Consider the following 72,089-nt stretch of genomic DNA (forward strand, 5'->3'; position numbering starts at 1 on the left):
TAATAAAAAAAAAGCATAATTGTAACTGTAATAGTAAAAAAAAGTAAATCGGTTCATGTCAAAATACAATGAATAAAACATAAAATTGGCTCTTTCCTGAACTTTATTTTAAAAGCAATATTTTCCTGAATACAAATCAAACAGTTCATGGGTAACACTTTATAATAACTTTCATTAATATATTTCTAACTAATGATCAGTAGAGGGGAACAAAGCATAAGTTCATCAGAATTTGAATATTAACACATGTGCTCACACATGATACGTATTTATCAGTATGGATATTCATATTAAAAATGTTAGCAAATCATTAGCTCATCAGAATTTAAACATTAATTAATCGCTAGTAAATACAAATTTTAAACCGGGCAAATGTAAATCAATTGCAGTTCGTGCTGCCAGTGCATTCATTAGTATTTACAAATGTGATAGCAACTTTTTAGTTTCTAAATATGTGAAAAATAACAGTTATTAATGATGAATTAATGGTATATTAATGAAAGTTATTATAAAGTGTTACCAGTTCATGTCCTCCAAACCTTTAGTTTCATTATGTTTGTCTAGTTTTTACGTCTATTTTTAAACATGCAGAATTTGGGTTGATTCCTGTTACTGATCTGGAATTATTAAGTGAAGTAGAGAGAAAACAGGCAGCTTCTCTAAGTGTCCTGTAGGAGATTTCAAAGCCCTTAAATTTTTAGAATGTTAATAAGTTTTTTTGCAGAACAAAAAGGGTTTTGTATCTCCTAGACCTTTAACCCTTATACAGGACAAGTCATGTTAAGGGATTAGAAGAAAGCAGCTGATTGGATAGGTAATTAGGTGATGTAGCATTTGAGTCTATAGCAGAGCTTACGCTACACTTTTATTTCTTCTCTTTTTTAGACACAGATACGGCACAACTGTCTAAATGCCTCCTTGTCAATAGACAGAAAATCACACATAAATACATAAATAAATCCTGTCAAATCCTAAATCATATCACATGTGTGAGTTCTCACTTACAGATTGTAATAAACAGTAAGAATAAAAGTGTAAGGGGAAGGATACACATCAATGAAGCTCAAACATCATCATCACACCCCCTGTTGGAGCTGCTGTTCTTCACATCCTCTCACTCTGACTCTCTGAGTGTGTAATGTAATGGTGATGTGCTGTGATGCGTCTCTCTTACAGCAGCTGTTGAAGGATGAGAAGGATGAGTGTAGCCTGTGGACTGTACGTGTTTTTCATGTTGATTTTAGGTAGGTGTTGCTTCATGAAAAACCATTAACATGCTTTTACTTTTATTCTTACACTGGAATAGTGATTTAAAAATGTTTTAAACAATAATATTTATTTCTCTTTAAACAGGAAGAGCAAACTGTGCTAAATTTAAACAGACACCATCTCTTTTTGCTGAAGAAAGTGGCACTGTAACCATTAAGTGTAGCCATGATGACAATAGCTTACTACTTATGCTGTGGTATCAGCAAAACAGTGACAACACAACTATGGATCTGATCAGCTACAGCTATGGAACGAATGATCCTAAATCAGAAGAGGGTTTTAAGGAACGTTTTGAAATGAAGAGAAATGGAAATATGAAAGGAGATCTGATCATCTCTAAACTCGTCTCGTCTGATTCTGCTGTTTATTACTGTGCAGCCAGTCTGCACAGTGCTGCAGATTAATACAACCACCTTACTAAAACCCTCAACCTCAAACACACAGGAGCACAAACTGACTGTAGCTTCAAACTGTAGCTTCATGCTGCATTTCTGCTGTATTATCTGATTATTATGCCATCTGCTCATTTTTAGTAATTATAGTGGTTTACAATGCCTCCATATCAGTGTTATTTACTGCACTGCTGAGAATGTGGTGGTTCTGTGGGATCCTGACCATTGATGAACAGGGTTTACTAATGGATGGATGGACGATTTTCTAAATTATGGACACTGTAAAGATTACCTTAACAATTTTCAGTTAAAGAAATGTTCTCATGTAATAAAACAAAACTAATTAAACAAATTTGTTTAATTATTATTCATTTAAAATGTGTTCAATGTCTGCACTGACCATCATTACATTTTCAATGAATATCATCAGACAAATAAACAATGCAATTAATGGCAAACTTTTACTGATAATGTAATGTAATGTTTTATTTAAACTATACACATATTTATTCTCAAAAGACAAATGAGTTGCATGAGTTGCATTTTAACACGCACCCTTTTTTTTCAACCCTGTTAAACCATTTAATTCACCCGCTATAAAAATAACAGATCTGTTCCAATTATTAAGGGGATTGACACAGCACATGTCTCTTGAAGGACAGACTGCAAATAATAGCAAGTTATGCCCAAAATAAACCCATCATTAATTAAGAAAATTAGTTCATGCCTTTTGCATCCTTAAGATACCAAAGACATACCTTCACTACATGTAAGGGTTCTCCTATAGATCACTAAAATAGGGCCCTTAATGTTAATGCTTACTTTTGGATACATTAAAACTGGCACAAACTGGACAAAAAAATGTCCAGGTTCAAATCAGTTCCTTGACCACACGTGTATAAAACAAAGCATCTAGATATGCTGTAGACTGCTTCTACAAACATCAGTGAAAGAATGGAATGGAATGAATTTGAATGCCACCAGTCATGAAATTTCTTCACTACTAAATATTCCATAGACAACTGTCAGTGATATTATAACTGCAGCAGGTCAGCAGATGATAAGGCACACAGGTCTTCAACTTTCTGCTACTTTTTGTTATTATATTACTACAGACCTCCAAACTTAATGTGGCCTTAAGATTATCTCAAGAACAGTAGAGAGTAGAGAGCTTCATAGAATGGAGAGCTTTCATGGCTGAGCAGCTCTATCCAAGCCTTACTTCACCAAACGCAATGCAGGCGAGCGAATACCTTTGGCAATATAGTGTATATATACAGAGGTTGGACAATAAAACTGAAACACCTGTCATTTTAGTGTGGGAGGTTTCATGGCTAAATTGGAGCAGCCTGGTGGCCAATCTTCATTAATTGCACATTATTGAACCAGTAAGAGCAGAGTGTGAAGGTTCAATTAGCAGGGTAAGAGCACAGTTCTGCTCAAAATATTGCAATGTACACAACATTATGGGTGACACACCAGAGTTCAAAAGAGGACAAATTGTTGGTGCACGTCTTGCTGGCGCATCTGTGACCAAGACAGCAAGTCTTTGTAATGTTTCAAGAGTCACGGTATCCAGGGTAATGTCAGCATACCACCAAGAAGGACCAACCACATCCAACAGGATTAACTGTGGACGCTGTAAGAGGAAGCTGTCTGAAAGGGGTGTTCGGGTGCTAACCCGGATTGTATCCAAAAAACCTTAAACCACGGCTGCCCAAATCATGGCAGAATTCAATGTGGACCTCAACACTCCTGTTTCCACCAGAACTGTCCGTCAGGACAATAAATTATTGTGGTCTAAAAGCAGGTGTTTTAGTTTCATTGTCCAACCCCTGTACATTTTCTAAGGATGCACAAATATTTTATCTTTAGCTACAGCCTTCGACCCTACTCCTGGATCTTCTGGAACTTCTTGTGGAGGTAATCAACAACCTTAATTGACCCCACCTGGGATCTGCACAACAAGGCCTAGAATAATTTTGAATCAAGTGAAACTGAAAACCCAGAGCTGAAGGATAATTTAGGAGACGAATCAAATGAAGCTGTTAAGCTCCTCCCTAAACCATTCTCACACATGACTAAAGATCAGAAAAGCATCTCACCACTGGTTAGAGCTGTTCTTCTCCACTGTCTCTCACTCTGACTCTCTGAGTATATAATATAATGGTGAAGTGCTGTGATGTGTCTCTCTTACAGCAGCTGTTTATAAGAAGAATAAGTGTAGCTTGTAGACTGTATGTGTTTTTCACCTTGATTTTAGGTGGGTCTTAGTTTATAATAAATGAAATATACTAGAATAGTGATTCTAAAATGTTTTGAACAATGATATTTATTTCTCTTTCAACAGGAAGAACACACTGTGCTAAATTTGAACAGTCGCCATCTCTTTTTGAAGAAGAAAATGAGATTGTAACAATCAAGTGCAGCCACAATGACAGTAGCTTATTAGTTATGCTGTGGTATCAGCAAAAGAGTGGCAGTACAACTATGAGCCTTATTGGTTTTGGTTATGCCACGGGTAATCCCACAATAGAAGAGGGTTTTAAGGAACGCTTTGAGCTGAAGAGAAATGGAACTGAGAAAGGAGATCTGATCATCTCTAAACTCGTCTCGTCTGATTCTGCTGTTTATTACTGTGCAGCCAGTCAGCACAGTGCTGCAGATTAATACAACCACCTTACTAAAACCCTCAACCTCAAACACACAGGAGCACAAACTGACTGTAGCTTCAAACTGTAGCTTCATGCTGCATTTCTGCTCTATTATCTGATTATTATGCCATCTGCTCTTGGGTTTATTTTTAGTAGTTATCTGAGTTAAGGGAGGCTGTACACTCTAAAAAAAAAAAAAAAAAGTAAAATCAGGCCCAAAAAAATGATACAGGAACTAGATACAGAGCACCTTGTGTCAAAAGTTTTACTAACTCACTTATTTTGGGGCTAAAATCGGACTGCAGTTGGAGCACAACTCTAAAATTGTGTGCAAAATGTGACATTGCATGGTTCCACCCATCTTTAACATTATTGAACTGTCCAAGTTACATGTAAATCTACAGTACAGGCCAAAAGTTTGGACGCACCTTCTCATTCAATGCGTTTTCTATATTTTCATGACTATTTACATTGTAGATTCTCACTGAAGGCATTAAAACTATGAATGAACACATGTGCAGTTTTATGTACTTAACAAAAAATGACCTGGCATCCACAGTCACCAGACCTGAACCCAATCCAGATGATTTGGGGTGAGCTGGACCGCAGAGTGAAGGCAGAAGTGCTAAACACCTCTGGGAACTCCTTGCATGATATTGGAAAAAATTTACAGTGCAAAAGTTCTTGTTTTCAATGATATATATTGCAATATTAAACAATGCAGGGTCCATGACGTCACCAGCCCCGCCCCCTACCGTGCACTGTCTGTCGTCCGGACCGATCAAGAGCTGAGTCAGTGCTGAGCACTCAAAACCCGAGGAAAATAGCAAAACAACAGCAATTTTTTGAGGATTAAAAGCATGAATTCAGCTGTAACTGGAAATATCTGTGCAAAACTGTGCTGGACTGAGGTGCACAGCTTTCCACACGTGCTCACGTTTACAAGCACGTGCCCAACCATGTGGATGGAGGCATTGCAACATGACGTGTTTGATTTAATTGCCTTAAGTGACATCGCGCATCCTGCGATGTAACTATTGCGCATGCGCACATCACATTTAACACTCCTCACTTGCTTTCTTTACTTTGTTTAATTCTTGTAATTCTCTATTGTCTTGTCTTGTCTTGTCTTTTCTTGATACTCTCTTCTATTAATCTCCCCTCTACAAAGGTGCGACAACGTTTGAAGCTTTGGACTGTTTTTATACCATGCTGCACAGGTGTGGCTGGTTGGCACTGATCACTGCCGGGATTTCTGGGAACTGTAGTTTTTGCACCCAACTCCACTGATACTTCCCCAGCACTGCCCATCACATACACACCCTAACCTGTTACTGCATTAGCATCAGATGAAGCCATGCTCCTCCTCGAAACATCCTCCCCTTCAAAATATTCTCATTTGAGCTCAGCTCTTCATCTGTGCATCAGGAGGATGAGTGTTGCTCACAGACTGTGCTTGTTGCTAATTTTGTGTTTAGGTAGTTTATTCTCTAAATATTGTCAAACAATTAGTTCTATAGTGTCATATTTTATTGATATATACAAAATATAGAGTTTTGTAAGTAATTTTTCCACTTTGGCGTCTATTTCATTTCAACAGGGAGGACGAACTGCGTTACATTTCACCAAAGCTCACTGCTTTTCGCCAATCAAACCAGCATGGTAACCATCAAGTGTAGCCATGATGACAGAAACCTAAATCTTATGTACTGGTATCAGCAAAAGACTGGCAGTACAGCTATGAAGCTAATCAGTTATGGCTATGCAACCAGTGATCCGACATACAAAGAGGGATTTAACCAGCGCTTTAAAATGAACAGACAGAAAACTGAAGAAGGAGATCTGACCATCTCTGAAGTTCTCCCGTCTGATTCTGCTGTTTATTTCTGCGCAGCCAGTCTGTTTCAGATTAATACAACCGCCTCACTAAAACCTCAAACCCCAGACACTCAGGAAGCTGTTCTCTAACTGTAGCTTCATGCTGCATTTCAGATATAATACTTGATGATAACAATATATCATCTTCTTTTTTGACCCTGTTGTTAATGATTTTTAAAGTCTAGCTGTAGTTCAGATGATATACTGTTAACATATTTTGAGACAATTCCATTTATTTCTGTGTTTCATTTTTAATTTAGTCAGTTTTTACAACTTTAACAACAACATTTCTTACAGCTTTTGGACATATATTTTACAGTTTAACAGCATTTAAATGCCATTTTTAATTAAACTAACCTTAACCTCTTGAGAGCCATAGTTTTACTTGATGTACATCTTTAACCTATCTTAGCTATTTTGAGTTAGTAGGACCTAACAAGGTAAAAACTAAACTTGGTCTTTGTACAGGAAGTCATGTTTGCAAAAAAAAGTCAATATGGGAACAGTCGTTTATTTTACTTTTAATTTTTTATTGTTGCTTCCTATTATTTTGGCTAAAATGTGTTAAATATGCATGTCATTCAAAGCTAAAGATGTTATTTTACACACATTAACTAGTTTAAAACAAAAAAAATTGGATGAGAATTTTTACTTGGCCTATGTTTCTTTCTGGACTGGCTGTAAAAACTTTAGACTGGGATTCTTGCCATCTTGTTTTCAATTAATTGAGTGTAACATTGTTGCATTACCACTAGATAGAACAGGCAGTGTCTCCATTGGAGGCCAAAGGGTTAAGGTTTCAAAAAAAGTATAAGTATCATGGTGCAGATACTGACAATATTTGTAAACCAATATTTAGTAAATTTTGCATTTCATTTGTAAATCAAGGTCCCAGAGTCTGGAGGAAAAGTGGAGAGACACACAGTACAAGCTGCTTGAGGTCTAGTGTGAAGTTTCCACAATCAGTGATGGTTTGGAGAGACATGTCATCTGCTGGTGTTGATCCACTGTGTTTTATCAAGTCTAAAGTCAGTGCAGTTTTGTTTTCCCACAAAATCTTACAGCACTTCATGCTTACCTCTGCTGACAACTTCTATAGAGATGCGGATTTCATTTTCCAGCAGGACTTGGCACACTGCCCAAACTGCTAAAAGTACCAATTTATTAGTCTTAAATAATATTCTAATTTTCTGAGACACTGATTTTTAGGTTTTCATTGGCTGTAAGACATAATAATCAACAATAAAATATATAAATGTTTAAAATAGATCCCTCTGCATGCAATACATCTATATAATATATGGGTTTCACATTTTGAATGATATTATTTTTTTTTTTTTTCAGACGTACTAGTATATGTTGTTTAGTGTAGTGTCTCTTTTGGACCAATAGAGGGAGACTACATAATATGAACACCTATGGATTCCATACATTTAAGTCTCTTGGAACTGAGAACTAACAGTATATATTTCAGTGCCCCAAAACAGATTAGCAACACAACCATACAGCAATATATCTAGTAGTCTGTACGCTCCAGCATTTCCATTCTGTTTCTGTGCTTTTCTGGATAACATTTCTTTAAAAAAACATGCTGTCATCAGGTGTGTTGGTATGGCTGCTTCTCTTGTGTATATGTGAGTATTTTATTGCTTACAGCATAGAGCACAGAATTCATATCCACATTATAATTGCATTTAATTGCATTTAATTCTGTGTACAGATACTCCAACCATTCATTTTTTTAATGTCATTCTATTTCTCACTTCCTTGTTGATTTTACTGTTTTTTTTCATAGGGGAATCTTCAGCTCAGCGAGTGTTCCAGTCACCAGCTTCAGCCATGGCTCCTCCCGGAGATAATGCTATCTTCCACTGCAGCATGGCTCCAGGGTTTAGCATGAGCAGCTACACCATGGCATGGTACAGGCAAGCCCATCACGGTGCTCCTGTGGAGTTCCTCATAAAGGAGTATGAAAAGCCCACTGAGAAATTCCATATCTTCCTCACCACAGAGAAGAACACGTTCAGCCTGCACCTCTCAGACCTGAAGCATCAGGACAGTAGCATCTATTACTGTGCAGCAAGTCACAGTGAAGCGACCGTTGGATTTAGTCTTACAAGAAGGTACAGGAGACACCTGCTGTCAGAAGTCTGAAATTCACTTAGATTATTTTTTTAGTTTTAAACCATATCACAATAAAGAAATTCCTTTTCCAGCAACAGTGCAGTAAAAATGTATTTGCCTCCTTGGAGATATCTTTTGTTTCTGCTTTTTTAATCATACTTAAACTTATTTTTTCAGATTATCAAACAAACTTTAATATCAGACAAAGTTACCCTGAGTAAATATAAAAAGCAGTTTTAAATGAGTATTTCATTTATTAAAGGAACAAAAAGCAATGTAAACCAACCTGTAAAAAGTAAGGTCTTCAAAATTAATGATTCAATAAAAAAAGAAAAATGGATGAAAATGGTATCCACAAAAAAAAAAGAACATCATACGTAAAACATGGTTGTGGCAGTGTGATGGTCTGCTTCAGGGCCTGGACAACATGTAAGCTGTAATAGATGGAACCAGACAATGTCCGGCCATCTGTTTGTGAACTCAAGCTCAGGCGTACTTGGGTTCTGCAGCAGGACAATGATCCAAAGCACACAAAACAAGTCCTCCTCTGAATAGCTTAAAAAAAAAAACAAATCTTTAATTTTACAACATACATCACATAAAAAAGTACCATGAATGACCCTATAAAAAAGGAACATTACTGGAAAATCAGGTAATCCTTAACCTGATTAATAATGTCCTAACAAAAAAAATAATGCTGCTGGGAACTTGATCTTTGGTCCACACACAAACACTAACATCAGGTAAATTACACCCATAAAATATCTTACTAATCACTAATGATGCATGCCTCTACAAAAACATAGGAGGGAATCAACCATGCAGCTAGACATTCATGTAGCTTTACTAGTCATTAGAAGCACAGATAAACGCAGCCAAAATTAGTTTGGTATGCGGAGCGAGGTATGTTGCTTTGATTTCTTATAAACGTGTGAAAGAAGCTTCCAAAAGTATGTTATATGTGTATTTTAGGGTGATATGGTTGCTTATATTTTGCCTAATTTAGTCATTTACTCTGCAATGCTAAGTGTTGATAGAATAGCAGCAAATGTATATATATATATATATATATATATATATATATATATATATATATATATATATATATATATATATATTATACAAATGTATGCAAGATTGATGTAAATGTATCTTTTTTGAGTGTTTATTTTGTGTCTGATTCTACACATTGTTGTTGGTTATGTAGCTTGCATTTATGTGTATACTATATTTTTGTTTCTGTTTTATATTTTATGGTTTTCGCTGTGCTCATTACGGTGTTTGTCAGTGACAAAGACGTACTTGAAATCCAGCTACTGGATCTAAAGACTCAAAATAAGAACAAGCACCTGTTAGAGACTCTCTGTGCGTCTTATTATTTAATGCCAATGGCTGCTACACTATATATATATATATATATATATATATATATATATATATTGTTCTATATGAAGAAAAATCTGAGTATTTGGGACTGCCCTCATTTTTCTGTGGGTGGATCTTTAACAATCAGCAAGAAAAGCCGTGTAACATCCTCACTATCAGAGCTCAAAGCCTCAGATCTGTGTTAAACAAGATGAGATTTCTTTTAGTCTCTTTAGCATTGCTTCTAACAATTCGTAAGTACTTACTTTACAGCATATTCCAACATCACAATACTAAGCTTAAATGATTTATGTGTATTTTAGTGAGTATATTAAGATTTTTGTCGTTTTATGCACCCAACACAGATACGTCTGATGGAGTCAACATTGTTCAGGATCCCAAAATATCATTTGTGAGCCAGAGTTCATCTGTGATGCTACATTGTACACAAGATAAGACTAACCACAACATGATGTCCTGGTACAGACGAAGACAAGACACACAGGATCTTGAACTGCTGGCTTTTTCTGTCGGTAAAGACAATGCTAAAATTGAGCCTCCGTTTGATAAAGCTGATAAATACGTAATGACCCGTCCAGAGGTGCTGAAGGGAACGCTGCAGATAGAGAAGCTGGAGGCTGCAGACTCTGCTTTATATTACTGTGCTACAAGTCTGACACAGTAACTCAGATCAGTTTCACAGTCAGTCATTAACCTCTACAGTAGAGTAATGTGTGATGGTGAGGTTCACCTGGACTCGTGGTTCATACACTGCAGGTGTCCTCATGCTGAATATGGAGATGGAAAAAAACAAGCAATGATATAAATAAATGATTAATTATATTCTTGCACACATGAAACAATAATAAATCTATATAATATTAGCTCCCATCACTTTGATCCTCCACCAGCTGTCTTTTTCACACTGGATTCTACTAAACATGTTAGAAAATTTCTTATAATCCCCTCTGGTTCCATAAATATATTGACAATAAATCTCCTCATTGGCCAGTATGGCCGGCGGGGCCCAACCCAATGCACAGATCACCACTGGCACCAACACCACTAGCAACATCTATAGCATATTGGTTAAATGTAGGTGGTTTTAAGACTTAAATGTTACATAGAGTAAATAAGTGAACTGAACTTCAGTCAATCCTTTCTTTTAGTAAATCTTACTTCATTTATTTTTGCTGAATCAATCCTTTCTTTTAGTAAACTTTACTTAATTGCTGAATACATTATTACCTAATTACAATTACTTAATTTATACAATATTATTCAAATAATTTATGATACATACTATATTATAATTCCTGAAATTCAAATATGTTTAGTAAAAACACACATACTGTACTACACTGTTTCAACACATGGATGGCATGTAATACATTATTTTTTTGTATACTATAAAGAATGTATTACATGCCATTCATGTTTTAAGACAGTGAGACTTGGTCTGTTTATAAAATAAATCTTTGAGATTATTTAAATATTTGAATGTGTGTTTTAACTAAAATATAAATAATAATATTGTATAAATTAAGTAATTGTAATTAGGTAATGTTGTATGCAGAAGTTTAGTAAAGTTTACTAAAAGAAAGGATTGACTGAAGTTCAGTTTACTTATTTACTCTATGTAACATTTAAGTCTTGAAACCGAGTTGAAGTTACTTAAATTTATCTGAAATTAAATTTACTTAAAAAAAAAAGCAAATGCAGAAAGTTGCAAAACTTTTTTTAATGAAAAATTTTACTCATCATTTTTTTCAGTGTGGTTGGAACAGCCCTCATTTCTCTGTGGGAGGATCAACCAACAACCAGCAAGAAAAGCTGTTGAACTTCCTCTGCTTTAGAATAAGATCCTCACTATCAGGACTCAAAGCTTCAGCTCTGTTTTGGACAGAATGATATTTATTTTTGTAATTTTAGCTTTACTTCTAACAGTACGTAAGTACTGCTTATAAGTTGTTATAAACTTAAATTAACAGTCATCTTTATATATATATATATATATATATATATATATATATATATATATATATATATATATATATATATATATATATATATATATATATATAAAGACAAAGTTTTTTTATTCATTAACATTTTTACAATTTTACACAGATGCATCTGATGGAGTCAACATTGTTCAGGAACCCAAAATATCATTTGTGGACCATCAGAGTTCCTCTGTGATGCTACACTGTAGACAAGATAGTGATCACACAAGGATGTTCTGGTACAGACGAAGACAAGATACACAGGATCTTGAACTGCTGGCTTTTTCTTTCGGTAAAGACAATGCTAAAATTGAGCCTCCGTTTGATAAAGCTGATAAATACGTAATGACCCGTCCAGAGGTGCTGAAGGGAACGCTGCAGATAGAGAAGCTGGAGGCTGCAGACTCTGCTTTATATTACTGTGCTACAAGTCTGACACAGTAACTCAGATCAGTTTAACAGTCAGTCATTAACCTCTACAGTAGAGTAATGTGTGATGGTGAGGTTCACCTGGACTCGTGGTTCATACACTGCAGGTGCCCTCATGTTGAATATGGAGATGGAACAAAACAAGCAATGATATAAATAAATGTATTCCAGCACATACTGAACAATAATAACTCTAAACACTTTGATCTTCCACCATCTTTCTATCTTCTTCACCTTGGATTCATCAAGTACTACACAGCAAAATTAACAGTGTTAAATTAACTCTTTAAGAGATTAATTTAACATTGTCCTAGATAACATATGGTTCCACCACTATAGTGTTTAATAGTGTTAAAATAACTCTTCCACAAGAGTTAAAATTAATTAATAGTTAATGGAGTCATATATTGACTTTATGTAACTCTCATCGGTGTTAACACATTTTACCCTACAGGGTAAAACAACTCTCAAAATTGTTAATTAATTTAGTTTTTTTTTTTAACTTTAATTATTATTTAATTATTATTTTTTGTGTATATTTTCTGAACTTCACCTGAAACCACATACCAGATTATCTATTAAAGTTTTTCAAATGTAAGCTATACCATAAAATACTTATAAAATACCTTTTTATCCAATATAAGCTTAGAACAAGAGAGACAATCAAAAACACAACAACTCTTGGGTGGAGACCCTTATCCCCCATCCAACACAACACCAAGATGGTGAATAACACTGTGGAATTTACTGTGTAATACACTACTTTCTTCTTTAAGGTTCACTGAAACACTTAATCAAATGAAATTCTTATTTATGTTGTATCTGCAGTGATATAAAATAAGCCAAAAATAGCTTAACCAGTTTATTTAACGAATCTACCAGACAAAAAATGAAAAATAAAGGTAAATAAATCAAACAAATAAGGTTTAAGGAAAGAGTGCTTACTTTGCAGAATTATTATAAGTATAGTTATAGTGCAAAGCACATGCTGATATAAACAAAATAAAACATGATTAAATTAACTTACAGTTTAGGCATAATAACTAAACACTTTTAAGTCTAATTAACTTTAAAAGTTTTCAATGAACATTACTTTAAAAAATTGAGGCAAATGAAGTAAATTCAATTTAATCATGCTTACATTAAAGAGATTAGATTGGGGTAGCCGATCGTAAATGTCTAAAATTATTGTATTTTTTTATCAGTATCATGGAAGAACATCATTTGGTTCCTTATAGAATTGTGTTTTTAGAAGAGACATACAAATATGGAGAACTTGAACTTTGCAAACAATCTTTAAATTAAGCAAATTTACTTTAACTCTTTAAAAGAGTTCTTATACCTGATTTATGAAGAAAAAAAAACTAGGTTCTTTTCTGGCTATCAGGTACTGTTCTGTCTCCATGTTTCTAATGCTCTCCAATTTGTTTATCTCCACCATGTGCTTTACTTCTGTGTCTCCGCCCGGCTAGTGACTTCACCTGTGTTTTTCATCTATAGCTCCGCCCCCTCGTTACTTTTCCCCAGGTGTTCCCTGTTTCCCTTGCCACCTTGTGTGTGTATTTATAGCCCTGCGTTTCCTGTTTAATTTGTCGGTTCTTGTACAGGTTTGCGTCAGTTCAGGTTGTTAAACTCTCAAAGTTTCTGTTTAAGGTCTTTTGTTTGTTTCTTTGTTGTTAAATAAATTACGTTCATATGCATTTGCTCCCTGCATCTTCTCCTTGCTGCACCTGAAAATGGAATCACTCAAGTAGACATATATGAGACTGAAAAATCTGAAGAAAAAAAAAAATTGTCATGGTTGGAACAGCCCTCATTACTCTGTGGGAGGATCAACCAACAACCAGCAAGAAAAGCTGTTGAACTTCCTCTGCTTTAGAATAAGATCCTCACTATCAGGACTCAAAGCTTCAGCTCTGTGTTGAACATAATGAGATTTATTTTTGTCATTTTAGCTTTACTTCTAACAATACGTAAGTACTTATGATAAGTTGTTTTAAACTTAAATTAACAGTCACCTATATTTATACATACATATGAAGACAAGGTTTTTTTATTCATTAACATTTTTACAATTTTACACAGCTGCATCTGATGGAGTCAACATTGTTCAGGAACCCAAAATATCATTTGTGGACCAGAGTTCCTCTGTGATACTAAACTGCAGACATGAGAAGAGTGATCAGACGAGGATGTTCTGGTACAGACAGAGACAAGACACACAGGATCTTGAACTGCTGGCTTTTTCTTTCGGTAAAGACAATGCTAAAATTGAGCCTCCGTTTGATAAAGCTGATAAATACGTAATGACCCGTCCAGAGGTGCTGAAGGGAACGCTGCAGATAGAGAAGCTGGAGGCTGCAGACTCTGCTTTATATTACTGTGCTACAAGTCTGACACAGTAACTCAGATCAGTTTAACAGTCAGTCATTAACCTCTACAGTAGAGTAATGTGTGATGGTGAGGTTCACCTGGACTCGTGGTTCATACACTGCAGGTGTCCTCATGCTGAATATGGAGATGGAAAAAAACAAGCAATGATATAAATAAATGATTAATTATATTCTTGCACACATGAAACAATAATAAATCTATATAATATTAGCTCCCATCACTTTGATCCTCCACCAGCTGTCTTTTTCACACTGGATTCTACTAAACATGTTAGAAAATTTCTTATAATCCCCTCTGGTTCCATAAATATATTGACAATAAATCTCCTCATTGGCCAGTATGGCCGGCGGGGCCCAACCCAATGCACAGATCACCACTGGCACCAACACCACTAGCAACATCTATAGCATATTGGTTAAATGTAGGTGGTTTTAAGACTTAAATGTTACATAGAGTAAATAAGTGAACTGAACTTCAGTCAATCCTTTCTTTTAGTAAATCTTACTTCATTTATTTTTTGCTGAATCAATCCTTTCTTTTAGTAAACTTTACTTAATTTATTTTTGCTGAATCAATCCTTTCTTTTAGTAAACTTTACTTAATTGCTGAATACATTATTACCTAATTACATTTACTTAATTTATACAATATTACTCAAATAATTTATGATACATACTATATTATAATTCCTGAAATTAAAATATGTTTAGTAAAAACACACATACTGTACTACACTGTTTCAACACATGGATGGCATGTAATACATTATTTTTTTGTATACTATAAAGAATGTATTGGTACATGCCATTCATGTTTTAAGACAGTGAGACTTGGTCTGTTTATAAAATAAATCTTTGAGATTATTTAAATATTTGAATGTGTGTTTTAACTAAAATATAAATAATAATATTGTATAAATAAAGTCATTGTAATTAGGTAATGTTGTATGCAGAAGTTTAGTAAAGTTTACTAAAAGAAAGGATTGACTGAAGTTCAGTTCACTTATTTACTCTATGTAACATTTACGTCTTGAAACCGAGTTGAAGTTACTTAAATTTATCTGAAATTAAATTTACTTTTAAAAAAAAAGCAAATGCAGAAAGTTGCAAAACTTTTTTTAATGAAAAATTTTTACTCTTTACTCTTTACTTTCAGTGTGGTTGGAACAGCCCTCATTTCTCTGTGGGAGGATCAACAACCAGCAAGAAAAGCTGTTGACCTTCCTCTACTTTAGAATAAGATCCTCACTATCAGGACTCAAAGCTTCAGCTCTGTTTTGGACAGAATGATATTTATTTTTGTAATTTTAGCTTTACTTCTAACAATACGTAAGTACTGCTTATAAGTTGTTTTAAAATTCAATTTACAGTCAATGTATAAATATGAAGATGTGTTTTTATCTATTAATATTTTTACAATTTTACACAGATGCATCTGATGGAGTCAACATTGTTCAGGAACCCAAAATATCATTTGTGGACCATCTGAGTTCATCTGTGATACTAAACTGTAGACATGATAAGACTGACCACTTAACGATGTTCTGGTACAGACGAAGACACGACACACAGGATCTTGAACTGCTGGCTTTTTCTTTCGGTAAAGACAATGCTAAAATTGAGCCTCCGTTTGATAAAGCTGATAAATACATAATGACCCGTCCAGAGGTGCTGAAGGGAACGCTGCAGATAGAGAAGCTGGAGGCTGCAGACTCTGCTTTATATTACTGTGCTACAAGTCTGACACAGTAACTCAGATCAGTTTAACAGTCAGTCATTAACCTCTACAGTAGAGTAATGTGTGATGGTGAGGTTCACCTGGACTCGTGGTTCATACACTGCAGGTGCTTCTAAGCAGAACATGAAGATAGAGATGAAGGTTCAATGTTCATTGTATATCATATGAGCACATTCAAACACACACACAGAATGATAATACCAATAAAAAGTGTGGATAACATTACAAACTACAGTCATATGAAAAAGTTTGGGCACCCCTATTAATCTTAATCATTTTTAGTTCTAAATATTTGGGTGTTTGCAACAACCATTTCAGTTTGATATATCTAGTAACTGATGGACACAGTAATATTTCAGGATTGAAATGAGGTTTATTGTACGAACAGAAAATGTGCAATATGCATTAAACCAAAATTTGACCGGGGCAAATTTATCATTTTATTGATTTGAATACTCCTAACTATTTTTTACTGACCTACTGAAGCACAAAATTGGTTTGGTAACCTCATTGAGCTTTGAACTTCATAGCCAGGTGTATCCGATCATGAGAAAAGGTATTTAAGGTGGCCAATTGCAAGTTGTTCTCCTATTTGAATCTCCTCTGAAGAGTGGCATCATGGGCTCATTAAAACAACCCTCAAATTATTTAAAAACAAAGATTGTTCAACATAGTTGTTCAGGGGAAGGATACAAAAAGTTGTCTCAGAGATTTAACCTGTCAGTTTCCACTGTGAGGAACATAGTAAGGAAATGGAAGACCACAGGGACAGTTCTTGTTAAGCCCAGAAGCGGCAGGCCAAGAAAAATATCAGAAAGGCAGAGAAGAAGAATGGTGAGAACAGTCAAGGACAATCCACAGACCACCTCCAAAGAGCTGCAGCATCATCTTGCTGCAGATGGTGTCACTGTGCATCGGTCAACAATACAGCGCACTTTGCACAAGGAGAAGCTGTATGGGAGAGTGATGCGAAAGAAACCATTTCTGCAAGCACGCCACAAACAGAGTCGCCTGAGGTGTGCTTTTGCACATGATTAATGCTTTTTAATGTTTTTAATTGGTATTATAATACCATATTATGCCACAGTTAGTTCCGACCCTGCAATGTGATTGGCTGAGAGGCGTTTTATTAATGACATTATTAGCCAGTAATGCACTGTAACAGAAGCTCTCCATATATTACTCTGCCACACACAGGTAACCTAGCAACGATGCAGCGCTTACAAGCCAAATACAAACCAAATGCAATGTCATTACCTTTTACCTCTTAGCATTGCTCTGAAGATCTGATTGCATTCCCAACACAAGCTTTAGTGAGGTTAGGATGTTGGATGATCACCACTTCAACTCATCTCTAAATCCCTAACTCATCCCAAAAGTAAGGATCATCATTCCACTGCTTGACCTGAACAACCAATGATTTAAAAAGGAAAATCATAAAAATGATCAGGACTGCCCAATCTTTCATACCATAAGTCTGCGTTGTGGACATTTCTTCTCATCCAATAATTTTTCTTATTTTTTTCTTTAAGTGGATTAATTTCGAAGAAACTTATAAAGGTATATTAAAGAAAACAGATTTGTCCTTCAGAGTGCAAGCTTGCTCTGTTTGTATTTAAATTCTTATTATGTCATTTCCTGTTATCGATGAGTCATGAAAAAAAGGGGGAAGAGCAAAGCAGCAGCCAGTCGGTTTAGCTCTGCACATCATGACGCTGGTCTGTGTTGGGTTTGTGTTGATCATCTTTATGAGTAAGATTTACATTTGTTTACTTTTTTATGAGCTTCTAAAGAGAGGTCAACAGTTTATCATAATTTAAATATACATCATAAATATTTTACAGGCTTAACAGTAGTTTAAAATGAAATATGTAAAATAGGTGGAACGTTGGTGTAATTTTTGTTCTTTTTTTCTCACAGAATCTACAGAAGGATTATCTATAACTCAGGATCCTACTTTGATCATCAAGGACTATGGCGACTCTGTGAAAGCAGAATGCTGGCATAATGACAGCACTTATTATTATATGTACTGGTATAAACAGGGCATTCTGGGTCAGATTGAGCTTATTGCTCTGTCTATTGGGAAAGGAATGTCTCAGATAGCAGCACCATTCAATGAGTCGAAATACTCCATGACCCGTGTGGAGGTGAAGCACGGGATTCTAGAGATCCAGAAGCTGGAGGCTGAAGATTCAGCTGTGTACTTCTGTGCAGCGAGTAGAGCACAGTGAGGTGACTGAGCCTTACAGCTGAACAACAACCTCAACACTCCTACACTCAACGCCTCGCTGTGGAGGAGCCACAGCCTGAGCCTGAGAGAATGAGTTAAAGTAGTATTACACTTCTGAAAGTAACAGCACATCAAATTTAAAGAGAGCAGAAATCCATCCACACTTTCAATGCAGCTTTTTTGTAATGACATAATGACGTAAGAGATATATCAGTTCAGTTTACACACCTGAGATTTAAAAGAACTGTGCCGTTTCTCTGCTCTTCAGTTTGATATGATGTAATAATGCACATCCTCATATACAGTGGATTAAAGATCTTATGCTGACCTCTGCAGGATGAAAGCAGGAACTAAACTACAGTTTACTGTATGCTTTAAAAATACACAAACAGACTAAATCATATGTTTTGTTACTGAGCATTCATTAAATACATCATAATTTAGCTTTGCAGCAGTTATAGTGATAAACTATAGGCATGTAGTCCCATATCAGTATTATCATGCTGGGCAGATTTTATCTTAAAATAATCCTCTTAAAATGCTGTTTTATCCATTGTTTTTTTTATCGCATTGGAGCATTTCTCACATCAGAATTGAATTTCTTAAAACCATTTGTTCAATCTGCACATCCTCCATTCACTTGGGCACATCACAGAAGCTCATTTATTTTACAAAAACACAAAAATTATTTTGTACAACTGTCTGCTTCTTCTCAAATTAACAATCACTTCTGTCCTGCAGATCACAATACATTATACACCAAAAAAAATATTGCAAAAAACTCTAATATTGCGTTGGACTGCCTTTTGTTTTGATTCAATAAGCTTCTGCAATGTCACAAGATTTATTTCAATCCAGTGTTGCATTCATTTTTCACCAAGATCTTGCAGCAGCACTGATGATGGTAGAGTCTGACCTCTGCACAAAGCAACTCTCTCAATCCATGTGTGAAAATGATGATCTCATGCTCCCTGAATCACTCTGCACTCTTTCACAATTCCAGACCCATGAATCCTGGCATTGATATCTTAGAATATGTCCGTGTTATCAGGGAAGAAAAAAAAATCCATTGATGGAATAACCTGGTCTATATTCAGTATATTCAGGTAGTCAGCTGACCTCATTCTTTCAGCACATACTGTTGCTGAACCTAAACCTGCAGACCAACTGCAGCATTAACCAACCCCACATTATTTACTTACTTAAATCCAGGTCAGAGCCTGTAAAGCCTGCAAATTTCATACTGGTTAAAGAAGCTTATTGTGTGCATTTTGAACAAAACCAGATCATTGAAGTTTAAGTTTGTTCTTTTCAGTTGACTTCTCATCTCTGAATGAATTTTCTGTCTCTGCCAAAAACAAAGCTTTAGATTTAACCAATACCACAACCACAATTTTAACCACTCCTCTGTTCTGTTCTCTTGAAACAACAGACCTAATTTTAGACAATTTAAGACACTGACTACATGTGTACAAGTATGCTTTCATGCTATATTAAAACCTGTAAAACCTGTAAAAGAAAATTCTGTGTTGTAACAATCATTACAAATGTTTGATTGAAATTAAACTTAAAAGTAAACAAGATAAACAAGACAAATATAAAATAAACATCTGAATTGTTCTGAATTAGAATAATCCACTAGATTCACTAGAGCTGAACTGTTTACATGTCTGTTCCCTTTTTAATAAGGCAATATATAATATATGGTAACTGACTTATCAAACCAATAACTACTAATTACTGTTTTACTCAGGTGTGTTCTCTAAAAAAACACAACATAATCAATAAAAAGAAAACAATAGAATAAAAGAGGAGTTACACTCAGCTGATATTAAGATACAATATTATAGAAATATTTTTACATTATCTTCCATTTAAGGTAACTCTACAGAACCTCACAAAGTAATGGACATGTGGTGTATTCAGCTACTTACCTACCTATCCATCCATCCATCCATCCATCTTTGTGGGGGTCAACACTTTTTGGCCTGTTTTTGCAGGAAATTATGTGAAATGTACCTTTTCTCTCTGTTTTTTGTGTTGTTCCAATACACACAAAGTGTATAAACATGTGATTAACACAACATGCCTAATGGCATTTTTTCTCTGGAAGAAATATTTCATTTTCTGGAACAATTTCAGGCATGCCAACAATTTTGGCCATTACTGTATGAGCACACTACAATGGATTTAATATACTGATCTATCCCTATATACTGATAAATTCCTCAACACATAGGATATCATATCTACATGTTTTGCAAATAATAATAATAATAATATTAATATGTAATATTGATATCACCATCAGGCCTTTGATCAACAGTATCTATTATGCAAAATCCTTGTCTCTCTATTAACGTTTTTCACAAAATGTGAATCTGACAGTGGTTTATTTGATTGCGTCGATTCCATCGTGTCCTGTGTACTTTCAGTCCAAATAAAAATATTTTTTTACATTATCGTCCTTTAAAAGTAGCCCCATAGTACAAACGTGGTGTACTTATAGCAAGGCTAATAAGACTAACATCCATCCATCCGTCTAGCAAAGGTAAGATTAAATAAACATCACATACATGAAAGTTATTAACCCATGTTTTTTGGGATTAACTCCCTTTGGCTTTTTGGAGTTTTGCATGAAAATATGTCAAATTTGTCTTATTGTTTTTTCTGCTTTTTGTCTTTTGTCTTGTTTTTGTGTTCCTGGAAGAAAATAAAATCAATTTTGGCCATTATTGTATAAGTACACTACAATGGATTTAATACACTGGTCTATCCCTATATACTTATGAATTCCCATGAGATATTATAACTACATGTTTTGCAAATAAGAATAATCATAAACATCATCATCATAATCAAGACAGACAGACAGACAGACAGATAGATAACAGCAGGCCTTTGAGCATCAGTAAGTAAATGAATGTTAGTCATGTAAGATCTCTGTGTCTCCATCTCCTGGTGTAGTCGGAGTGGATGCTGAAGATACTGTAACCTCTCTTCTCTTTGATCATCACTGGAGGAGGATGTAGGTGGGGTTCTTCTTATGTCACACACACTTTTTTTGGGTGGTAAGACTCACACACACACAGACACACACACACACCTGCCTGATTTCTCAGTACTCACCGAAATAGCAACATTCAGTTTAGATTAAGTGCTGCTAAACACCTGACTAAATTACAAAATAGTGTGCGGAGAGAACGATGAGAAACGGAGATAAAGCGCGGTGGGGGGAGGACGGGTGAGAGGCAGAATGAGCACTTTTGTTTTTGTATAATGCTTTAGCACCGTGGGGACAGGGGGGGCACGGTGATACACTTCCATAGAGCCGCCGTACAAAAACCTCCTGCCGTTTACTGTCAGTGACGGCGTGCCAGAGAAGCGGGATATGAACTCAATTTCACCTTATAACTTCATTTTATAAGTTAGAATATCATTAAGTGTTAATGACAATGATATTTTCTTATTTTTTCTTTATTTTTTGATTAATTTACACATTTCATTATTGGGTAAATTGCTGATCCTTGTACCTCACCAATGGATTATGCACTGATTAACAAAATTAACATCTATTTTGTAATGAAACCTCAGAGCATGATCTGCATCCAAGTCATTTATAATGGAATTACTTTTTTTTTTTCTTTTTTTTTTTGAAGAAGCACAACTTCCAATATCCAATATCTATGGTTCTTAATGGAATACTATGAGGACCTGAGGCCTATTTTGACGCACTGATTAACAATGTGACACTGGAACTCAAGCTTACTTTGGAGCAGGAACCAAACTAACTGTTTTAGGTAAGTTCAATGAATTATTAAAAATCAAACACATACTTCTGGTTCCAATGAATAATCATGAATGTATGAATCTTAAGAGCTTTTTCATAAACCAAGTCTAAAGGTGGATCCTAATGAACAGAATACATTCTGAGAGTCTAAGCAAATTATAATATATTAAAAAATGAGCTTTTGCACAATCTGGGAAATTAGTGCACACATTTGTACTGTGATTCCTATACTGCTCAAGCTTACTTTGGAGCGGGAACCAAACTAACTGTTTTAGGTAAGTTCAATCCATTATTACAGGTCAGCATTTAATATAGCTAAAGAAACAAATCTGGTTCAGATCTATGAATGTGAATTTTTATAAATCTAAAGTGCATTTTTACTCAGTCGTGATTAAATCTGGATTTCTTTTTTCTAAACGAACAGAATACATTTTAAAAACAGTTAAAGATGATGAGATTCACAAATGTGCATTTGAGCAATGTAAGAAATGAGTCTAGACATTTGTACTGTGACTCCAATGCTGCTCAAGCTTACTTTGGGGCTGGAACAAAACTGACTGTTTTAGGTAAGTTCAGCAAATTATTAAAAATGCGATTTTTTCTCGGTTCAGATCTATGATCTAGGATCATAATGCATGTTTTATTAGCTATGATTAAATCCATACATTTTTACATGAAAGTCGTAGCTAACAAGCTTGAAAAATATATATATTTAGCTGAGAAATCAGGGAAATAAGTCCACACATTCGTACTGTGATAATTCTGCTGCTCAAGCTTACTTTGGAGCTGGAACCAAGCTAACTGTTTTAGGTAAGTCCAAATCATCAATCAAATCCAATTCTTAACTTGTAGCTGTTAAAAAATCCTGCTATGGATCAAAAATCATTAATTATTACATTCTGTAACCATAATATTAGACATTTGCATGACTTATCCTAATGAAAGTCAAATCTTAGTCTTTTAGAGCTGATATTAGAGGTTTCTGGGTTTTCTGGGTAATTTGTTCCTGCCTGCATGCTGTGATTCTGTTAATCCAGCATACTTTGGCGCGGGAACAAAACTAACTGTTATAGGTAAGTTTAACTTATTTAAAATTAGCTATAAATGAATTTTAAAATGTCAAATTATTAGTAAAATGGTTTAAATGAGTGTTATACTTTTCTGTTAAATGGTAAAAGTCCAAAACTGAAATTATTGTCACTAAAAAAGCAGAATTAGACAAATCTAGGAATTTAGTTCATAGACTCAAACTGTGTCCACCACTTCTCAAGCCTACTTTGGAGCTGGAACAAAACTCACAGTTTTAGGTAAGACTGATTTTCTGTTGTTAAATATAATAAATATAAATATAATCTAGATTAGCATTAGATATATGTTAAGCTAGTAGTGCACTCACGTATACTGTGCCAACCTGGGTCAAGCATTCTTTGGAGCTGGAACAAAACTGACCGTTTTAGGTAAGTTTACCTGATTCCAGTGTTTATTTTGTCTAAAAATGGTTGTAGTAGTATACTATGTGTGCAAATTTTCCAAGTGTGAAAAAGTGCTAAAAACTGATTAATCAAAACAGCATAATGAAGCAATCAAGACTAGCATTTAGAATACAGCCTTAAATCTCTGTGCTCAAACTTGCCAGCATACTTCGGGCCCGGAACCAAAATCACAGTTCTAGGTAAGAAAAAAGTATTTAAAAATGTGTAACTTAAATTGAAAATGCATTTTTTTATAAATTGATAAATGAACTGAAAGGATGTCATTATAAACGCACAATCCCTTTAAAACAAAAAAGTGTTAGAGTGTTAGTTTAATATCAGGTTCATAAGATCAGTATCAGTAAGATATTAAAGAAATTAGCCCACATGCTGTTACTGTGACAATCGAGAAGCTTACTTTGGAGCTGGAACTAAACTGACTGTTTTAGGTAAGTTTAAACTTTTCAGTCATAAAACTTGTAGTTTTTAATTTTTCTAGTTTTGATTTATGATTTGTTCTTACATATATTTCAAAATAAAAAGGGCATTTTGTTATTTTAGGAGTTTTAATTGAATTAATTGGAGTTGAAATAATAATTTCATAACTAATTTAAATGGGAAAGTGTGGTTAGAATTAGATCTGGGAAATTAGTTAATGTGCTCATACTGTGAGCGGCACTGACCAAGCATATTTTGGAGCTGGAACTAAGCTGACTGTTTTAGGTAAGTTCCAATAATATTATCGTTAAAAGTTCAGATATTACAATTTTTTAATTTCTATATTCAAAGCGCATTTAATTTAACCATAGCAAAAAAAAAATGCAGTAATTGTCTTTATATAAATGAAAAATAAGTCAGAGAAATGATAAATGAAATTAGAAAGTTTAGGGAAATTAGTTGATGCAGTCGTACTGTGACTGGCGGCGGACAGCCAGCTTACTTTGGAGCTGGAACTAAACTTACAGTTTTAGGTAAGATTTTTAAATTTGCACTCTTAAAACTCAAAAATATTAAAGAATGAATCATTAGCATAGTATCTTACAAAAATGTGATATATGTAGAAATCTCAAATTCCCACAGTAAAAGTGCATATATTTGCCCATTAAATAGCTGACTAGTGATTGTCTTCAAAAAAATCCAAAATGGCAAACAAATAAAAAACAAATCGTTAGAGAGTTCTGGGAAATTAGTTGATGCAGTCGTACTGTGACTAACACCGGGCAGCCAGCTTACTTTGGAGCTGGAACTAAACTTACAGTTTTAGGTAAGATTTTTTTTTTTTACTCTTAAAATAACTCTGCAAATTCACCAATATTACATCTGTTTTATGTGTAAATGATATAAACTGTAATAAACTTTAGTATTAGTGAGATTTGAGAAATTAGTTCAAGCACTCGTACTGTGCCAGCCGTGAACAAGCATACTTTGGAGCAGGAACTAAACTGACTGTTTTAGGTAAGTTTAATAAATTCAATCAGAAAAATCCAGATATACTAGTTTTAGATTTTCGCATCCTAAGAGCATTTTACTGTAATGTTAAGAGTTAAATGGTTAAAGTGTTAGATTGTCTTAAATTGAGCTGTAAAAGAGGGATAAAATTTGATAATGATGGAAGAAAGATGAGGGAAAATAGTTGATGCACTCGTACTGTGAGCGGCAGCGGTTATCCAGCTTACTTTGGAGCTGGAACAAAATTGACTGTTTTAGGTAAGTTTGAGAAATTAAAATCTTAATCCAGCCATTTGTGAAACTATCTATGATTTTTTTTACATTTGCACACAAAAAGTGCATTTAATGTAACCATGTAAGATGTAATTGATTTCATTCAAATGGTGCAATAGGGGAAAAAACCCTGACTTTAGATAATAACTTTAGAAAGACAAATGAATGATTCATTTTGATCACTATTCATTTCTAAATCTAAAAAGTTTAAAAAGTTTTGCTTAGTCAGTAAAGAGTTATTTTCCTTAATTAAATGTCAAAATAGGGGAAAATGTATGGTAAATTCACTAGAAAGATAGATCTGGGAAATTAGTTGATGCACTCGTACTGTGAGCGGTGGTGTTAATCCAGCATACTTTGGAGCTGGAACTAAACTAACTGTTTTAGGTAAGTTCAAACAAATTAATGATTAACTTTGAAAAGTATTAATTTCTAAATTTACAAATGAAGAAAAAATGCTTAGTCAGTAAGAATGGTTGATTGTCCTTCAAAAAATGGCAAAACGGGTTTAAAAAAGCCTAATATATTCATTAGAAAGATCTGGGAAGTTAGTTGATGCACTCGTACTGTGAGCGGCAATTATCCAGCATACTTTGGAGCTGGAACTAAACTGACAGTTTTAGGTAAGTAAAAAAAAAAATAACAATTCATTTTGATCACTATTCATTTCTAAATCTAAAAAGTAAAATAAATTTGCTTAGTCAATAAAGAGAGTGATTGTCCTGAAATAAAGGGGGAAAAATGCATGATAAATTCATTAGATAGATTTGGGAAATTAGTTCATGCACTCATACTGTGAGCGGCGGCACTTATCCAGCATACTTTGGAGCTGGAACTAAACTGACTGTTTTAGGTAAGTTCAAACAAATTAACTATTAATTTTGAGAACTATTCATTTCTAAATCTAAAAAGTAAAAAACAAAAATTGCTTAGTCAGTAAAGAGTTTGTACTGAAATAAATGGGAAAATATGGCTTAGTCAGTAAAGATAGATTATCCTGTAATAAATGAGGCAAAAAGGATGATAATTTCATTAGAAAGATCAGAGAAATAAGTTCATGCACTCGTACTGTGAGCAATAATTATCCAGCATACTTTGGAGCTGGAACTAAACTGACAGTTTTAGGTAAGAACATTTTTATTCTTATTTTTTTTATCATAGCAAATATTAGATTATTATAATTAGATTTATTAGCATGAAACTGATGCATATTAGTATTAGAGAGATATCTGAGAAATAAATTCATGCACTCGTACTGTGAGCAATAATTATCCAGCCTACTTTGGAGCTGGAACTAAACTGACTGTTTTAGGTAAGTTCATACTAATTAATAATTGATTTTGATAACTGTTCATTTCTAAATCTTAAAAGTAAAAAGAAACATTATTAGTTGGTAAAGAGAGTCCTTAAATAAATGGGAAAATTAGAAAAAAAAAACTGATAAATTCATTAGAAAGTTCAGGGAAATTAGTTCATGCACTCGTACTGTGAGCAGCAATACCCAGCATACTTTGGAGCTGGAACTAAACTGACAGTTTTAGGTAAGAACATTTTTATTCTTATTTTTTATCATAGCAAATATTAGATTATTATAATTAGATTTATTAGCATGAAACCTGATGCATATTAGTATTAGAGAGATATCAGCTTACTTCGGATCTGGAACTAAACTGACAGTTTTAGGTAAGATTGTTTTTTTTTTTTTATTATTGCTAAAATGACCAAACTCACTAATCTTAAATGCGTTGTTTTGGTCATGAAATGTAAAATAATTGTTAGAGAGATCTTAGAAATTAGTGTACACCTTCATACTGTGACAACCGTGATCAAGCGTACTTTGGAGCTGGAACTAAACTCACTGTTGTAGGTAAGATTATACAATTCAGTTGCTAACATGGAATTCACTATGTAACTCACAATGTTCTACTAAAACTGAAGAGGTTTCATTTGGATAATACATGCATTCTGAAAGTGAACTAAACAAAAATGTAGTATAAAAGCTCCAAAAACTCTCATTTAAGTGATTCATAAAAAGGGAGTATACTTAAAAGTATGTTCAAAGTAGGTAAATAATAATAAAAGTGCATTTTTAATTAATATTCTTTGTGTGAATACACATTACATATACTTTCTCTGTATTTCTATAAATGTTTTTTTTAAGCAATATGCTTTCAATTATACATCCTGTTGATATAAAACGAATATAGTGGCATTAATTACTGCTTAAAGTGCATTTTAATGTATTTTTTCCCCAGTAGCATACTTAAAAACACATACTTAAATATACTTAAGGTCACAGAAGTTGTACTTAAAAAAAAACACTTAAAAGCACAATCTAATACTTTTATGTTGTGTTTGAAAATAGCTTAATTACAATTGAAATATACTTAAGTTGCCATATGTTGTTCCAAAACAAACCTTTTAGTATGTATTTAAGTACATATTTTAATTAAAAAAGTATGTACTTTCTTCATGTTAAGTATATTTAAAAATATATATATATACTTAATACACTAATTATAATATTTTATAAGGGTTTGTTCTACATGACTTAAATATATGCTACACATATACAATGAATTGTACATAGAAAGTGTATATTAATTTAATTTGTATTGGTATATTGGTACATATTTTATCTATACTCCCTTAAATCAAGTCATGGTTTGTTGGATTAGCATTAGCGTTAGCTTAGAAATTTGTTTACATGCGTGTACTGTGACTCTGGAGATCCAGCATACTTTGGAGCTGGAACTAAACTCACAGTTTTAGGTAAGAATGTTTTCTTTATAAAATGAGTTCAGAATATATTAATGTTAATGTTTTGGTTAAAAATGGCATATTTTGAGATATCCGCAGTAACAAATATATTTTAGCTCTTTCAGTTACTGATAGCAAAGTTCACTTACTAGATTATCAATATTGTAATTATTATGTTATCAATGATAAATTGCTAAAAAAAAAAAAAAAAAACAGCAAGGAACACTTTTTTTAGTGCCCAGTTATTAAATTTCATTCTTTGCAGCTGAAAAAAATACTGATGTATAAATCTGTACATTTCTATAAATAATAACAATATCTAATAGACAAAAGTTTGAGTGTCACAACAAGCATAATACTGAGCTCCAGAGATTAGCATTAGCCAGATCTGGTTAATTTGCTCATGCAGTTATACTGTGACTATGGCAATCCAGCGTACTTTGGAGCTGGAACTAAGCTGACTGTTTTAGGTAAGAGAGTTTTTATTCATGAAATTACTTTTAAACATGTTAAAATGTAATTTAATTGGTGAAAACCTAGTGTGTTTATTTGTATCAGGCAGTTAAACAATGTTTTTGCTCTATCAGTTAATGGTGAGCTAAATAAAAAAAAGCTGGCACATTTTTGTCAGTTGAGTAGGATTTCTTTATAAAAAAAAAGAGAGAAGTTTTAGTGTAATTGCATGTATAGATAAAATTGACCCTCTCAGGTTTATAATATTAGCATTAGACAGAGCAAGGAAATGAGTTCACTCACTCATACTGTGAACCAGTACTCTCAGGCATACTTTGGAGCTGGAACTAAACTGACAGTTTTAGGTAAGAATGATTTTATTCGTAAAAGTACTTTTAATTTGTTAAACTGTCCTTTAATGGGTGAAAACCTGGTGCGTTAGTTTTTTTAATTAATATGGTAGAACATTAACGTTATAGATGTGTTTAAAGTCAATGTTAAATATGTTTTAATCAGCTGAGAACAGCTTTTCTTAAAAAAGAAAAAAAAATACTTTAGTGTAAATGCATGTATAGATAAAATGATATCCTCTCAGATTCATATAAAATGAGTGCTAGGAAGGGCTAGGAATTTAGTTCACACACTCATACTGTGACTCAGAACACTCCAGCATACTTTGGAGCTGGAACTAAACTGACAGTTTTAGGTAAGAGTGTTGTCCTTCATAAAATTACTTTTAATTTGACAAAATGTTGTTTAATTGGTGAAAACCTTCTGTGTGAGTTTTTTTCTGGTTAATATAGTAGACTGTTAATCTAGGGAGATGTGTTTAAAGTCAATGTTGAAGATGTTTTATCAGTTGAGAAGGTTTTTCATGTTAAAAAGAAAAAAAAATAGTGTAATTGCATGTATTGAGAAATTTTACCCTCTCAGGTTTATGAGATTAACCTAACCTTCATTAAGTCAGAGCTAGGAATTTAGTTCACACACTCATACTGTGACTCAGGGCACTCCAGCATACTTTGGAGCAGGAACTAAACTGACAGTTTTAGGTAAGATTGAGCTTCTTCGTAAAACTACTTTTAATTTGTTAAAATGTCATTTAATTGGTGAAAACCTGGTATGTTTGGGGTATCAAGCAGTTCTTTCAGTTAATATGATAGACTATTAACTTAAGCAGTTGTGTTTCAGGTCAATGTTAAATATGTTTTGTCAGTTGAAAAGTTTTTTCTTATCAAAAAGGAGTCATTGCACGTTTAGAGAAATTTTATAAAATGATCAGATTTACAAAATTAGTGCTAGACAGAGCTAGGAAATGAGTTCACACACTCATACTGTGAATATGGGCTCTCAAGCATACTTTGGAGCTGGAACTAAACTGACAGTTTTAGGTAAGAATGTTTCTCTTCATAAAACTACTTTTAATTTGTTAAAATGTCATTTATTCAGTGAAAACCTAGAGTGATTGGGGTATCAAGCTGTAAAAAAATGTCTCTTTCAGTTAATGTGGTAGACCATTAACTTAAGAAGTGGTGTTTCAGGTCAATGCTGAAGATGTTTTGTCAGTTGAGAAGGTTTTCCTTATCAAAAAGAAAAAGCTTTAGAGTCAGTACATGTATTGAGAAATTTTACCCTCTCAGGTTTATAAGATTAACATTTGGCAGAGCTAGGAATTTAGTTCACACACTCATACTGTGAATATGGGCACTCCAGCATACTTTGGAGCTGGGACTAAACTGACAGTTTTAGGTAAGACTGAGCTTCTGCATAAAATTACTTTTAATTTGTAAATGTCATTTAGTTGGCAAAATCCTAGTGTGTTTGGGGTATCAGGTGGTAAAAGCTTTGGCTGTTTTAGTTAATATGTTTTAGGTCAATGTTGAATATTTTTTGTCAGTTGAGAAGGTTTTTCTTATCAAAAAGGGGGAAAAAAAGCTTTAGGCTCAGTGCATGTATAGATAAATTTTATAAAATTATCAGATTTACAAAACTAGTGCTAGGAAGAGCTAGGAAATTAGTTCACACACTCATACTGTGAACCAGCTCTCTCAAGCATACTTTGGAGCTGGAACTAAACTGACAGTTTTAGGTAAGAATGATTTGCTTCATAAAACTACTTTTAGTTTGTTAAAATGGGGTATCAGGTGGTAAAAGAAAAAGTTTTATTTTATATAAGAAGTACTTGTGTTTCAGGTCAATGCTGAAGATGTTTCTTCAGTTATCAAAAAGAAGTCAGTGCACATATAGAGACATTTTACACTGTCAGAATAAAAAAAATAGCTAGGAAAAAGAGCTAGGAAATGAGTTCACACACTCATACTGTGAACCAGGCATCTCAAGCATACTTTGGAGCTGGAACTAAACTGACTGTTTTAGGTAAGATTGAGCTTTTTTATAGAAGTACTTTCAATTTGTTAACGTCATTTAATTGGTGGAAACCTAGTGTGTGAGTTTTTCAGTTAATATAGTAGAACATTGACTTACAAAGCTGTATTTAAAGTCAATGTTGAAACTTTAATGTAAATGCAAGTATAGATCAATTATATCTTCTCAGGTTTATAAGATTAGCATTAGGCAGAGCTAGGAAATGAGTTCACACACTCATACTGTGAATATGGCCTCTCAAGCATACTTTGGAGCTGGAACTAAACTGACAGTTTTAGGTAAGAGTGATTATCTTCATTAAAAATTACTTTTAATTTAAGTTTATATGTCATTTAATTGGTGGAAACTAAAACATGTGAATTTTGTTTTAGTTAATATGGTAGAACATTAAACTAAGTAGCTGTGTTTAAATTGAAGTGTCCATGATGAAGATGTTTTGTCAGTTGAGAAGTTTTTTTTTCTTAACAAAAAGGGAAAAAAAGGCTCTAGAGTCAATGCATGTATAGAGCAATTTTTTTTACACTGTCAGATTTAGAAGATTAGTGCTAGACACAGCAGGGAAATTAGTTCACACACTCATACTGTGAACCAGGGCTATCAAGCATACTTTGGAGCTGGAACTAAACTGACTGTTTTAGGTAAGAATGACTTCTTGTTTTAATTTTTTTTTTTTTTTTTTTTTGAGATTATATATCAAGAAAAAAACAGTTAACTATAGTCTTTAATAGAGTGAATGTCAGTATGAGTATAGAGAAGTGAGCACTGAAGCTGTAGACTCACTTTTTGACATGATGCTTCAGTGCTGTGCTAATTACCAGGCCTATTTTGGAAGTGGCACCAAATTAACTGTTCTTGGTAAGTAAAATGTAATTGCACTGTAGAAAGAATAGAGAAAGAAATAGTCTAAAGCATGCAGTTCAAAATTAAAATTGCAGTTCAGTTTTCTTAACAAGTCTTTGTGCTGTGCTTTTGGAAGCACTCAAGCTTACTTTGGTGAAGGAACAAAATTAACTGTACTTGGTAAGAAATTTAAAATATTAATTCAGGTTGTTCTTGATGTTTGAGGCAGAGTTTTGTAAAAGTGAGGAGTTTGTGTGTTTTAAGAGATTTTAACTCTCTTAAAGAGTGTTTATTCAACTTAAGGACTAAAAAAATCATTAAGCACAAAGCAAAAAAATAAGTGTACATGCAGGCCTGCTATAATTTAATTAGTGAGCATGCATGTTGTGCCACTAGTGGACGTCAGGCTTACTTTGGTGGAGGTACCAGATTAACAGTTCTTGGTAAGAAATGTTATGTTCATTTGTTTTATAAAAAAATCAACTGTTTGATAGAGAGAAAGGAACATTAAAAAAAAACATCCTGATCATTTATACTAAAAAAAAAATGTGATCTTTTTATATATATATGGTCCATGCAATTCAGAGTAGCTTATGTTAGACATAATCTTAGGTGAAATATACTGGTTATTTAGGTAATAGGTGATTTTTATTAGTGAACATGCATGCTGTGCCACTGGTGCAAGGCAGGCTTACTTTGGTGGAGGCACGAGATTAACAGTTCTTGGTAAGAAATTGCATGTTTATTTTTCGATATCATTCAACTGTTTAATGAAAAGAAAGAAAGAAATCTAGAAATATATGTAGGAAAGGTTTAAAGAGAAAAGAAAACCCCATTCAGCTCATGCAATAGTGAATAGTTTTCTAATGAAGCATTGGTGCTGTGCTTGGGACCACTCAAGCTTACTTTGGTGGAGGAACAAAATTGACTGTACTTGGTAAGAACTTTTATCTTTATTTGTATGTTTATTAAGGTAGTTTTTGGAGAGAATGGTTCTTTAAACAACTAAAACCCATAGTAACAAAATAGTAAAATCTTTACTGGGTGAAGAAATCCTTATTGATAGTGGTAATGAAGGCATGAGAAACATTATAGACTTGTTATAGGCCTTGATAAACAAGTAATGCACAAGAATTATGACATATAGGTGCATAATAATCGTGCTGTTTTGATATGGCACATGCATGCTGGTTAGATTTACATTTTATTAGTGAACATGCATGCTGTGCCACTGGTACAAGTCAAGCTTACTTTGGTGGAGGCACGAAATTAACCGTCCTTGGTAAGAAAATGTATATATGTTTATTATTTTAACTGTTTAATAGATGGAAAGAAAGAAAGAAATCTAGAAATATTAGTGGCAAAAGTTTAAAGAGAACAGAAAACTCAGAAAAATCTTTCAAATCTTCCTTACATTGTAACCCATGCAATAGTAAATAGTTTTCTAATAACCTAAATAACAGCTTACTTTGGTGAAGGGACAAAATTTGACTATCCCTGGTAAAAAATATAGTTACTATAGATACTAAAACCCTATAGTAACAAAATAGTAAAGACCTTACTGAGTGAATACCTTATTAAAAATTGTAATTAAGGCATGAAAAACATTACAGACATTTAATATGCCTTGATAAATCAATAATGCACAAATATTATGACATATAGGTGTATAATCATAGTGTTATTTGGTTATGGCACGTGCATGCTGGTTAGATTTACATTTTATTAGTGAACATGCTTACTGTGCCTCTGGTGGACTTCAGGCTTACTTTGGTGGAGGCACAAGATTAACAGTCCTTGGTAAGACATTTTCTGCTATTTTTAATAATCTGATTTATAAAAAAGTAAGATGTAAAAAGGCTATAAACATTTATGCTATCAAATAATAATATGATCCTTGCCAATCAGAATAGCTTATGCTTTTGATTAAGCTTAGAAAAAATATAGTGTTGACTGGATATGGCACACACTGGCTAGGTAATTTAATTAGTGAACATGCATGCTGTGCCAATGGTGGATATCAGGCTTACTTTGGTGGAGGCACAAGATTAACAGTTCTTGGTAAGAAATGATATGTTTATTTTTCAAGAAAGAAATATTACAAAGAAACAGCAATATCAAAGCAAGTCCTGAACATTAATAAAGAAATAAATAGAGTATATTCCATATAGTCCAGTACAGCACAGTTTTCTTAACAAGTCTTTGTGCTGTGCTTTTGGAAACAGCCAGGCTTACTTTGGTAAAGGAACGAAATTAACTGTTCTTGGTAAGAAATGTATAATTAATCTTGTTTCAAAGTATTGTAGCTCTATCTCTATATGTTTTGATAATGTGTTTAGCTTTTGATAGTTTGTGATTGAGTAAAGTAAGTGCTATAAAGAATAATTAATTAAATAATTTGGCAATACAGTGGGCTAAGCTGTAAAGCTAAGATATTTAAGATACAGCCCTGCAACTCTGTGCTCAAACACAGAAGCATACTTTGGAGCAGGCACTAAACTCACTGTTCTAGGTAAGAAAAAAGCTTTCTATATTTCTATTTATATTTAGTAAAAATTTATATTTAGCAGCTTAAATTCCATTAAGTTAAAGCTTACAGAAGCAATATTGCATTTTCTTAAGCAATGTTACAGAGTCTTTGCTTTTAAAAAATGATCTACAGTCTCAATATATGTTGTTAGGTTTATGACAATAGATACACTATCTTACCTAAGCTGTAAAGCTAAGATATTTAAGATACAGCCCTGCGACTCTGTGCTTAAACACACAAGCATACTTTGGAGCAGGCACTAAACTCACCGTTTTAGGTAAGAAAAAAGCAAATTTCTAGTCTATATTTGTAAAAACAGCAAAATTACTAAGTATTATTTGACTGCTTTAAAAAACATACAGGCTCTGACAAAACAAAAATGTGTAGCATGGCAGAAATGCAGTATCTATTACCTTACATAATCCAATATATGAAGAAAGCTGTTTAATGTAGTTTATAGAGATCAGTGGAGGTTTTATAAGTAGCCTAGTGTCAGTGTGAGAACTACGATCCTGCATACTTTGGAGGTGGAACTAAACTGACAGTAATAGGTGAGAAATCTTAAATTAAATGTTTATTCTTTTTTATAAGCTTATTTGTCTTGAGCCATGTAGGCCTTGGATTGTGTTAGTGTTGTTGTCAAGACTAATATAGATTGCTACTTTTGAAAACAAGCTAAATCAAGCTTAATAGTATATTATAGACATGTTATAATATGATATAAACATGTAATAAACAGTATAAGTGCAAAATATGTAGTTTCGGGCAGCTAGCTGGGTAAATAGATTATTGCAGTTGCATGCTGTGTCTCTGGAGCCGCTCAGGCTTACTTTGGTGGAGGGACGAAGTTAACAGTGCTTGGTAAGAACTGCTATGTTTGTAATCAGTATCTGTCAGTATAGTATTTTTATTGCTATAAATCCCTTTATTTTGATGTATATAATATGTAATGCACTGTGATGGAACTGACTCATATTAATGTTCTACAGTAGCCTGTAGAACAAACAAACAAAGCATAGTTAGAGCTGTTTTAGTGTAACTAGAAAGATGATTACTGTAAAATGTATGTGGAACTTGAACAAGGTGTAATTTTATATCGTTGGTTTCCAATGAAAAACATGTATCTCTGAAACAGCAACTTTACAGGAAAGAGATAAAACTTTCCTTAACTTCAAGTTTATTTTTCTAGGTAGTTTTGGTAAATTTCTATTGGTCCATTCATGAAGAAATTTTGATTAAGTGTAAGGGACAGTTTGTCAGTACAAATTTCGTAGTAAACTAAAAAAAAAAATAAATATATATATATATATATATATATATATATATATATATATGGAGATAATTGTTTTATTTATTGGACAGTGATTATATGTTCACCTGACAGATCCAGTTTTGCATATTCTTATCTTATTGTACTGTTACAGATTAGGTAAAGAAAATGCACTTATATATTTTAATATTTAAAATTGTCAGCTCTGGATTGTATGATATGTGATTAAATCAGGAGGTTAGGTAGTGAGGATACTGCAGGTTTTCACTATAGCATGATATCAGTGTGAACAACTACAATCCTGCTTACTTTGGCAGTGGCACCAAACTCACTGTGATAGGTAAGAAGTGTATTATTCTTAAAAGTAAAAATAAAATAAAAGTAAAAACAACAAAAAAAGGTTTAATCATAAAGCTTTAGTGTGATTATCTCACAGTTGGTCAACAGTTATACTATGTGTATATATTTTAGTGAACTATGTAAAGTGTATATTGAGCTATACTGTTGTTGTACTGGAATTATAATAGCTGGACATTCTGCAGTAATACAGCATGTGTAGTAATATTTTAAAAAAGAGAAAGAGAGAGTTCTGTTGAGATAGCTACAATTATGTGAAGTGAATTCACTCTGTGCTACAATGACAAAGCTGTCTTTGGTCCTGGAACTCGACTCACAGTCTTAGGTAAGAATTTCTTTATTACAGTGCAAAAATAAAAAAATGAAAAATGGGAATTCCTGTGAATTCCTTATTTGCATACTGTAGAGTATAAACTGTCCTTCTAGATTCTAAATATATTGTATATACTTGCTTTAGTTTTAAATTTCCAATAAGAATTGGAAATTCAAAGCTGTGATCTGTTTTTATGGTACTTACAAATTTGAATTAAAAAAAATTTATAAAGAAATGTGCCAAATGATGGTCAAATATCTAAATATTTTGAATACTTACAGCTTAAATTAATGTTTAAAAATTTCAGCAGCTTAGTTTTTTTTTTTTAAATAAGAATATCTCGCATCTGTGTCTTCTATAAATACTTTATCATTCTTTGGAAGATTATAATTTTTTGGAGAATAATTGTAGAATAAATGTAGGTCAAACTATCAAAATATCACCAAAAAATAGCTTAAATTCCATAAAGTTAAAGCTTACAGGAGCAATATCGCATTTTCTTAAGCAATGTTAAAGAAGCTTTGCTTTTAAAAAAATGACACATAAGAAAATATATCAATATATGTTGTTAGGTTTGTTAGGTTGTTAGGAAATTTACAGTAATTTTATAAACTTTACAAAGGACTAAGCTAAAATACTGGAGATTTGTTTGTTTAAAACAAATCAAGCAACAAGAAAGATGTTTAATTATATTTTATTGACTCTAAATATGCTGATTAAAAACATATATTTGTTAAAATTGTGATGAACAAAAGCAGTAGTATTACTAAAGTAAAGTAAAATGTGCTCAGGCTTAGGTAGAGCAGGTGTTTTGCTGTAGTTGTGGTACTGTGTGAACACTCAACCTGCATACTTTGGCCAGGGGACCAAACTCACTGTTCTAGGTAAGACTGAGCTCATCAGCTTAATTTAAACATGTATATACTGTAGTTGCATTAGTTTGAACTATGTTTAGAAAAACAGTAAAAACTACAATGCTACTATATGTAGAAACACATTGTTGCTGCAAGTTCTGTAATTGCAGTTTAGCGTTGTTTTATTGAGAAATATGAATTATTTTTAAATGTGATTCATATCCCGAATGAGATTCTTTGTTTCATATGCCAGAACTAAGTCAAAATATATTAGAATTAGGATCACTTGGAAGGATATGTTAGCTGGTGTAAACCTTTACGAGCTCATTGCATCTTCTCAGAAAGCTGTTTGTGGTTTTCCTGCTAAGCAGACAGCTGAGCACACAATGCAACTGTATTATCAGATTAATGGTTAAAGAATGAAATTGAGGTTTAATCTTACATTTCGACTACACAAACCTTTGTAATCGCAAAAGAAAGAGCATTAAAGAGTCAGTATATGTGCAGTTTATGAATAAAGGTGATGCAAAAGGTTACTAGAAGGGAATAACAACTGTTGGTTTCTTAAAGAGCCTTTTTTTGTTTTTTTTCTCACTCATATCTTAATATCTTAATAACAAGCATGGTTCTTTATAGAAGCACAATTGGTTCTTCTATGGTATCACTCAAAAAAATGCAATAACATTGATTTATGTAAGACAGGTCAAAATAACTTAAAAATTATCAAAGTATCAAAAACTAGCCAGCAAAGTTTGTGGCATAGTGCCAAGTTATGTAAAGGTAATTTTTGCCCTAAAAAGTAGTGTGACCTGCAGACAAACCTATACATGTCCCTGATTTTTTTGCTTTAGAATGAAAACAAATCTGAAAACAGTAGGTTTTGCTTTTATTGGATGGTTAACAGTAGCAGTGAAAGCGAAAACAGCCGCATATTATAAAAAAAAAAACACAATTTAAAATTATTCAGCAGCTCACCTGACCACAGTAAAGCACTAATAAGACTAATTAAACTGTAAAAATATTTTGTCTTTTTGTTTTAAAAAAAACTTTAAATCAGCATAAAATGTTACAAAAACTAAAATATTGAAGTTTAGCATTTTTCAGCTCATCTTATAAGTATTGTTTTAACAAAAGTAAGGAAATGCAAATTTTGAGCCAATTATAAAGCAAAATAACATACCTAAACTATTGTATTTACTCTATGCATTCAAATAAAAAATATATGCATATACATGTCCTTAAAATTTGTAAACCCTTTAGAATCTAGAATCTAGATTTCTGAGAAATTTGTCCTTAAAATTAACCAAATCTCCTAAAAGTAGATAAGAAGAACCATATCAAACAAATAAGACAAAAAATAGACTCACTCATTTATATATTGAAGAAAATGAACCAAAAATAAAACATATCTGTGAATGGCAACAGTATTAAAACCTTTGAGATTAGCAGATCATTTAAAGCAAATATTAGAGTCAATTTACAGGATGAATTGTTCCAGTGTGAGTGCATACCCTGTTTTATTTAAAGTACAGAGATCTATCATAGCATAATCTTTATCATCATTTTATTGTAGTCACTAATACATAGCTTTTTAGAAATGTCACTGCATACAAATGAAGTTAATTATAAAAGTTAATTTTATACATGCGTTAGGTGGCACAATATAAAAAGTAATGGGTGCTTTAATAAAAACAAATTTGATCTTTGGGTTAATTCACTTTAGTATGTATGTAGTATATAGGTAGTTCCTGTTCTTAAATCGATGAATAAAATTAATACAACTATGTAATTAAGGTAAAACAGCTTGCATCTCCAAAATGGTAACTTGACAGGATGATAGAACGAAACACTCATTCAGTGTAAAATCATTTTATGACATCACGTCAACATGAAATTCATAATGAATTTTTAACTCAAGATAAAAAAAACAGCTAGATTCAAATGATTTCCCTTTTTTTTTTTTATCGTTTACTATATTAAACAAAGATATTGTTGACAACATGGTTCTAAATACAACACATTCATTTTACTTGATCTTCTTATTTTATGTTTATCATTACAAAAGGTGTGTGTGTGTGTGTGTGTCTGTGTGTGTGGGACATTTCTTTTTGCTTACAGATCCAGGCCGTAACATCTCTAAACCCATAGTCAAGTTACTGAATCCTTCAATAGAAGAAGAGTGTACGGAGAAGCGGGTCACTCTGGTCTGCCTGGCTGAAGATTTTTACCCTGACCACATCGATCTGGCCTGGTATATAGATGATAAAGAAGAATCCACAGGAGTTGCAAAAGATGATTCTGCTAAACTAAATACTGACAATACATACAGCATCTCCAGCAGACTGAGCATCCCCTTTAAAAAGTGGAATCAAGGCAATACATACACATGCAAGCTCACCTTCTACTACCCAAACAAGACCAGCGATGGCACATATAAAGCTGATCCTGTGACAAAACTGGAATCTTTAACAGCACCAAAACGTAAGAGTCTACATTTCTTTACATTTCATCGTTGGTAGTATTATTGCTGTTGTTGTTGTTGCAACATTATTAGTAATAATATAAGTATTAATATTAGTAGTTGTAGTTGTAGTAGTTGTAGTAGTAACAGTAGTAGTATTCATACGAGTAGTAGTAGCAGCATTGTTATGCTATTTATGCTAGTTTGCTTTAAGTAACAAACTGTAATAAAGTATTGCAAATACAGCATTTTATTCTCTCTCTTTCTATAGGGGACAACCCTTCAGACAAAGCAGGTAAGATCAGAGATCTAGGAAGTACACTAGATGTGTTTATTCAATATTTTTATTTCCACCATCATGATTAGGATTTAATTTTTTGCTCTTTTCTGTTTTTAGATAAATACACCAGACAGGGAAGAACCACAATGGTGGCCTATGGTTTGTTCATTGCTAAAAGTGTCCTGTACGGCCTTTTCGTCATCGTGATCGTGAGACGACAGGTAAAAGTCATTAGATCAGATTTTTTGGTTTGCTTGTTTAAAAGCGGGAGTTGGTCAATTATTGTAGAAACATGTTTGTAACAATTTTTAAATTTTAATTCCTCATAGCAATCATTGAATCAAATATTCTGAAAATATAAATAACTACAGTGGGGAAAAAAGTATTAAGTCAGTCACCAATTATCCACCAATTGTCACCAAGTTCTCCCACTCACCTGTAATTGATATCATAGGTAGACCTCAACTATGAGACAAAATGAGAAAATATGTAACTGCCGGGATTCAGTGAAGTAATTCAGTAATCTGCCCCTTTAAGAGCTCCTTATCCTAAGTGCACAGACACATGTGTAGCTATGCTGACAGCATATAGAACCAGACACAGTGTGTGCTGTGCTGTATCACGGAGACCACTGGAGCAAGCGCCTTTCTTTATTTCTATTTATTTCTGTAATTAACATCATGAATGCTTTGGAACTGCATTAGTTCATGTATGAAGTAACAAATAAGCAAGTGAAATTTTGCCAGAGTGAGTCTGAATGTCCTATCTGCTCCATGTGCTTTGTGTTTCACCTGCCCCAAAGCTTACTATCTGGGTCGAAGCTAATGTATTGTTCTAGAAATCGTGCTTAGTTAAATGAAACATAATTTTACGGACTTACAGTAAAGAAAACAGCGCTTTAAGGATCTTTAGACAACTTTTAAAAGCTTTTGTGATGATCTGCTTCTCATTTCATCATTGATTGATTTATATGATCTGTGTGGAGAATACCAATACTAGTTACTGTGCTTCTATGATGCAAGATGATTGTTAAAGTGGTGGTGGTGGTGGTGGTGGCAGACTGTGAGTGGACTGTGGTGCTTGGATAGCCCAAGACTAACTCATTAGTGTACCTGCTAGCTGTAGCCTGCTAACTAACCACTTTAATGGTTAGCCTATACAGTATTATAGAGCCACAGATAGATGCATAACTAGCTTTTTATGTTTTGAGGAAAGTAAATATTGGAATAATAATAATGATGTTCTGGGTTTTTTTATTTTTATTTTTTTTTTATGCACAGCGTTTTGTTTCGAAGTAGAAGAGCTCAGACTGGAGTGATACGAAGCGTCCCAGGACAGAAGAGGACCCAGTGTTAGCATCACGTTAACACAAACCTTGTGTATAAAGGCCTGCTTATTATATACTGCTTAAGTTTGATTATATTATACTTATGTTATTTGTCAGCAGATGTATGTTCTAAATATATTAGTACACTTTTAAAACTGAAGATGCTTTAGGGGCTTAGAATAGCTCAGCAGGATCGTAAGTCTGAGTTTAAGAGAGAGGAAAATTGGCCTTGCTTTCTTTCTAGGTGGGTAGAGAGAAAGCAAGCTCTTTGCTATCTTACACCCCGTCAACAGTCTATTTTCATGCCTTGCATCCGAGACCGCAAAGGGCCGCGCTGTTAAGATACAAACGCGCCAAAGTCAGAGCGCAGGTTTGTCTTAAAGGGAACGGCAAGTGAAACACTGATTGGTTAATTTCACGATACGCCCAAAACACACCCATGATTAATTAAGAGAATTAGTTCATGCCTTTTGCACATTTCTAAGTGCTCAAGGCATATTTTTTTGCACTCTCACGATACCAAAGACACACCGACATGCCCTAAATCCAGCTACATAATCCACAGTTGACTGTTGCACTATAGATCGCTAAAATAGGGCCCTATGGGTTTGATGTTGGCTGGCACAGTCATCTATTAGCTAATGAATTGGAGCTGGGGATCCAGCGCTTTCCTCTGTGTTGGTTGGCTACTTAGTGATACTGCCCTGGCAGCAGTTCAAAAAGAGGCGGAGGCTTTAACTTCACATGTATTGGAGGAGGCATGAGCTTTTCATGACCCTTTTAGTGTCTGAAACATTGTAAGTGGGTGAGTAATAAGTAATTGGCTTTAGCAAATTGGAGAAAAAATTGGTTAAATAAAATTTCATAAAAATTGATAAAAAAGTGGTTCTTGAAATATTTCTATTAAGAACCATGTTTTAAATAAAAATGTCTGTGAAGCATTTGTGAGTCTAAAGAAAAGAATCCTTATGTGATATAAAGGTTTTATTTTATTTTACTTTTAACAAATTTAAAGATTCATCACATTTAAATCTCGATATTGGTTCTTGGTTTAAAAAACACCAAAAGCAACTTCATTTTTAAAAGTGTACGCCTTGCTTGTTGTATAAGGTTAACATAGATATTAATACATGTTACTGTCTGTAAAAACAAAACAAAAAAAATCTAAACTTTTGCAACCAGTAGTTACTGGCTTATGTTCCCCACTGGTATAACTTGGGAACAATTCAACAACAGCCAGTTTGCATTGCTTTTTGCACGTGTACAGTTAGCAAAAATTAATACGTTTTAATATAAGTCATAGGGCATAAGGGGTTGATGAGGGGTTAATGTATCAAATCAAATCATTTATCATACAAAAAAATGCTAGATTTAAAATGTCAACATTGGAAAAAGTTTATTTTTACAGCTTCAAAATGGCCTTTTTATGATGTGTTACTCTTTATAATCATTATACAATGTTTTATTTTATATTTTATCACTGTTTTCAAAGCTTCATTCGATATCTTGCTGTTATCTTGATAGCTGTATATTCTTCATTAAACAAAAAAAAGAAATAAAATAAAATGTATATATGTATATAAGTGTGTTTATGTGTGGATCTTTTAAATGTGAATCATTTGCATGTCAAGGTCAGTAATCCAGGTCCAGAAGGTAAAAAAAAAATCCGTCTCAGGATTGTACGGGAATATAGGCCCAAACTGCCATCAGCTATCATCTCTATATATATGATCCTATAGGTGGATTTAATGAATGTGGAAATAATTAAGCACAAACTGTACAGATTTAGCATGGCCTAAAGTGCTGAGGCCTCCTGAGGGGCCCCTCTCAGCGGAAGCTGTGCGTTTTTCCCAAACTTATGTATATGTGGGGCCCCTATATGTCTGTGGTGCTGATAGGCATCAATAGCTTTAAGCTGTTTGAGTTTATGTCAGGCTTTGAGTCATTGTGCTAGCTTCTCTGAACTCAAATTTGGCCCAGGGACCACGCTAACAGTTCTAGGTGAGTAAACTCTTTTTCCTCGTGCTAAATGCTAAATTTTCCAGCCAGTTTGTAGTGTGAATGATGTCTGTTCATTTACTGCCATGGGATTCGATCTATTCATAGAGAGAATATGGAGAATTTAAGAGTTGAAAAATTGCAAATATATATATATATATATATATTTTGTGGTAATATATTCAATTAATTGTAAAAATCAATTACACCTTAATCTTTCAATTTATAATAAATAAAAAAAAGAATATCTCAGTTATCCTCCACACTATTCAGCCACCTCAATTCAAATATTCTAATGAAAATAAAACAAAAACAAATTATATACATTTATATAATAACAACAAGATACCCTCTTGGCTGTCTGTACAATTTATGAATTTATGTTAATTTTGGGGCCCCCCAATTTATTTATTTTTTTGTGTGCTAATAAGTTCAATTAATTGTAAAAATCATTTACGCCTTAATCGTTCAATTTACATTTAATATAAAAATCTATATGTCAGTTATCCCATGCAGTATTCATCCACCTCAATTCAAATATTCTAATGAACAAAAAAATAATAATTATATACATTTTTATAATGGCAAGATACCCTCTTGGCTGTCTATACAATTTATGAATTTATGTTAACTTTGGGGTCCCCATATATTAAACGTGCTAAAAGTGTGTATGATATCTGTTCGTTTACTGCCATGGGATTCAATCTATTCATGGAGAGCATATGGAGAATTTAAGAGTTGAAAAATATGCATGTTTTTTGTGGTAATACATTCAATTATTTGCAAAAATCCATTACATCTTAATCTTTCAATTTACATTAAATAAAAATATATATATATATATATATATATATATATATATATATATATATATATATATATGTCAGTTATCCTGCAGTATTCAGCCACATCAATTCAAATACTTAAATGAAAACGAAAATTAATAAAAAAAACTTATAAAATCAAAATAGACTACTGGCTGTCTGTGCAATCTGAATTTATATTAAATTTGGAGTCCCCACATATTAAAGCTTTTAATAATAGCAGTTACATTAGATAACCCAATTATTAGCTACTATTACTATTATTAGTTATAGTAAGTGGTTTGGTTTGTGTTGTGAGTTAAATCAAGGTGTACTAGCTACTCCGAAGTCATATTCGGACAAGGAACCACGCTCACAGTTCTGGGTAAGTTAAATACTAGTTTTATAAAACTAATATTTTAGTTAATCTGTGATTAATTCAGTAATAAAATAACACGTCAACTTGCACAAAGTATGTTACACAGCCTTACATTCCTTATAATACTTGAAAGTATGTCCAAAATTGGCAATTCTTGCCATTATTTTAATGTTGTTACTCAAAAACAAACCTTATGATGTTTTCATATAAAATTTTAGGCATGTTTAACTTAAGTTAAAAGTTTTTTTCTGCGTAAGCAGTATATTAGTATAAATGTTATCAATTTAATCAGTGTACATATAATATGTATGCTAGTATATTAAAAATCTCAGAAATAAATAAAGACATTTACCTCAGTAATGACCTATGTTTAAATATCACTACTGTGTCCAGTTAACAAGAACAGTATGCGTGCAATATAATCATATTAAAATTCAAAATAAAAATCCCCTTAAATTTGTATGATCAGTAGAAAAGATTTTATATAATATAAATTACCTATATTTCAAAAACTTGGAAATTTGTCTATTTGTACAGTTTAAAATAACAGGAAAATAAATATTATTCAGTTCAGATTTAAAGTAATAGTATTAATTTAGCAAAATAAGTACAAAATAAGGCTTCTGGTTTAGAAAATACACTAAATGCACTGCAAAAATAAATATCTAAATATCTGGTTACTTTAAACTACAAAAAAATACATGAAATTAACTGTTTCTGGTCAATGATTCACTCAAAATATAGATTTGAACTCAACAAATCTTGTTAAATGAATTTTTATTGTTTGAGATAACTTTTTTAATGAAATAATGCTGCATTTGGATTATTTGCAATGTAAGCATAACTTTTAATTATATTTCAAGAAATTTCAGAAAGAGTAGTGTGATAAAAATATTGTTTAAAAACATACGAAGCTAATGATTATTTATAAGTGCCAGGCTGATAAACATTACTGTGTAAAAGTCTTTGGCATGACGCACAACACTTAAAACTATTTCCACTATATGGCAGTGAAGTCTTTAAAAGTAAAAAACACTAATTTCTTTAATTACCTAGGCCAAAAAAATTAGTTCATACTTTAAAGCACAAAGTATGGATCTGATTCCTGTTGGAACCTCTATCATTGCATGGATTTGTGAAATTCCATCATTAGCACCTTAAATTTTACTTGATGACACAATGATAAGCCAAAAATTAGAGATAGGAATAATACAGTGATGTGGTTAAATAAAAGAAGAAAAAACACTTACCATATCATCAGTACCACATGTACATATTATTATATTAGTTTAAAATACAGTATTTTATTTATAGTATATGTGTTATATATGTAATTTCAAAACATCACATAATGCAGTTTAGATATCTGTTAATTCACTTTTATTTCTGTGCACAGCAACGGTTCTGGTACAGTATTTAATGCATTGTAAAGAACAAAATCAGGATCTGTGCTTTGAAACAGAACTCAGAATGTGTGAACAGTGTAAATGGAAACCCTTCATATAATTATTGTGAGGATGATAATTGAATGATTAAATATTGTAGACTAAACAAGAACAATATTTTTATTCATTCATATTTTTTCACATTTAATATAAACATGATGCCATTATTTAACAACACATTTTTTGTAACAGATTATCTGTTATAGGGAAATGGAACTGACGACTTTAAGACTATTTAAAACATCATTATATATAAAATTAAGACCACTGCTGCAATGACAACATGAGCATTTACAGATTTAAGAGTAAAAATGTGATTCCTGTATTTTCTGACAAACTAATAAAAATTTATACAAAGTAAATTAATAGTTTTGCACAAAAAATAGGGTCCAGTACAAAATTGGGATCATCTTACCCCACACATATAGTTTTTTTTCATGCTACTCCAGAATATTTGCACTAAAAGGTTTGATTAGTCCAGTTTGCATATCATGTTTAGAAACTGCAAAATACAATGTGTTGTGTTGCATTTGTATTTACTGTATGTGGTATTTTTTACACCTTTGAGAAGCGCAGTTAAAACATTTCAAACATAAGACAAATTAAGGCCTTTTTACATAAAAATAAATGTAACACGTTTAAAGGATTTGTAGATTCTCTGTAAATAACACTGATTTTTCACTTCTCACTTTTGTATTTCAAGATCCAAAGATTTAACCACAACCAAAGCTACCACGTTTGCATTCTTATATTAGTTTCAAATACAGTATATTTATACATACATACATACATATATATATATATATATATATATATATATATATATATATATACACATATATACATACATACATACACACACATATATATATATGTATAGAATTTGTAGATTCTCTGTATCTGACACTGATTTTTCACTTCTTACTTTTTTTTTCAAGATCCCAATATAACCATAACCAAACCCACAGTGACTGTGCTGCGACCTTCACCAAGAGAGTACTGCAACGATAAAACAACGAGCGTGACTTTGGTGTGTCTGGCCAAGAAGTTCTATCCCAACCACGTTAATTTTTCCTGGCAGATAAACGGGATTGAAATAGCCGTCGGAGTTGCTACAGACCTTTACGCTGTACAAGATCCCAAAACACAGTTCTACAGCATGTCCAGCAGACTGCTCGTGGAGAAAACAGTTTGGGACGATCTCATGAATAACTTCACTTGCATTGTTCATTTTCACAACAGACAAGAAATAACAAATTGTAATGATACCATAACAAAACCAAAAGGTACAGTACGCACATATATACATAAATACACTGTAAACACAGCTAGATCAAGCCTTCCCATCTCTGGCCTTGCTGTATCTTTTTCTGGACAGTTTTCTGAAGGGTCACCATCAGTACGACCTGCCTTAATTATTTAATTATTAATAATTATAATATTTTAATTTTAATTAATGTCGAAATTGACTAAATTCATTCGTATTATCAATCTTCTTAAATATTAAAATGTAGCATCAATTAATAATTAGTTAGTAATTATAGACACCCCTAACTATTTAACAATGTTAATTACTGTCATAAGTGTTAAGTGTGTAGCTAATTTTAAGTGTGTCCTTACTGTAAAGCCAGAAAACTCAGTTTTGTTTAATGTGTGGGGGTGTTTTCTTTGCCTGCATATTTGCAGTGTTGCCTCTTTGAAAAGTTGAATAATACTTTTAAATGGTTAATTAACACAACTTTTAATATATAATAAAATAATCATAATTAAATGTATAATACTTTTAAGATTTTTTAGAATACTTAAGCTATTTTTATTATCTATTTTGTCATTTATTTCATCATAAAATATCCTTAAAGAAAGTAACCTTTGACATCAGTGGTATCACAAACTTCACATTGTTTTATTTTAAAGGGACTACAGATACTTGCTGCATGTTCAGCAATTAATAATATTAATTTCACTTAATATTTCACTTAATATTATCCCTATATCTAGCTGAGGTAACGCTTAAGCTGGCTACCTTGTCATGGTAAAATATCATTAAAAAAATGTATATATATATACATATGTTTTTATTTTCTTTCTTATATATATATATATATATATATATATATATATATATATATAAGAAAATAAAAACATATGTTTGAAATAGAAGAAGAACAGTCACCATAAACAATTTAAAATGTTTGTCAACCATGGTCTAGATCAGCCATATATTTATCAAACGCCTATTTTTTGGCTAAAATTGTCCACCCTGTCGCAAAGCTAGCTATGCCAGAAATAAAGCTTGAAAATAATAAGTAATTAAGATGGGAAAATCTTAAAAATGTGATAAATAATCAAAAGAAATCTAAAGTTATGTTTTTAAAAGTTAAGTTTTAAGGGGCCAAAATGTACAGTATTCTGATAATGACTCGTAGAGATGAGAATTCTTGATCTAGATGCACCAGACAACATTTTACATTTATACATTTTATGCATACATTCATACTTTTAAATATTATTTATTTTATATTTTTGTTGTTGTTTTTTCTTTTCAGACTCCATGCCAGGTAAGATTTTTTGGATTTTTTCTAATATCTCATAGATTTTAAATGGAATGACTCTTTTACTACATACTCTTACTATGAATATGCATGTTTATGCATAACAAAACAGCTAACGTTTTTACTCGTTTCGTCATTTTAGCAAGAAAACTGGCAGCAGTTCAGTTTGGCTACTCGATGTTTCTTAGTAAGAGCGTGGCATATGCCATGTTTTTGGCAATTCTGGTGTGGAAATTCAAGGTAAGTACTGCAACACTAATCAAGCATATAATTGTTTTTACACATATTCTCCATTTTATTAGCTTCACTGAGCATATATAGGAGCACTGTAGCTCTATAATTACGGACTATAGTCCTTCTGTTTATTGGTATATATTATTAGTATTATCCTCCTTTCACCTGTGTTCTTCATATGGTCAGAACCCCACAGGATCACCACAGAACAGACACAGCAGTGCTGCTGGGGTTCTTAAACACCTCAGTGCCATTGCTAGGCTAAGAATGGGGAAACAACAGTGTCCTTTGGGTTCTTATGCAGCTGCATCTGATCCACTTATACAAGCACAACACACACTAACACCTCCTACACCACCACCATGTCAGTTTTATTTATTGCAGTGCTAAGAATAATGACCCACCACCCAAATAATAGCTGCTCTGTGGGGATTTTGTTTGGTTGTCTCTATGTGTCTCGGACTGTCTGTGTTTCCTGCCCTCCTGTTTGTTTATTTACTTTTCTCCTCCATGCCTGTGTGTGTTTGTAGCCCCGCCCTTTCGTTTCCTGTTCCCAGGTATTTCCTGTTTCCTTGTTAGTTCCCTGTATATATATAGCCCTTTTTTCTGTGTTCCCTTGTTGGTTCTTAGATGTCTTTACGCCTCTTAGGTTGCCAGTCCTTTTAGTGTTTACTAGTTCTGTTCTGTTTTGTTTTTCTTAAAAAAATTCTTGCATTTTCTTGCGCCTCCTCGTCTCCCTGGGTCCTGACAATTAAAGACTTCAGTTTATAACTATAAATATATAACTTATAAGTGCTCCTGTATGACCAGTGGAGCTGAAAAATTATTAATAAGTAAAAAAGAAATAAATTAATGAATTTAACAGAATTTAACAGATGTTTTGGATTGTGTTTTTAATATTTGACATATGTGATGTTTCTCCTGTAGCCTGCAAAGGAGAAGAAGCTGCTAGAAGAAAACTAAAGCAGTTTTGTCAACTGAAGCCTCCAAACAGATGATTAAAAAAATAGCCTGTGGAGAAACGAAGACAAATCAAGCACTGCCACAAAACACGGCATTACACCTGTATGTGTTTAAATCTGCATTTTATGTAATGATAATGGATACAAGCTTAAGATAAAAAAATGCTAATTACATTTAGATGATTGTCATTTTTCCCTGCGGAAAAATCCAGCTCAAGACCATCTTCTGCAAGTAGCTGGTTTTGTATGAGATGGTCTTTGATGGTTAAAGGTGATTTTAAAAGCTGGTCATCCCGCTAAAACATAAGCTTGACCTGTATAGTGAATGTTGCATCTTGCTGGTCTTGCTTGGTCTTGCTGGTCATACTGGTTATCTAGCTTAACCAGATTAAACTGAACATGCTAGTGTTTTCAGCAGGGCTGTTATGCTTTGTAAATTTGCTCTGAGAAGTTTTAAATATATCTTTGCTTTTAACATTCTTTTTTTATATCCTACAATATCATGTACATTGAAACAAATAAAATGATTAATTGTAATATAAATAAACTGTGTTAAATGTTACCACACTCTGCATGTATTTATTGGCTAGAGAAGTGTTTCTCAGGCCTGGTCCTTTTTTCCAGCACACCTGATCCAATGAATCAGTTAATTAATAATATATAGGGCCATTTGTGATCAGACTGGACTGGGCAGTTGCGTATGCCAAGTGGGCCTGGCAGTCCAATCAAGTAAAGAGCCACCTGGGAGATGTCAGAGACACCCATAAACCATTTGGAACCACTGTATACTAGTGCATCTCAAAAAATTAGAATATCACTGCAAAGTTACTTTATTTTAGTAGCTTAGTTTAAAATGTAAAACTCACAAAATTAGAATATTATATAAGACTAATTGGTACTTTGGCAGTGTGGACAGTGTGCCAAGTCCTGCTGGAAAATGAAATCTGCATCAATGATTTTATATAACACAGTTGATCAACACCAGCAGAAGAGATGTCTCTCCAAACCATCACTGATCATCAGTAAATTTTACATTTAATTTGGAAATCAAGGGACCGGAGTCTGGAGGAAGAGTGGAGAGACACACAGGCCAAGCTGCTTGAGGTCTAGTGTGAAGTTTCCACAATCAGTGATGGTTGGATATATTGGAGAGACATTTCATCTGCTGGTGCATCTCTCTCTCTCCCAATATATAAATAAGTACAAAATCAGATGAGATGTCCAAGCTGTCCGCGACCTGCCCAGAAAGTGACCATGACCCACTTCTAAGTCCCCACCCAACAGTTGAGAATCGCTGTGCTAGTCTTCACCCTCTTAATGATGGAGGAGTCCTAGTGAGTGGGTTGGATTATTGGTCTTCCAACTTTGGGAGAAAATTGGATAAAATTAGAGACAAATTACTTACAAATTAAGGGGACTCAGTCCCCACCACGGTCACTGTACACACAATAGGTGAATTTACCATGCTAGTTTACCCTGGGCGGGCGGGCGGACGGACGCATGCTCCAAATTCTTTAAAGAGATGCCACAAAAGTGCAAAAACAATCAGGTTCTTTACACTTACACTCATCTCTTTTGTGTAAGTGGTTCTTCTCTCACAACTCAAACAAATATCTGTAGCACCTCTGTTTGTAATAGTGTAGTTTTACCTACATTTTAATGCCAAATAGATCCAACTAAACCCTAAGAACTCTCTTTCTCGTTTTTTATATTGTTCAGGCAAGTGAGTTTCCACTGAACAGTGGAAAGCAAGCATTGTTGAAACTGTGTGGCCGTTTTAAACACACACACACACACACACACACACACACACACATACACAAATGAGTTTCCAGTTTTACTAGCAGAACAATGACTGTTCTATTATTATGACTACCTCATGCGCCATATATTTAGCAAATGACTAATGGAAACTTACTTTAAATGTTAATTAGGGCTCAAAATGCCAGTTATAGCTAAGATCATCCCTAAATACCACAATGCACTTGTAATGTATATTATATTGTAACAATGTTTCTAAAGTGAAAAAAAAAACATTTTAAATTATTTAAAAAATGTTTTTTAAAGAAAACTAAACCTATTATTAAAAATATTATAACAAGAAAAACATAAGGAAAACAATTGTTTTATGTTGTAACAGTGTTTATAAAAAGTTAAAACTCATGAAAAAAAAAGACTAAAGCAAACTAAATTTTGTATAAATACTTTTTTTATTTTATTAGAACAGTGTTTGTAAAATGTTCAGACTTCTGCAAAAAATAAAGCAAAGCAAACCGAACTCAGTACAAACATTCAAATTATATTATAACAAAGTTTATAAAAACTCCTAAAAAAACTATATATTAACTATATATTATAACATGTAATGTAAAACATATATAAAAATATAAAAGAAACGTTACTTATACATCTTCATTTTATAATTTTACATACTGTAACATTATGTAAGTTTATAAAATATAAAACACATTATTAAAACATTATTAAAAATATAAAAGCAAATCAAAACCTAGTAAAAACACTTGTATTATATTGTAATGTTAAAACTCCTGTGAAAATATTAAAGCAAGATAAACCTAATATTCTAGATATACTATGGCATGTTGTAACATATTGTAACATTTTATAAGTATAAAATATAAAAAAAACCTTGAAAATATTAAATCAAACCAAAACCAAGTAAAAACAAACAACCTAGTAAAAACACAACCTCATTTTATATTGTAACATATTGTAACATTATATATGTTTATAAAATATGAAAAAAACAAATCAAATCAAAACCTAGTAAAAACACATATTATATTGTAATGTTAAAATTCCTGCGAAAATATTGAAGCATAAAAAATATATATATATAATTTTTTTTTATAAAGTAGGAGTTTTATAAAATGGTACACTCTTTTTAAAGTAAATACTTCTATTGTAACAGTGTTAATAAAATCTCAACTGTCATACAAATTCTACTAATTTTGTAACTTGTAACAATAAAACTGATAAAAAAAATACATATCAGTGACAATAAACAGCAGTTATTGTGTAATCTGCTGCTGTATTATAGAGTCAGTGATCAGAGGCTCGGCTGGGCTGTAACAGGGTGAAATGTGTGGGTGAGGTGCAGCAGGCAGGATGTGGGGGTTTGTTTGTGAGGGAGGTGTGCGGGGGGTATGGAGCACACAGGGCAGGATGTGGTGAGAACGGTCTGAAAATGAAGCTGTTCTCTCACCGCAGAGCTCACCTGCTCCAGCCTAAAGCGCTGCTGCAGCACGGAAACTGGTGCACAGCACACTCACACACTCATCTGCTCAACCTGCTCACTGCTCTGCAACCGCCTGCACGACTTCTACACAGCGGCCTTCATACATCTGCCCTCAGCATGTGTCATACAGCTCACTTACTCAGCCTACTTACTGCAAGGCCCAAAATATAAACAAACAAAATATTATATTTACGGTAAAAAAAAAATAGAATAAAAAATATATATTATATATATAAACATATATGTTGCAAAGACAATATTAAGACAAACAAAAAATTAAATAAACCGAAAACAAAACAAAACAAACAAAAAAAAACTATGGAGCCCCTAAGGTGACATCATGTTAAAAAATGCATGGCCACGACTTATTAAGGTGTGGAAATAAGATCCTAATACATAGCTATGACTTATGAAGGTGTGGGAATGTGATCCTAATGCGTGGCCATGGCTTATGAAGGTGTGGAAATGAGATTCTAATGCATGGCCACAACTTACTAATGTGTAGGAATGAGATCCTAATGCATAGTTATGACTTATTAAGGTGTGGGAATGAGATCCTCATGCGTGGCCACGACTTATTAAGGTGTAGGAATGAGATCCTAAGGCGTGGTCATAACTAAAAGCTTTGGGATACGATCCTAATGCGAGGCCACGACCTATTAGGTCATGGGAAAGAGATCCTAATGCATCAACACAACTTATTAAAGGTATGGGAATGAGAGCCTAATGCGTGGCCACAATGTATTAAGGCATGGGAAGGAGATCCTAATGCGTGGGCACAACTTATTAAGGTGTGGGAATGAGATTCTAATGCATGGCCACAACTTACTAAGGTGTAGGAATGAGATTCTAAGGCGTGGCCATGACTTATTAAAGTATAGAAAGCATATGATACACATGTGTGTTTAGGTGACTTATTAAGGAGTGGGAATGAGATCCTTAAACATGGCCACAACTTATTAAGGCATGGGAATGAGATCCTAATGTGTGGCCACGGCTAATTAAGGAGTGGGAATGAGACCCTAATGCATGGCCATGGCTTATTAAGGCGTTGAAATGAGATCATAATGCGTGGCCACGGCTTATTAAGGAGTGGGAATGAGATCCTAATGCATGGCCATGACTTATTCAGCTGTGGGAATGAGATCCTAATGCATGGCCTCATCTTATTAAGGCGTCAGAATGAGATCCTAAGATAAGGTCATAACTTAAGGTGTAGGAATGAGATCCTAATGCATGACCACGACTTATTAGGGTGTGGGAATGAGATCCAAATGCATGGGCACAACTTACTAAGGTGAAGGAATGACTTATTAAAGCATAGAAATGAGATCCTTAGACGTGGCCACAACTTATTAAGGCGTAGGAATGAGGTCATAATGCGTGGCCATGACTTATTAAGGCGTAGAAACGAGATCCTTATGTGTGGCTACGGCTTATTAAGGAGTGGGAATGACATCCTAATCTGTGGCCATGACTTATTCAGCTGTGGGAATGAGATCCTGATCCATGGCCAGAGCTTATTAAGGCATCAGAATGAGATCCTAAGATGAGGTCATGACTTAAGGCGTAGTAATGAGATCCTAAGGCATCACCACAACCTATTAGGCCACGCATTAGGATCCCATGCTGGTTCCCATGCCTTAATAAGTTGTGTCCACGCCTTAGGATCTCATTCCAACTTTTTAATAAGTCACCTAAACACAAATGTATTATATTCTTTTTTTTACATCTTCAGTTCACTTACTTTAACATTCAGAAAAAAATTACTTTTCTAATGTAAATAACAAATATATAATATTGTCTTTATCTTTATTTTAACTGTGATAAAATGTCATTAAAGCAGTGTTCAATTTTGTTGTAGCACCACCCTAAAAAAAAAAACTAAATAAAATGTGTTATATACAGTCTACTTACTGTAACACATTAAGAGCAGGAATCATGTGTAGAAATAGGAAGAAAAAAAGTGTCAAAAGCCATCTTTAAAATGAATTTACTGTAAATATACTTTAATACATTATAAATAGAAATACTTGGCTGGTGTTTAATAAATGGGATATATGCAGTCATGTTTCTCTCAGTCACCATCATTCATACAGTGTTAAATATGTACTGTATATATCAGAAAAAGCATTGGGTTTAATAATATCTGATAAATCATACAGGTGTTTATATATTCCAGGAGCTGTATAATTTGAAACAATAAAAAAATGTTTTCTATAAATAAAAAATACCACATTACTGATAACTGACAAAAACCCTTAAGGAACATTTTTGTGTACACAGAGCCCCCAGTGGTGGAAGTGTGAAACTGAAAAATCATTCTAACCTCTTTTATTGTTAGTTTTTTGTTTGTTTGTTTGTTTGTTTTTGTTAGTTTTGTTTGTCTTTTTATAAAATGCTTAATTAGTAAAAATGGAATGAGGATATGCTTATATTTGTGCTCAACATTACCACACATTTCTGTGTAAACCCTACATACCCAAATATATGTGGACACATACATAAAAGCTATATACATACAAATACATGTATACAAGTGGTTTTAACAGCTTTAAAAATGTTAAAAGTTATGTGTTAATCCCGTTACGGTGTTTTTAAATTGCTGAATTGACATGAATGTGCAAATGCACATGTGATAATGCTCTCTCCAATACTTTTGTGTGTTTCGAGGATAAGGGTTTTTGGTGATCAGATATCCTGACATCACTGATGCTGTTCTCTTTTTAACACCTTTGATTTCAGAATGAACAATTAATAAATTATTTTCCTCTGCAGGAGCAGGAGTCAGCATGACTGAATGATTGGGTGGGCTTCGGGGATTGAATTCATGTTAAAGCACATGTGACTTAACTCACATGTTACTAATTCTGCTTTCAAGTCCATGTCTAAAGTTCGTATTACACGTATTACATGATTTAGTTCGTGTTCAAGTGGTTTTGGTTGAAAATCACATGAACACCCTGAGAAAAATGAAAGAGCATTATTTGAGCAATAAGTATCAGTAGCATATACAGTACATATCTGATTTTCTTATGTGCAAAAAAAATTGCGTTCCTAAAGCTATTATTATTATTAGAAACTGACTCCAGTTTCCCTCTGCTGATCTGCAGTGAAAACAATGACACTTTACAATAAGGGGCACAATTAACAGCACTTACACCAATAATAAACAAACATTGTTAAATAGTTAAGTAATGTCTCAACTTAACTAAACTTAATTGACACTAGACATTATTAAGCATCACTAAATTTAATGCTTATGAATGTTGTTATCCATAATGAATTTTTATTCCCAGAAAAATACTGTCTTAACTAATTTCAGTTGATGTCAATGCACCCTTATTGTAAATTGTTACTGAGAAATGCAAGACCTCTGTGAATTCTTATGTATAATTATTGTTTATTTACTTTGTTACGTTGTTAACATATAAAAAATGAAAATGAAAAATATGCAGCGCTGATTATTCCAGCGGTCTAATGCACTGTCATTATGAACAGGAAGTCGTAGGTTCAAATCCCATTCATCAGCTGCTGGCAACCAGAGGGAGCAGGATTGGCTTTGCTTCCTCCGGGTGGGTAGATGGCGCTCTCTCCCCCCATCTTGTTCAAAGGTGGCGTCGGGCGGGACGAGGCGTCCGAGCGTGTTAGCCACTCATAGAGGAGTTGCCTGGGTATGTAAAGATCCGGGGCTCAGCCCAGTTACTTACGTACGTACGTACGTACCCACGGCGTGCCGCAAAACCAGCAAGCTGATTGGCTGTTGCTCCTGAAAGATGGAACTTTATCCTTGAACTGGTTCAGTTATTAGCGCTAAGAGATTTTCTATTCATACACAGTCAGTGGCCTGTCTCCTCATTAATTATACAACTGAGTTGAGCAAAACTATTCAGGGCTACTGGGAAATGATTCGGGGCTAAAGCCCCGGAAGCCTAGCCCAGGCAATGATTCATCAGCAGCAGCTCGAAAAAAGGGGTGACAGACTTCACGTTTGTCGGAGGAGGCATGTGCTCATCCGCACCCTGCTAGAGTGGCAGGTGCCACGGGTAATGGGGACACACAAAAGGGTAGGACAATTGGATAGACAAATTGAGAGGAAAAAATGGGGAAAATCTGAAATAAATCTATAAGAAGAAAATGAAAAAAAATCCTATATTTTAAACGCTTAACACATTGAAAAGGTTTGTTTTTGGAAATGATATTAAAACACATTGCCCAGAACATACATTTTTTAATCGGCATGCATATATGATATCTAAAATTAAGCTTTGAAATGCACAGATTATATTTATTCATTACATGATATAATGCTATATTTAAGATGAATTATGATTAAATGTTTGAACATATCTAAGAATGACGTGGTTTCAGGAAAGACCAAAAAAAGGCACTCTAATGGCACTCACATCTGTCTCTTAATGAGAAACTCATTGTCAGGGAGCTCATGGTTATTTTTTACAATGAATTAAGATCCCAAAATTAGACTGAAGCATATTTCAGTTAATATTTCACTATTTAAAATCATCCAAACATGTCTGTATTACTGTATTAGAACAGCTCTCAGCTGTAAGATGCTGGTGTGGTTTTTGTACAGCTCAGTAATTGCTCTGGGACACTGTGGGGACTGGCAGCACAGTACCACACTGCAGAGTCCCTCTCACCCACTCCATCAGACTCCAGAACTATCTCAAGATCTTCAGGCCTTCTAGATTTAAACCGGTCTTTCTCAGATGGGTTCACACTTCCTTTACTTAGAGAAGTAAACACCAGTGTAAAGCCTGACTCTGGAGTCCACTGGTACCAGTACAGATATGGGTTAGAAGTTCCAGTTATGGAGCAGTAGACCTTTAGAGATGATCCAGGAGAAACAATCAGATCCACTGGGTCCTGTTGGACCTGTATGAGCTGTGCACCTATAATAATTAACAAAAATTAGATTATTGGTGTTATTATGGTCTCAACTGAATTATATTAATAATATCATTAGCTTACATGTGATGGAGAACCATTGTAGCCCCAGAGTGCAGAGAATCAAACACAACAGGGACATTTTAAGAAGTAGAACATACAGAAGTAGTGGCTCAAAGCTTAAATAGGTTCTGGCAGGGGGCGGAGCTCTGTAGATGAAACTAAGTGTACTTTCCAGATGTTGTGTGTCTGAATAGTAGTTATAATGAAAATAAAGCCATGCTTTACTATAAGATAAATATAAAAAATTGAAAGCTCTGAAACAAAGTATGAAAAAAAATAAATTTCAAACTTAGATCATTTATATCCTAAGCACAAGTGTTTCTAAAAAGTAATGTACTGCATTTTGTGTGTGTAAAAAACTGTGGAACACTATTTACAACCAATTTGAGTCAATTAATTTATTTAAGAACTTGTTTAACCTCATAAATCCTAAGGACCCTAATGTGCCCTTTAGTGCTCTCTACCATAAATATATTTTGAAAATGTTTTCCATTATAAAAAGAATATCCTCTTTCAGTCAGTGGAATTTATTCTTCCCTCCACTTGTGCAATAAAAATAATGCCACTGGTGGCATAACATCCCCAATACATCCTAAATGTGAACTAATCTTTTATTTTATTTTACATTAAAAGTTATATTAGTCAAAGACAACACAAGTAAACAAAAATGCACAAGTAATTTTTAAAATGAAGGTTTTTATTATTAAGAGAGAAAAAAATCAAACATACATGAACCTGTGAAACATGAAAGGTGTCTTTCACAGCACTGTGGAGACATTCTGGCTCATTTCTGTTTACAGAATTGCTGTAATTCTGCCACATTGGAGGGTTTCAAAAATTAACCTTTTTAAGTTCATGCCACAGCATCTCAATAGGATTCAGGTCAGCACTTTGACTAGGCCACTCCAAAGTCTTCACTTTGTTTTTCGTCAGTCATTCAGAGGTGGACTTGCTGGTGTGTTTTGGATCATTGTCCTGCTGCAGAACCCAAGTTCGTTTTAGCTTGAGGTCACAAACAGATGGCCAGACATTCTCCTTTAGGTAGAAAGAGGAATTAATTAATCCATTTATCACAGAAAGTTGTCCAGGCCCTGAAGCAGCAAACCACTCAAGGCGCTTTGTGCTGATGCCAGGTTCCCGAACGGTTCTTTGCGTTTCCACCGCAAAATCACCGGGTCTCGCCCAGAAAAGCCAGTTCCGTACTGGCCCCACAATCTTGCTGGTCTGGAACCAACGAACCTGTGACGCGAGCGGCTAAAGGGCGGAGACGCGTTGAAGCTTCTCCGGGGCAAAGTTGTTTACATACCTCACCTCCATTCACAGCTAAGAGCAGCAGAAGCAGCTAAATGAATGAAAATGAATCAATAGTGCTCCTCCGAGGATCAGCAGCACAAGATTTAAAAGGAGATCTGGTTCTGCCATGTTGTTTTCTGTTGACGCCCACATACACATAGCAAGTGACTCCTTAAAGCAGTGAATGGTTATGTATGATTACTGTTTATTTAATTTGTTACTTTGTTAACATATAAAATAAAAAAATTTAGAAAATGAAAAATACATGCAGCGCCGAGTAATCCAGCGGTCTAATGCGCTGCCACTATGATCGGGAGGTCGCAGGTTCGAATCCCGTTCATGTAGCTCTGCCATCAGCTGCCGGTGCCCAGAGGGAGCAGCACTGGCTTTTCCTCCGAGAGGGTAGATGGCGCTCTCTCGCTGCTGGGCGGCACGAGGGGTCTGTGAGTGGATATATTGGAACCAAGTTGCTGCACTTTCCTCAGAGCCTGCTTGTCGAAGGAGACGTGTGTTCGTCCACCACTGGTGATGGGGACGCACAAAAGGTGTGGGACAATTGGATAGAGAAATTGGGAGGAAAAAATGGGAAAAATCAGAAATAAATTGTATTAGAAGAAAATGAAAAATAAATCCAATGTGTTAAGTGCTTGACACGATGAAAAGGTTTGTTTTTGGAAATGATATTAAAACACATTGCCCAGAACATACATTTTCAAAGTGGCATGCATATATGATATCTAAAATTAAGCTTTGAAATGCACAGATTATATTTATTTATTCATATATAATTAAATGTTTGATGATTGCTAGGAAGGACTTGGTTTCAGTAAAGATATAAAAAAGGCACTCTAAGCTCAAAAATACACATCAATCAAACAACAGGAGCATCGGTCTCTTAATGAGAAACTTATTGTCAGGGAGCTCATGGTTATTCTTTACAATGAATAAAGATCCCCAAATTAGACTGATGCATCTTTCTGTTAATATTTCACTATTTAGAATCATCTAAAAATGTCTGTATTAGTGCAGCCCTCAGCTGTAAGATGTTGGTGTGGTTTTTGTACAGCTCAGTAGTTGCTCTGGGACACTGTGGGGACTGGCAGCACAGTACCACACTGCAGAGTCCCTCTCACCCACTCCATCAGACTCCAGAACTATCTGAACATTATCAGGTCTGCTAGATTTAAACCGGTCTTTCTCAGATGGGTTCACACTTCCTTTACTTAGAGAAGTAAACACCAGTGTAAAGCCTGCCTCTGGAGTCCACTGGTACCAGTATAGATATGGGGTACTGTAACCAGTTATGGAGCAGGAGACCTTTAGAGATGATCCAGGAGGAACAATCATATCCACTGGGTGCTGTTGGACCTGTATGCGCTGTGCACCTGCAATAATTAACAAAAATTTTAGATTTTTAGATTTTAGAGTTAGAGTTTTAGAGTTTGGTATTGATGGTATCATGGTCTCAACAGAATTATATCAATATTATTATTAGCCTACATGTGGTGGAGAACCATTGTAGCCCCAGAGTGCAGAGAATCAAACACAACTGGGACATTTTAAGAAGTAGAACATACAGAAGTAGTGGCTCAGTGCTTAAATAGGTTCTTATTCTGGTAGGGGCGGAGCTCTGTAGATCAAACCTCACTAAGTGAATTTTCTAGAAATTAAAAGCTCTGAAACAAAACATGACATTAAAAGAGACAGATGTGCACTGATGTGTTTCTTTATTTTTTTTACATTATTTGAAAGTGAATTCAGTTTTTGTTTCACACGTACATAGTTTATATCCTTATCACAAATGTTTCTAGAAAGTACATTGAAACACTTTTTGGTGCCCTTAAGAGCTATTTTACAACCAATCTGAGTCAATTAATTTATTTAAGATCTTATTTAACCACATAAACTCAAAGGACCTTAATGTGCCCTTTATTTCTTACTACCATAAAGGTATTTTGAAAATGTTTTGAAAGTGGGGTCTTTTGTGACCTCTTGGATGAGTTGTGGCTGCACTTTTGGGGTAATTTTGGTTGGCCGGCCACTACTGGGAAGGTTCACCACTGTTCCATGTTTTAGGCATTTGTGGATAATGTCTTTTGCTGTGGTTTGCTGGAGTCCCAAAACTTTAGAAATGCCTTAATAATGTTCCATGATTTCTTTGTATATTGGCATGATGTCTAGATTTTGAGTCTAAGTTTTTATGGTCTACTTTGCTTTGTTAGGCAAGTCCAATTTAAGTGATTTGACTGAGAACATGTGTGACAATAATCAGGTTTGAGTGTGGCTTTTGTGTGAGAAAATTTATTCAGGTGGGATTAACTACAGTGGAAAAATAACTTTTTTACACAAGGCCATGCAGGTTTGGAAACCTTAATTTAAAAACAGAATGTTTTGTTTTGGTGTGTTGTCTTTTACTAATACTTAAATTAGTTTGATGATCTGAAACATTTAAGAGTGATAAACATGTAAACAAAAAAAAAGAAATTATGAAGGGGGCAAATACTTTTTCACACCACTGTATATGATTTTAATAGCCAGTGGGGAAGATGAATGTTTTATGAACGAACACTGACAAAATAAATTTAACACAAATACAGTAGACTACTACATGTTGTTTTGTTGGCACATGAAACATCAAGTTTTCAGGTTCAGAAACTTTTTGGATTCACTTTATTGAAATGTACTTGCCTGTACATTCAAATCAGCATTAAAGTACCAGTTGCTAAAACTCAGAATCACTTTTAATTGGCTGTTTAAGAACAGGCCCATGCTCTGATATCATGGTGTGGTTTTTGTACAGCTCAGTAATTGCTCTGGGACACTGTGGGGACTGGCAGCACAGTACCACACTGCAGAGTCCCTCTCACCCACTCCATCAGACTCCAGAGTTATCTGCAGCTTCTCAGGTCTTTGTGATTTAAACTGGTCTTTGCTCTTTGGGTCTACTGACCCCACACTCAGAGAACTGAATACCAGCGTAAAGCCTGCTGCCTGAGTCCATTTGTACCAGTACAGATTTGGATAGTCAGTGCCATTTACAAAGCAAGAGACTTTCAAAGCTGATCCATGTGAAAGAATAAGCTGCTTTGGCTCCTGATAGACCTGTAGGAGCTGCGCATCTATAAATATAGAATGTTAAATGTTAGTTAAAAAGTGTTTTTAAAACTTTTAAATGACATACTGATGACATTGTTAACTTACACAAAGAGGAATTCCATCGTAGCAGCAGAATGCAGAGAATTAAGCACCAGTGTGCCATTTCAAGTGTAAAGTACAATGTGCTGCAATAGGGCTCTGTGGTTAAGTAGGTTCTTATTCACCATGGGGGCGGGACTCTGGAGAAGAGGAAGATGAAACTACATGGCTCTGTATTTAAATACTTGGAAATTAAATAATAAAATTGTACATTTCAAATGTGAAACAACACATAATGCAGGCCCTAATTTGAAAAAGTTACATCATGCATTTACAGTATGCAGTATTTGGTTTATGCATTGTCTTGTTGAAAAATGCATGGATATATTCTTAAAGGCAGCATATATTGTGCATTAATGGTGCATCAAAGAAGTGTTTTGTTACAACCCCATTTCCACTATGTAATAGTCTGTCCCAGACGCCCCAGAACCCCACAGTAGTTGATGCCACTTCTGGGGAGGCCAATTTGTAGGCCCAAATATAAGTTAGCTCTTAAAAAAAAAATAAGAGACCACTTAAAAATTATGACCATCTTTGATTTTATCAAATGGAAAACCTCTGGAATATAATCAAGAGGAAGATGGATGATCACAAGCCATCAAACCAAAAAGTTATCCAAAAGCACACTGTAAAAAAAATCTTGTCAAATTTACGGTGAAAAACTGGCAGCTGTGGTTGCCATTTTTTCACCGTAAAAAATACAGTGATCTTGTTTATGGCTTCATGGTAAGGTATATTAACACTTGTAAAAACAACAGTTTGAAAATTTACTAATAAAGAGGAGTTACTGTTAAAATAACTGTGAAATTGTGTATAGGCTCATGGTATAGCTGTATAATTCACAATGTAACCCTGTTGCATTTTAAGTGAAAAATGATCCATTCCACAGCATTTATTGTCCAATTTTATGGTAAATTTTTGTGGTTTACAGTTTTAAACAGCAGTCGGTTTTTTTCACTCTATATTTCACATCTTAAAATGGTAAAAAATATAATTGACAGCATGTTTTTTTATTTAAGGTTTGTACACCGTGAATAATACAGTAAAGTGCTATTTTTAATATGACTGTCCAATGCTGTCACCATTTCAGCTTTTCACCATATATTTCATATGTTAAAACAATTAAAAATAACATTTTTGACAGTTTTTTTAATCTATGGTAATTCAATGTTTATTCTACAACAATAAGCTTCTTCTTGCTTTACGGTTTATTTCTGTTGCCATTTCACAGTTTTTCACTGTAATTTTCACGGACATTACAGTGCAGTGTGTAAGACTGGTGGAGGAGAACATGCTAATTTGAGGTCTAAAAGATCTTCATCTTTTTTGTTATTTCAGCCATTTCTCATTTTATGCTAATTAATGCTGTAAAAGACAATATTTTTATTTGGAATTTGGGAGAAATGTTGTCCGTAGTGTATATAATAAAACAACTATGTTCATTTTACTCAATAGCAAAATCAGAGAAACTGATTCAGAAACTGAAGTGGTCTCCTATTTTTTCCCAGAGCTGTGTACATAAAAGCATTTGTTTTCACAATTCCTGGTAGAAATGTATTAAGAAATACCGCTACTACAGCTGTATTTAAAATTAATAAACCCTCACTTTAGAGATACCAGGTTTGAAAATGCAATTATCTGGTGTCTTTAGATACTTTGTATTGGTTTGGATTCCACTGTTTACATGTTTTGCACAGTTGCTCTGAGCCTCGTCTTCTAAATGACTAAATGTGGAACATTTATCTTCCAGGAACATCTTCAGAAACACATTAGTCACAATGGAAAATAAAGCTCAGCTCAACTGGTGTTATGAGTTATGAGAAACACCATCCTCTGTGTTTTAATGAGAGTCATTTTAGCTATTTAAAATCAAATCAAAAGTATTTGTATTGCGCTTTTTAGAACTGATGTTGTCACAAAGCAGCTTTACAGAAATGTGATCACAGGACAAAATCAGACAAAACATTAAACATATAAAATACACAGAATACAGAACCCTCAGTGAGCACGGAGGCAAAGAAAAACTCCCTCAGAGCTGCAGGAGGAGGAAGAAACCTGTGGAGGACCAAGACTCAGATATAAATTTAACGGGTGGGCAGTTAGTAACTCAAAGGAAGGCAGAGAGATTAGTTTTGAGAAATTAGTTTTGACTGGATTTTTTAGAGAACATAAAATATTAAATGTAGGTGCTACTGTTCAATACATGTCGATTTGATGCCCATTAGAGTCAGTGGCTTGTTCTTCTTCTTGTTATTCTTTAGCTCAAGGTTAAGCTTCTTAGCTTAACTCCTGCTTTTTTCTCTTCCTTTCCTTTCTGTTTTCTCTATCTATCTCTTTTACATCTATGGAGATGCCCTGTTCATGTTGTTCCCAGCCTGGCTCTCCACTGCCTGCTGTGTTGTACTCCGGCTCTGCAACCCTGCACTGATTAACATTTAGGGCGTTTTCACACCAGCACTATTTGGTCCGGTTAAAACGAACTCTGGTCCGTTTGTAACTTTAGTGCGGTTTGATTAAGCAGGTGTGAAAACAGTAAATCACACTCGGGTGCGGATCAAAAGAACCGGACCGAGACCAGCAAGAGGATGTGTTCTCGGTCCGGTACCAAACGAACTCTGTAGCGATTTGCTTGTGGTGAGAACGTTATCCGGTCCAGCTATTAAATATAAGCCATTAATTTGAGCTAAACTGCTGATAAAGCAAGCACAGTTTAAACTGATATATTAGCCAGATAACGATAATTACCAAAGCTAAGAACAAAAGCTGTGTCCATACACGCGCCGTCTGCGCTGCAGTCACTGCTCACAGCCGCGTGACTTTATGTGTTTATTATGTATAAATCTGCGCTGCAGGTAGAAACACTGTGTTTGAAAGTGCAGCGTTTCAGCGATCAGTGTTAAAGCACAGATATTTGCGCTGGAACACAAAATATTCTCGCTGTATTTACTTTTTCTTATATTTATATTTAACATACTCCTGTGTCAGACAGCTCTGACCAATCAGAGGACACAGGCTGCTTGCGTGGTTTATTGATGCGCATTTTGGTGCGTTTACATTTATGCCTATGTGAAACCAGACCGAACAGAGCGAGAAAACGCTCCAAGTAAACAAACTCATTAACTGATTCGGACCAGAGAAACGAACTACAGGTGTGAAAACGCCCTAACACACTCCGAATCTGTTTCTATATTAGCCATAGCTCAATAGTTTGTGCCAATCCCATTTTTATATCCATAAATAAGTACCTTTTTTATTTGAGCTAAAGTTCACATTAAATCTCTGTACTGTTTTGTTCTGTTATTTGTTTGTTGTTTGTTATTTGTTTGTACTGAGCGGGTCAACCCGAGTGGGATGGGTTCCCTCTGACTGAGTCTTGGTTCCTTCCAAGGTTTCTTCCTCTTAAGGGGAGTTTTTCCTTGCCACAGTATCACCATAAAATTGGCATCTCTGTGGTGCTGCTCATAAGAGGCGTGGACCTGTTTTTCTCTGTGAAGCTGCTTTGTGACAACATTTGTTGTAGAAAGCGCTATGAAAAAAAATTAATTGAAATTGAGGCTGAGCTAAATGCGTTGTTGCCATGTGGGTCAGCCAGATGTCTTCCTGTACCAGTTTTTTCACCAGTAGCCATTGCTCTCTGGCTTCATCTGTAATTTATCTTAAGAAAATACTTATATGTTTAATAGTTACAGAATTATCTGTGTTTTTGTCTTTTTCTTTTTATTATGATGAAAAGTGAATGTGCTGTATTGTATGTAAGTGTGTAAATGATGCAGTAGAGAGTTTAGTAACTAAGCACTGCTTTACTACAGACAGACAATGGCTTTGTCTGTAATTTCCAAAGCTCAGTTTATACCCATTGGCATTTACCAGCTGTAAGCTTTTAAACAATTAATTGTTTGCTTTAATACAATAGAATAACCTATTATTATGGGCTCATATGACACAATGGTATTGAACACTATAAGTGTTTTTGTTGTTTTTTTTTTTTTGTCTAGGGCCCCAACAGATTCAAGAGTTACCACTGACAAAAGGCTTCAGCTGTAATATGCTGGTGTGTTTTTTGTACAGCTCAGTAATTGCTCTGGGACACTGTGGGGACTGGCAGCACAGTACCACACTGCAGAGTCCCTCTCACCCACTCCATCAGACTCCAGAACTATCTGAACATTATCAGGTCTGCTAGATTTAAACCGGTCTTTCTCAGATGGGTTCACATTCCCTGTGCTTCGAGACGTGAACACCAGTGTAAAGCCTGCCTCTGGAGTCCACTGGTACCAGAATAGATCTGGGTTACTGTAACCAGTTATAGAACAGGAGACCTTCAGAGATGATCCAGGAGAAACAATCAGATCCACTGGGTCCTGTTGGACCTGTATGAGCTGTGCACCTGCAATAAACAAGTGAATTTGTTGTAAAATATCTATAAAATGCAGCTTAAATCAAGTTTAAAGAAGTCTAGTTAAGTTTTACTCATTATATTTTAAGCTTACGTATTGTGTAAATCCATTGCAATGTTAAAATGGAAGAAATAAGGTAGAGATGCATCTTTTTTAGTCAAATAACAAACAGTAATAGCTGTGTAATGCTTTTATGGGCTCAGATATGGGGCGGGGCTCTGCAGCAGCATCTTAAACTTCTCATCTCTTTTCTCAGAAATCATGTTGCCAAACATTTGAAAACTCAACTAAAGAAGTCTGTATGGCACAGTTCTGATGCTGTGGTTCCACTGGTCTGAATGCTGTCATGTTTTTCTGCTTCTAAAACACTCAGTCTACCTCAGGAAGTGCCTGTAAATTAGTGTTTATTAGTGCTGAGAGCTATAGTGAACTCTACAAACTCCAGTACCACAGATTGAGGAACACTGTATTAGGATTAAGCACTTTTAAATTTGTATTTAAAAAGCTATTTTTTATAAGCTTTCAAACAAGTCAAATTTATTGCACTGTTCTGTTTTTGTTCTCCAGCTTTTGCACATTTCTTGTGCAACCATCACCCCCCAGTGGTGATCATGTTAAATGTTGGGTTCACTTCCTGCCACGAGGAGGAAGGACCTTTTTTAGCAGGACATTATGTGATTCAATCCATAGATTAAAATGTCACAGTGCAGGTTCCATAAACTAAAATCTGTCACAATACAGTGGTATTTGAAAGTTTGTGAACCTTTTAGAACGTTCTACATCTCTGCATAGATATGACCTAAAACATAATCAGGTTTTTACACATTCTAAAAGTAGCTCAATGTCATTCTTTACAATGTATAAACACCTGCTAAAATACAAAATCATCCACACGTGTGTATTAGAACAGCCCTCCGCGCTTAAAAGTTATCCAAAAGCAGTGTGTAAGACTGGTGGTGGAGAACATGCTAAGATAACCAGGGTTATTTCACTAAATATTGATTAACGAAATCTTAAATCTTTATGATGATGAACTTGTTTTCTTTGCATTACTTGAGGTCTGAAAGCTCTGCACATTTCTGCAAATTAATACTCTAAATGACAATTTCAATTTGCTCTGAGCATCTTCTGCTAAATGACTAAATGTAATTGTGGAACACTTATCTGGCAGGAACATCTTCATAAACACATTAGTCAGGATGGAAAGTAAAGCTCAGCAACTGGTGAGTTATGAGTTATGAGAAACACCCTCACCATTAAAATTCATTTTAGCTGTTCAGCTGCTACTTAGTTCAATACATCTCAATCTGAAACTTAATTTTAATAAAGTGTGAACCAGATAATAAAGCCATGTCAATAAGCAACTGCTTGGGACACTTAAGGGACCCTGAGGGCTGATAAACTTTAAACGGGAGCAGTGGCAATGTGCAAATTTCCCCTGTAATACTTTGTTATCTTTTCCATATATTATATATGTTTCAAACCTTTTAAATATTGCGTAGACTGTTTTTTTTTTTTTTTGTGCCAGGGCCGCAACAGATGTTAATGTGGTTTTTGTACAGCTCAGTAATTGCTCTGGGACACTGTGGGGACTGGCAGCACAGTACCACACTGCAGAGTCCCTCTCACCCACTCCATCAGACTCCAGAACTATCTCAAGATCTTCAGGTCTGCTAGATTTAAACCGGTCTTTCTCAGATGGGTTCACACTTCCTTTGCCTAGAGAAGTGAACACCAGTGTAAAGCCTGCCTCTGGAGTCCACTGGTACCAGTACAGATTTGGATTACTGTCACCAATTATAGAACAAGAGACCTTCAGAGATGTTCCAGGAGAAACAATCAGATCCACTGGGTTCTGTTGGACCTGTATGAGCTGTGCACCTGCAATAAAAGTGAATTTGATTGTAAAATGTATATAAAGTTAAAAGTTTAAAAGAAGTCCAATCGTGTTTCACTTATTATATTTTAGCTTACTTATTGTGTAAATCCATTGCAATGTTAAGATGGAAAGAATAAGGTACAGATGCATCTTTTTCAGGCAAATAACTGACAGTAATAGCTGTGTAGTGTTTTTATTGGCTCAGATATGGGGCGGGGCTCTGCAGCAGCATCAACTTCTCAACTCTTTTCTCAGAAATCCTGTTGCCAACCATGGAAAACTCAACTGAAGAAATCTGTAAGGCACAGTTCTGATGCTGTGGTACCACTGGTCTGAATGCTGTCATGTTTTTCTGCTTTTAAAACACTCAGTCTACCTCAGGAAAGGTCTGTAAATTAGTTCATTAGTGATGAGAGCTATAGTGTACTCTAAAACCTCTAATACCACAGATTGATGAACATTGAAGAAGGATTGAGCACTTTTAAATTTGTATTTAAAAAGCTATTTAAGCTTTAAAACTTTAACACTCTTAAACAAGTCAAATTTAGAGCACTGTTCTGTTTTTGTTCTCCAGCTTTTGCACATTTCTTGTGCTACCATCACCCCCCAGTGGTGATCATGTTAAATGTTGGGTTCACTTCCTGCCACGAGGAGGACTCAGTGCTTCTTTTCCTTTATTGACTAAATAAACTAAACTGATGAGCTCCTAAACTGATACTGGAATAGCCAGATAATGTGATTCAATCTCAGTGTCATTCTTTACAATTAATTAACACCCGCTAAAATACAAAATCATCCACACGTGTGTATTAGAACAGCCCACAGCGCTTAAAAGTTATCCAAAAGCACTGTGCAAGACTGGTGGAGGAGAACATGCCATGATGCATGAAAAATGTGATGAAAAACCAGGGTTATTCCACCAAATAATGATTTTTTAACTCTTAAAACTTTATGGATATGAATGTGTTTTCTTTGCATTACTTGAGGTCTGAAAGCTCTGCATCTTTTTCTTTTTTCTTTTATCCATTTCTCATTTCTGCACATAAATACTCTAAATGACAATTGCAATTTGCTCTGAGCATCTTCTCCTAAACAACTAAATGTAAATGTGAAACATTTATTTGCATCTTCAGAAACATCTTCAAAAACACATAAGTCAGGATGGAAAGTAAAGCTCAGCAACTGGTGAGTTATGAGAAACACCCTAACCATCAAAATTCATTTTAGCTGTTCAGCTGCTACTTTCTGTTCAATACATCTCAATCTGAAACTTTTAATTTTAATAAAGTGTGAACCAGATAATAAAGCAATGTCATTAAAGATACAGTAACAGTCATTGATGTTTTTTTGTTTTACTTTTGCAATGCTGTCAACTGCTTGGGACACTTAAGGAACCCTGAGGGCTGATAAACTTTAAACGGGAGCAGTGGCAATGTGCAAATTTCCCCTGTAATATATATGTTTCAAACCTTTTAAATATAGCGTAGACTGTTTCTTTTTTTTTGTGACAGGGCCGCAACAGATGTTGGTGTGGTTTTTGTACAGCTCAGTAATTGCTCTGGGACACTGTGGGGACTGGCAGCACAGTACCACACTGCAGAGTCCCTCTCACCCACTCCATCAGACTCCAGAACTATCTGAAGATTATCAGGTCTGCTAGATTTAAACCGGTCTTTCTCAGATGGGTTCACACTCCCTTTGCCTACAGAAGTGAACACCAGTGTAAAGCCTGCCTCTGGAGTCCACTGGTACCAGTATAGATATGGGGTACTGTAACCAGTTATGGAGCAGGAGACCTTCAGAGATGATCCAGGAGAAACAATCAGATCCACTGGGTCCTGTTGGACCTGTATGAGCTGTGCACCTGCAATAAAAAAGTGAATGATTGTAAAATGTATATAAAGTTTAAAGTTGAAAAGAAGTCCAATTGTGTTTCACTTATTATATTTTAGCTTACTTATTGTGTGAATCCATTGCAATGTTAAAATGGAAGAAATAAGGTAGAGATGCATCTTTTTGAGGCAAATAACAGACAGTAATAGCTGTGTAATGCTTTTATGGCCTCAGATATGGGGCGGGGCTCTGCAGCAGCATCTTAAACTTCTCATCTCTTTTCTCAGAAATTCTGTTGCCAACCATGGAAAACTCAACTAAAGAAATATGTATGGCACAGTTCTGATGCTGTGGTACTTCTGGCTTGAATGCTGTTGTGTTTTTTAGTTCATTAGTGATGAGAGCTATAGTGAACTCTAAAACCTCTAATACCACAGATAAATGAACATTGAAGAAGGATTGAGCACTTTTAAATTTGTATTTAAAAAGCTATTTAAGCTTTAAAACTTTAACACTCTTAAACAAGTCAAATTTAGAGCACTGTTCTGTTTTTGTTCTCCAGCTTTTGCACATTTCTTGTGCGACCATCACCCCCCAGTGGTGATCATGTTAAATGTTGGGTTCACTTCCTGCCATAGACTGTGTATAGCTGGACAGAGCATCATCTCTCAAAAGTGAAGCCACCACAGGTCGGGCGCCCCCTGCTGTTCGGTTTCAGAAAGCCGTGTAACCCCACCCATTCCCATAGGTTTCAATGGCAAAACAGACAACTTTCAATCACGTTTTTTTCTAATATACTGTAATTCTACCTCCTTTATTTAAATGCAGCAGCTAGTGTAACCTCTGCTTATATTGTCAAATTTTTATATCCCCACAGAATTTGTTTTTTAAAACGTTATTCAGCTCTATTCAAAAAAGGTGTGGTTATTGTAAAACGGCTGGTTATGGGCGGGACCAATAACAGACCGTCAGCTCCGCTCCGCCCCACTCTGCAGCCTGTGACTTCGACGCAGCCCTCAGGGGCGGGGTTATTTAAATGAGCAGGCTGCTCTCCACAGTCTTTCTCCCTCCTCTGGTTTCTACTGCGCAGACTCGGGTTTCAGGATCGCCAACATGGCGGAAGATTTTGGCTTCATTTTCATTGAATGAATGGGAACGGCGACACGGCGTCCATCTTTTTTTACAGTCTCTGCTTCCTGCCACAAGGAGGAAGGACCTTTTTTAGCAAGACACTCTCATTCTGAAGAATCTCAAGACAACTCAGTTCTCTTCTGCATAAATATTACCTAAAACAATCCGATTTTTACACATTTTTCCTAAGCAAAGCTCAATTTAATTCTTCACAATGAACGAAGACCCCCAAAATTAGACTCCTGGTTCTTTCTGTTGACATTTCACAGTACAAAATCATCCAAACATGTCTGTATTACAGCTCTCAGTGCTTTCAAACCTCAAAAGGGTAGAGGAAGATGGATGATCACAAGCCATCAAACCAAACTGAACTGCTTGAATTTTTGCACCAGGAGTGTCATAAAGTTATCCAAAAGCAGAATGTAAGACTGGCGGAGTTGAACATGCCGAAATGCATTAAAAC

General features: G+C 34.3%; 1 protein-coding gene, 3 long non-coding RNA genes and 3 gene segments (V, D, J or C); all 7 read left to right on the forward strand.

Annotated features, from left to right (window-relative positions):
• The first annotated feature begins 9,871 nt into the window (after positions 1-9,871).
• On the forward strand, positions 9,872-10,372 carry LOC125781008 (T cell receptor beta variable 12-3-like). The segment is given in 2 exon segments: positions 9,872-9,936; positions 10,048-10,372. Coding segments are annotated over 2 exon segments (363 nt in total).
• Positions 10,373-11,371: 999 nt separating this feature from the next.
• On the forward strand, positions 11,372-12,121 carry LOC125781012 (uncharacterized). Its single transcript, XR_007424054.1, has 2 exons — positions 11,372-11,632; positions 11,813-12,121. It is a non-coding gene; the product is annotated as an uncharacterized LOC125781012 (long non-coding RNA).
• Positions 12,122-13,842: 1,721 nt separating this feature from the next.
• Positions 13,843-14,522, forward strand: LOC125781144 (T cell receptor beta variable 12-3-like). The segment is given in 2 exon segments: positions 13,843-14,090; positions 14,203-14,522. Coding segments are annotated over 2 exon segments (363 nt in total).
• Positions 14,523-15,752: 1,230 nt separating this feature from the next.
• LOC125781011 (uncharacterized) lies at positions 15,753-16,251 on the forward strand. The gene is made up of 2 exons (XR_007424053.1): positions 15,753-15,839; positions 15,940-16,251. It is a non-coding gene; the product is annotated as an uncharacterized LOC125781011 (long non-coding RNA).
• A 1,706-nt stretch (positions 16,252-17,957) lies between these two features.
• On the forward strand, positions 17,958-42,929 carry LOC111193135 (M1-specific T cell receptor beta chain-like). The gene is made up of 8 exons (XM_049464274.1): positions 17,958-18,000; positions 18,169-18,468; positions 21,449-21,509; positions 23,879-23,943; positions 39,346-39,708; positions 39,960-39,983; positions 40,086-40,189; positions 41,249-42,929. Exons 1-8 carry the CDS (start codon positions 17,958-17,960, stop codon positions 41,264-41,266), a joined length of 978 nt encoding a protein of 325 aa, XP_049320231.1. The 3' UTR covers positions 41,267-42,929.
• LOC107197844 (T cell receptor beta chain MC.7.G5-like) lies at positions 42,919-47,343 on the forward strand. The segment is given in 3 exon segments: positions 42,919-42,926; positions 44,426-44,481; positions 46,859-47,343. Coding segments are annotated over 3 exon segments (549 nt in total).
• Positions 47,344-48,495: 1,152 nt separating this feature from the next.
• On the forward strand, positions 48,496-50,230 carry LOC125781010 (uncharacterized). Its single transcript, XR_007424052.1, has 2 exons — positions 48,496-48,712; positions 49,634-50,230. It is a non-coding gene; the product is annotated as an uncharacterized LOC125781010 (long non-coding RNA).
• The last annotated feature ends 21,859 nt before the right edge of the window (positions 50,231-72,089 follow it).

Source organism: Astyanax mexicanus, chromosome 14, assembly GCF_023375975.1.
Source record: "Astyanax mexicanus isolate ESR-SI-001 chromosome 14, AstMex3_surface, whole genome shotgun sequence".
Classification (NCBI taxonomy): domain Eukaryota; kingdom Metazoa; phylum Chordata; class Actinopteri; order Characiformes; family Acestrorhamphidae; genus Astyanax; species Astyanax mexicanus.

What these genes read in the sequence shown, in the direction of transcription:
- LOC111193135 (XM_049464274.1), top strand. Translation starts at nt 17,958, where the DNA reads ATGACGCTGGTCTGTGTTGGGTTTGTGTTGATCATCTTTATGA. An exon ending in TGTGTTGATCATCTTTATGA is followed by an intron (nt 18,001 to 18,168) that starts GTAAGATTTACA and finishes TTTTTCTCACAG; the next exon opens with AATCTACAGAAGGATTATCT. An exon ending in AACCAAAATCACAGTTCTAG is followed by an intron (nt 23,944 to 39,345) that starts GTAAGAAAAAAG and finishes TTTTGCTTACAG; the next exon opens with ATCCAGGCCGTAACATCTCT.